Source organism: Emys orbicularis, chromosome 12 (genome assembly GCF_028017835.1).
Source record: "Emys orbicularis isolate rEmyOrb1 chromosome 12, rEmyOrb1.hap1, whole genome shotgun sequence".
Lineage (NCBI taxonomy): Eukaryota > Metazoa > Chordata > Testudines > Emydidae > Emys > Emys orbicularis.
In genome coordinates this window covers 47,615,426-47,683,496 of record NC_088694.1, presented here as the reverse complement: position 1 = coordinate 47,683,496, position 68,071 = coordinate 47,615,426, and the positions used below count along the sequence as shown (strand labels likewise).

Below are 68,071 nucleotides of genomic sequence, written 5' to 3'. Positions count from 1 at the left end.
GAGGAGTCCTGGATTCAATCCCTGGCTGGGAGCAACTGTCTTCCATGAGTCTTTGGGTGGATCAAATTAGGGAAACTGAGGCATGGAGCGATTGAAGGCTGAAAGTGATTTAGGCACCTCAGTCCCACTAAAAGCTTCCATGTGACCAATTCACTGCTAAAAAATGGGGTTTGGCCTCTGAATCACTTTGAAAAATTTGACCCTCACTTTGCCCATCTGGGCAATGGGGACAGTAGCATTTCTGTACTGCACAGGGCGTAGTGAGAATTGTAGGCACGATTGGGTGTCCATTTTATGCATTTGCTGAGGTGCTTGTTAGAGTTTAAATCTAGCAAAGTAGATTTGCTGGTTGGATAAATATATTCCATAGTGAACTGGAATTGAATGAGGATAAAGCCCAGTTTGTTGAGTCCAGGCAGCTTACTTATTCGAATGCTAGGTTCTGCTATTTCCCAAATCAGGGCACTTGCTTATCCTTAACCAATCAACACATTTATTAATTCACCCAGGTCCACACAGGTCATGGTAAATCACTAGATGTAGAAATCACGGTCAGATACTCGGTATGGACTGAACCCAAAATACACGTGCAATCAAATGAAACAGACTAGCGTTGGGCCCAGCTGTTATAGACTGATCCATAAGATTTCTTCCGACGTTTACTTCTAATCATCAGTCATCAATTCTGTAGTATTTCTGCTACGTTTATCACCCTCCCAGGAGTACAGCGACTCTTGTCTTAAGGGAGTTTGAGGAATTTTTCAAAGCTCTGCTCTAGTTCAAAAGGGGTGTTTTGGGGGTCAGTTTTTGGCCTGTGTTCAGGCTATGTGATCACATTGGTCCCGTCCGGCTTGGAATCCCTGCTCTTGGAAAGGCTTGGTTGGAAAGGGACTAATTTAAGTGATCAAAAGCAATTGCCTGATATTATTAAGTTTCCCTCTGGCCAATTGGCTTGGCTTTATAAAGGTTTATCCACATATCACTGGTAAAAATCAGGTGCCAGTTTTTAGAAGTGACAACAAGAGGAACCCAATCTCTGAAATGAAATCTCAGTGCGCCTTCTCGGCCCTGGGAACTCTACAGTAGAGGGCGTCTTTCCACACGGCTGGTTTAAGTGTTGGTAGCACTTCTGCAGCTCCCTTTGTGGATTTTTCTGCTGAAGCCCTATAACCTTGGAGGAAGGGCAAGTAGGACCAATTGGGGGTGAGCTATTTCTGGGATCCCACAGGGCATCCTCGGTTTTATACATCCTGTTTTAAGGGCCATTGGAAACCAGCCGGCTTCTGATTTCTACTGGACACTTGCTTCATGACTATCAGACTTTGGTTGTTTGCAGTGTAGATAAGAACATAAGAACAGCCACACTGGATCAGACCAATGGTCTATCTAGCCCAGCATCCTGTCTTCCAACAGTGGCCAATGCCAGGTGCTTCAGAGGGAATGAACAGAACAGGTAATGTTTGGTCCCAGGACATGAGAAAGACGAGGCTGGTCAGGTAACGCCTTTTATTGGACCAACTTCTTTTGATGAAAGAGACCAACTTCTGCCCCAGCTCTGTGGAGCTCGAAAGCTTGTCTCTCTCATGGACAGAAGCTGGTCCAAAAAAAGGTATCAAATCACCCACCTTGTCTCTCCCTCTCAGCCTTTAGCTGATTTCCTCTGCTGCTTCCATCTACATCCAGTAGATGGTGATGGTGTCGAACAAATATCTTCGATTCTTTCCTTGGAGGGTTTTTAAGTTGTATTCATTTCAGTGACCGTATTTCTCTTTATTCACCCCAGCTATGAGTTGGGATTCTCCCCCCGCTTTTAAGCACTGTCTGTTGACGCTTCGTTGATTTCAATTATTTTTCCTTCTCGCGCCCAACAAACCCTCTAACTTCTAGGGTGCAACAGTCCTTCTGAAAGCAAACACAATCCATTATAGTTCCCCGAAACATAGTGAGTTCTAATATCTTTGCTTTCGTACCCTTAAACAGGCAACATTCACATGGAGGTGGATGATCTGATGCAGACCAACACACAGCTCCTAATTGGGGGTGAAAGATAACAGAGGAGCAAAACAGATTATCCATGGGATATTTTTCCTAGATTCAGCCATCCTGCTCTTCCAGGACAGTCTTCCAACTTTAGCTGAGCTGAGGCGTCACAAGGTTAATGGTTGTTTTCTTATGGTCGCTAATTTCCAGCTGGCGTTCAGAACTAGCCTATTTTGGGGGGATCGGAGGGGAATAGCTTTTCTGCCCTTTGAGGACTGAGAAGAACTAATTATTATTAGTCACATATTCTAGGCATTCTTAGGGGGCTTATTCCTTCACCCTCTCACTTCCCTGGTCCTTCTCGCATGAACAGAGAGCAACAATACCCGAAGTCCAAAGGCAAACAATTCAATGTTTATTGGGGTGAACTTCCAGCAAGCAATGATTCCAGTTTCCTTCCTCAGTGTCCCCCTTCCCAGCTCTGACACCACAGAGCCGTCCCTGCTCCCATTCCCTGTTCCCATCCCCCCCCCCCTACTTTCTGATTGACTGCAGACTATATAGTAAAACTTGAGTTCTGCTTAGCTATACCTTAACCAATCATTTTACTGAAATTTAACTAACCAATCCTAATACATTGTAACATGGTTATTTAACCTATTATATCCCACCACCTTAATTGGTTTACACCCAACAAAATTAATTATACAGTAGACAGAAACAATCACAGAACCAGACAGTGATTATACAGACAAACAACAGGGAAGTGAAGACTACAGTGATAGAACAATACAGAAATGAGGATTTCACATCCCAGCTATTGATAAGTGAGTTCTTGCCAGACAGGATGCTATCAAACTAAGTTTCCTTTTACATCTTCTAGGCTCTTCCCTTTCTCTGGAGGTGATAGGAATATCAGGACAGAATTGTATTCCTAACAGCCCAATAGCACATTATTTCAATGTGACTAGTTTGGAATGTGAGGATGTGACCGTTCACTTCTCAGCTTATGGCTGCCTCTGCTGCGTAGCCGAAGGCCTTAGCCTAAGAACCAGGCCTCAGACTGTCACAGCGAGAGAAGGCTCTTACACATACAGACAGTGATTTTGATTCTTTCTTTTATACCTCTATAACTAGCTAAGTGATAAGAATACACCTAAATTCTTAAAGTATAGGCCTTTGCAGACAGGCCTGAATATCGATATCCTAACAGGCATACTTCTAACAGGATGGTAACCCAAACTGTGAGACATTCAGATACTAATGTGATTCATACAAGTGACTGGCTCAGTATTGGATAACTGAGTTATCTGAGGTCTGCACTAGCTGATTTAATGGTCCCTTTAAATCCATGAATATGAGCACCTATATGGACTATTTCCCGCTACCTGAAACCTGCATATGGGCCTTTAACATCCAGATTCACTGGAGAAATGTCAGCAATTTGTCAGCCGTGAATTAAAATAAACATAAAGGAACTTTGCACATTAACAAAGTGTTGTTTGGTTTTGCCCCCACCCCCTTGTTTATGTTTTTTGTGTGGATTTTTTTTTTAAGGTAAGAATTGGGAATGAAAGAGGAAACAAAAGGGATTGGCAGTGAGGTGTAGAGGACTGGACTGAGGGTCTGGACTCCTGGTTCTATCCCCAGCTCTGGGAGAGGAGTGGAGTCTAGTGGTTAGAGCAGCAGGGTTAGGAGCCAGGACTCCTGGGTTCCATTCCAGCTCTGGGAGGGGAGTGAGATCTAGTGAGTTGTTCCCCAGCTGTCCCACCCCAGAGCTGGCTGCATTTCAGTGGGTGGGTGAACACTTCCCTGCAGATAGTCTACAAAACTTGGCAGTAGAAACGTGTCCATCTCACTGAGGCCCCTTTGGGGCAGTTCACAAAGGGTTAAGAGAGGGCAGGACTGGGGGAGGGATGAATGGAAGTTCATAGACCAGCCCCGCCCCCAGGAAGCTGGAAGCCACTGACTGTATCAGGTGCATAGGACAGGTGATTGGGACTCAGGACACAGCTCTGCCACTGAGTTGCCATGAGACCTTGGGTAAGTCCCTTTGCCTCTCTGCCTCAGTTTCCCCCTCACCCTGTGTCTGTTCAGACTGTGAGCTCTTCGGGGCAGCGACTGTGTCTGTGCAGCACCCGGCACAACGGGGCCCTGATCTCTGTGGAGGGGCTCAGAAAATATGAGTCAGCCACACCTGGCAGCGGGGAGGCTGGAAGCCTCAGACTTTCCTCCCATTCATACAAAGAGCCAGCTGCACAAACCCACTTCCCCGGCCAGGGCGTCCCCGCCCCTGCCTCGCCCCAGTGTCACAACCTGGAATTTCCCAGCTGGGCCGGGCAGTGGCGGAAGGGGGCCTCTAGGGGGGGTGGGGAGAGCAGTGACAGCCAGAGAGGGTGTATGAGGCCAGATAGATAGACGGGATGGATGGGATAGACAGAAAAAGGAGTGGATGGATAGAGAGATAGAGGGCTTGGGGATGGATAGACAGAGGGGCGGATGGATGGATAGATGGGGAGATGGATGGATAGATACATAAAGGGTGTATGGATGCATGGATAGCAGGGTGGATGGATGGAAGGATAAAGGAGCATACGGATGGATAGATGGACGGATGGGTTTGGGGATGGATGAACAGGCAGGCAGAGGCACAGCCAGCCATGGGGACAGTGTGCAGAGGCCAGCGGAGGGGGCACAGGGCACCAGGCAGGGCAGAGGCCGGCAGAGGGGGGGGTGTGGCACTGGGCGGGGAAGAGGCCGGTTGGAGAGGGGCGCGTGGCACAGGGCAGGGCTGAGGCCAGAGGAGGGGGGGTGCTTGGCACCGGGCAGGGGCAGAGGCCGGGGGTGGTGGTGCCTGGCACCAGGCGGGGGCAGAGGCCAGCGGGGGGGGGGGCGCCTGGCACCGGGCGGGGGCAGAGGCTGGTGGGGGGGGGGATGCCTGGCACTGGGCAGGGACAGAGGCTGGCGGGGGGGGGTGTGGCACCGGGCAGGGCAGAGGCCGGCGGGGGGTCGCCTGGGACCGGGCGGGGGCAGAGGCCGGCGGGGGGGGCGCCTGGCACCAGGCGGGGGCAGAGGCTGGTGTGGGGGGGACGCCTGGCACTGGGCAGGGGCAGAGGCTGGCGGGGGGTGTGTGGCACCGGGCGGGGCAGAGGCCAGCGAGGGGGGGCGTGCCTGGCACCGGGCGGGGGCAGAGGCCAGCGGGGGGAGTGCCTGGCACTGGGCTGGGCAGAGGCCAGAGGAGGGGGGGACGCCTGGCACCGGGCGGGGGCAGATGCCAGCGGGGGGGGGCGCCTGGCACTGGGCAGGGGCAGAGGCTGGCAGAGGGGGGTGGTGTGGCAGCAGGCGGGGCAGAGGCCAGCGAGGGGGGGGCGTGCCTGGCACCGGGCGGGGGCAGAGGCAGGCGGGGGGGCGCCTGGCACCGGGCGGGGGCAGAGGCTGGCGGGAGGGGTGCCTGGCACGGGGCGGGGGCAGAGGCCAGAGGAGGGGGGGACGCCTGGCACTGGGCAGGGGCAGAGGCGGGTGTGTGGCACCAGGCGGGGCAGAGGCCGGTTGGAGGGGGGCACATAGCACCGGGCATGGGCAGAGGCCGATTGGAGAGGGGCGCGTGGCACAGGGCAGGGCTGAGGCCAGAGGAGGGGGGGCGCCTGGCACCGGGCAGGGCAGAGGCTGGCAGAGGGGGGTGTGTGGCACCGGGTGGGGCAGAGGCCGGCGGGGGAGGCGCCTGGCACTGGGCAGGGGCAGAGGCTGGCGGGGGAGGCGCCTGGCACTGGGCAGGGGCAGAGGCCAGAGGAGGGGGGGACGCCTGGCACCGGGCGGGGGCAGAGGCCAGCGGGGGGGGGGGCGCCTGGCACCGGGCGGGGGCAGAGGCCGGCGGGGGGGGGGGCGCCTGGCACCGGGCAGGGGCAGAGGCTGGCGGGGGGTGTGTGGCACCGGGCGGGGGCAGAGGCTGGCGGGGGGGGGGGACGCCTGGCACCGGGCGGGAGCAGAGGCCGGCGGGGGGGGCGCCTGGCACCGGGCGGGAGCAGAGGCCGGCGGGGGGGGCGCCTGGCACCGGGCGGGAGCAGAGGCCGGCGGGGGGGGCGCCTGGCACCGGGCGGGGGCAGAGGCCGGCGGGGGGGGGCGCCTGGCACCGGGCGGGGGCAATGGCCGGCGGGGGGAGGCGCCTGGCACCGGGCGGGGGCAGAGGCCGGCGGGGGGGGGGGCGCCTGGCAGCGGGCGGGGGCAGAGGCCGGCGGGGGGGGGGCGCCTGGCAGCGGGCGGGGGCAGAAGCCGGCGGGGGGGGGGGGGCGCCTGGCAGCGGGCGGGGGCAGAGGCCGGCGGGGGGGGGGCGCCTGGCACCGGGCGGGGGCAGAGGCCGGCGGGGGGGGGGGCGCCTGGCAGCGGATGGGGCAGAGGCCGGCGGGGGGGGGGCGCCTGGCACCGGGCGGGGGCAGAGGCCGGCGGGGGGGGGCGCCTGGCAGCGGGCGGGGGCAGAGGCCGGCGGGGGGGGGGGGGCGCCTGGCAGCGGGCGGGGGCAGAGGCCGGCGGGGGGGGGGGGCGCCTGGCAGCGGGCGGGGGCAGAGGCCGGCGGGGGGGGGGGGGGGCGCCTGGCAGCGGGCGGGGGCAGAGGCCGGCGGGGGGGGGGGGGGGCGCCTGGCACCGGGCGGGGGCAGAGGCCGGCGGGGGGGGGGACGCCTGGCACCGGGCGGGAGCAGAGGCCGGCGGGGGGGGCGCCTGGCACCGGGCGGGAGCAGAGGCCGGCGGGGGGGGCGCCTGGCACCGGGCGGGAGCAGAGGCCGGCGGGGGGGGCGCCTGGCACCGGGCGGGGGCAGAGGCCGGCGGGGGGGGGGCGCCTGGCACCGGGCGGGGGCAGAGGCCGGCGGGGGGGGGCGCCTGGCACCGGGCGGGGGCAATGGCCGGCGGGGGGAGGCGCCTGGCACCGGGCGGGGGCAGAGGCCGGCGGGGGGGGGGCGCCTGGCAGCGGGCGGGGGCAGAGGCCGGCGGGGGGGGGGGCGCCTGGCAGCGGGCGGGGGCAGAAGCCGGCGGGGGGGGGGGGGCGCCTGGCAGCGGGCGGGGGCAGAGGCCGGCGGGGGGGGGGGCGCCTGGCACCGGGCGGGGGCAGAGGCCGGCGGGGGGGGGGGCGCCTGGCAGCGGATGGGGCAGAGGCCGGCGGGGGGGGGGCGCCTGGCACCGGGCGGGGGCAGAGGCCGGCGGGGGGGGGGCGCCTGGCAGCGGGCGGGGGCAGAGGCCGGCGGGGGGGGGGGGCGCCTGGCAGCGGGCGGGGGCAGAGGCCGGCGGGGGGGGGGGGGGCGCCTGGCAGCGGGCGGGGGCAGAGGCCGGCGGGGGGGGGGGGGGGCGCCTGGCAGCGGGCGGGGGGCAGAGGCCGGCGGGGGGGGGGGGGGCGCCTGGCACCGGGCGGGGGCAGAGGCCGGCGGGGGGGGGGGGCGCCTGGCAGCGGGCGGGGGCAGAGGCCGGCGGGGGGGGGGGGGCGCCTGGCACCGGGCGGGGGCAGAGGCCGGCGGGGGGGGGGCGCCTGGCAGCGGGCGGGGGCAGAGGCCGGCGGGGGGGGGGGCGCCTGGCAGCGGGCGGGGGCAGAGGCCGGCGGGGGGGGGGCGCCTGGCAGCGGGCGGGGGCAGAGGCCGGCGGGGGGGGGGGGCGCCTGGCAGCGGGCGGGGGGCAGAGGCCGGCGGGGGGGGGGGGCGCCTGGCAGCGGGCAGGGGCCGGCGGGGGGGGGGGCGCCTGGCAGCGGGCGGGGGCAGAGGCCGGCGGGGGGGGGGGCGCCTGGCACCGGGCGGGGGCAGAGGCCGGCGGGGGGGGGGGGCGCCTGGCACCGGGCGGGGGCAGAGGCCGGCGGGGGGGGGGGGGCGCCTGGCAGCGGGCGGGGGCAGAGGCCGGCGGGGGGGGGGGCGCCTGGCAGCGGGCGGGGGCAAAGGCCGGCGGGGGGGGGGGGCGCCTGGCAGCGGGCGGGGGCAAAGGCCGGCGGGGGGGGGGGGCGCCTGGCAGCGGGCGGGGGCAGAGGCCGGCGGGGGGGGGGGCGCCTGGCAGCGGGCGGGGGCAGAGGCCGGCGGGGGGGGGGGCGCCTGGCAGCGGGCGGGGGCAGAGGCCGGCGGGGGGGGGGGGCGCCTGGCAGCGGGCGGGGGCAGAGGCCGGCGGGGGGGGGGGGCGCCTGGCAGCGGGCGGGGGCAGAGGCCGGCGGGGGGGGGGCGCCTGGCAGCGGGCGGGGGCAGAGGCCGGCGGGGGGGGGGGCGCCTGGCAGCGGGCGGGGGCAGAGGCCGGCGGGGGGGGGGGGCGCCTGGCAGCGGGCGGGGGCAGAGGCCGGCGGGGGGGGGGGCGCCTGGCACCGGGCGGGGGCAGAGGCCGGCGGGGGGGAGGCGCCTGGCAGCGGGCGGGGGCAGAGGCCGGCGGGGGGGGGGGCGCCTGGCAGCGGGCGGGGGCAGAGGCCGGCGGGGGGGGGGGGCGCCTGGCAGCGGGCTGGGGCAGAGGCCGGCGGGGGGGGGGGGGCGCCTGGCAGCGGGCGGGGGCAGAGGCCGGCGGGGGGGGGGCGCCTGGCACCGGGCGGGGGCAGAGGCCGGCGGGGGGGGGGGCGCCTGGCAGCGGGCGTGGGCAGAGGCCGGCGGGGGGGGGCGCCTGGCAGCGGGCGGGGGCAGAGGCCGGCAGACACAAGGGCCGGGGGAAGTGAAACTGCGCAGCAGCTGGAGCCTCCCCGGTCTGCTCGGGGCCCCGCGGGGAGGAGCCGCCGTCAGCGCTTCCGCCTCGCTGCGTCGCCCGCAGCCTGCTTGGGGCAGCCCGGACCCCAGGCTAGGGTAAGCGCGAGTCTGGGGGTCAGGACGCCTGGGGTCTATGCGCGGCTCTGGGGGGGAGTGGGGTGTAGGGAATGGGGGGGGGGGGGCTGGGAGTCAGGACGCCTGGGGTCTATGCGCGGCTCTGGGAGGGAAGTGGCATGTCGGGGGTTGGGAGGGGGCTGGGAGTCAGGACGCCTGGGTTCTATCCCTGGCCTCAGGAGGGGAGTGCGGTCTAGGGCAGTGGTTTTTAACCTTTACTGCCGCCTGCACCCCTTTGGTTCTCAAAATATGTTCTCGCACCCCTTAAATCTAGATATATTTTTGTTTGTATATTACAGTAATCCTTAAAAAATGTAGAATGTTAATAAATACAGAGGTTTGATTAAACAAAGTAGTTGTACTTACGTGCCTGTGCTTAATTTGTGTTTTCGATGATTTACCTTCTAAAAAAATCTGGCATGTCTCGCACCCCAGAAAGGGCATCTTGCACCCCCAGGGGGTGTGTGCACCCCAGGTTAAGAACCACTGGTCTGGGGATAGAGTGCTGGGAGCCAGGACTCCTGGGTTCTATCCCTGGTTCTGCTACGGGCCTGCTGGCTCACCTCGGGCAAATAAATCCCTTCCCCTTCAGGTGACTCAATTTTCCCATCTGTACAATGGGGAAAGACGATCCTGACCCTCTTCCTGAGGGGCTGTGGAAGAGCCAGGGATTACTGGTCACACACCAAACTTGTATCCTCTTGATGCACTCTGGTATCATTTATTATGAGCCATTATATATTATTTATAATTCACTAGTTGCTATTTATAATTGTTATTATGCATTGTATATTAAATTAAACATTGTGATTATTCCATTTATTTAGTCAGATTGGTTATATATTATTTATAATTCATTAGTTTCCATTTATAATTCAACATTATTATGAACTGTATATTTATTGTGAATATTATAAGGTGTTTATTATGAGAAATTATTTATGTCATTAATTACTATTCATTGTTATTGTGTATTGTATATTAATTATTATTGATTATGAATGAGCATATATTTTATAGTTCATTAATTACTATATATAATACATTATTATTGAAATTAATTGAATTTAATAGGCAGCAGGTTTAAAACAAATACAAGGAAGTTCTTCTTCACACAGCGCACAGTCAACTTGTGGAACTCCTTACCTGAGGAGGTTGTGAAAGCTAGGACTATAACAGCCTTTAAAAGAGAACTGGATAAATTCATGGTGGTTAAGTCCATTAATGGCTATTAGCCAGGATGGGTAAGGAATGGTGTCCCTAGCCTCTGTTTGTCAGAGGATGGAGATGGATGGCAGGAGAGAGATCACTTGATCATTGTCTGTTAGGTTCATTCCCTCTGAGGCACCTGGCATTGGCCACTGTCGGTAGACCGGATACTGGGCTAGATGGACCTTTGTTCTGACCTGGTACGGCCGTTCTTATGTTATGATTTGTATATTAATATGATTATTTATTTTAGATTGATTATATATTATTTGTAATTCATTGGTATTGTGCACTGTAGATTAATTATTGTGATTATCATTGATTGATTTTGGTTGATTGTAGATTATTTACAATTCATTAGTTACTATTTATAATTCATCGTTACATACTGTATGTTAATTATTATGATTATTGTATATTTATGATCAATTATATATAATTTGGAATACATACATTAGTATTATCTTGCAGTATTATTAACTTGTAATATCTCATCTATTAATTATTATATATTTTTTGTTAGCAGCGCTCAAAGACCCAAGCCAGCACTACAAAAACGTTTGAAACTCAGGTAGGAACACGTCTGAGCGGTGATTCTGACCCGGGTTAAACCCACGCCTTTAGTTGGCTCCCAGAATGGCTGATATGGGTCAGCTGGGAACCATCTGGAGCATTAAACGAAGATCGGAGCATTTACATTGGAGTCGCTGGGCTGGTTTAAAGCTTGATCCCAATGTAGCTTGTGTCCGGATGTAATCAGCTGCGGGGGGGATATTTACCAATATCCCAGTGCAATCTGTAGTGTGGATGCGCTTATACCAGTAGAAATGTGCTTCCACCAAAATGTATTCCCCTTCCTGTCTGGGAATAGTTGGTTGTGATGCTCAGGTTGGGCGCTATTTAGTATTCAGACTACGTGGGCGGCAGATCAGCGGGGGTACATCTTCGTGGCGGAGATAGCCCAGGGGTCGGCACTTGCCTTAGCCCAGCCCATTGTGGGAGCCAGACTCTGTGTCCCTGGGACTTCTGGGGGCGTTTCCCATGGTCCTTTGTGCTGCACCAAGCTGCTCCCAGTGCATTGTGGGAGCCCTCTTGGGGAATTATGGGAAGGCGCTGCAAGACTAGGGGGTAGCCTGCGTTGCCAATGCAAAATCTAAGCCCCCCTCCCCACCCGCCAGCCAGGTCACCTCACCTGCCTCTCACCCATCGCCTGCCCGCCCAGCGTCCGCATTGCCCACCAGCTTGGCACCCGCCACCCTCACCCCCGTGAATTAACGATGACCAATAATTAACCCCTCCCCCCGTGGCTGTCCAGGCAGGCCGAGGTGGGCACCGTGGCGCCAGGTGGTGCCATGGAGACGGGCGCCGTGGCGACGGGGGCGCTGGACGAGTTTGCAGTCCCCGAGGAGGCCCAGGCAGCCGTCATGGAGCAGCGGCCCCGCATCGAGCGGCTCTTCGGCGTGGGGCTCAACGTACTGGGGGTGCTGGGCGCCGGGCAGGGCCCTTCCCGCGCCCCAATGAGCGCTGGGCAGATCTGGCTGCAGCTGCAGGGCCCTCAGCAGGACCTGCAGAGAGCAAAGGTAATGGGGGGCTGCTGGGTTCTCCCCGAACACCCCCATTTCTCCCCACGTCCCCGTCCCCCGACACACCCCCATCTCCCCCAAGGCCTGCCATCCCCGATACTCCCGTTCCCCGACACCCCATCCATGCCCCCAACCCCTGACACACCCATCCCCATACACATCCCCATCTCCCCCCACGCCCACCACCCCCACACTCCCATCCCCCGATATGCCCCCATATCCCCATGCCCGCTACCCCCACATTCCCGTCCCCGATCCCCCAACACACCCCCATCTCCCCCCACGGCCGCTACCCCCACACTCCCGTTCCCCATCCCCTGACACCTCCCCATCTCCCGCCATGCCCGCCACCCCCACATTCCTATCCCCCATCCCCTGACACCCATCTCCCCCCATGCCTGCCACCCCCATACTCCTGCCCCCCATCCCCCACCACACCCCCATCTCCCCCCATGCCCGCTACCCCCACAATCCTGTCCCCCATCCCCCGACACCCCATCCATCCCCCAACCCGACACCCCCATCTCCCAACGCACACACCCATCCCCATCCCCATCTCCCCCCACGCCCACCACCCCCACACTCCCATCCCCCGATATGCCCCCATATCCCCACGCCCGCTACCCTCACATTCCCGTCCCCGATCCCCCAACACACCCCCATCTCCCCCCACGCCCGCTACCCCCACACTCCCGTTCCCCATCCCCTGACACCCCCCCATCTCCCGCCATGCCCGCAACCCCCACATTCCTATCCCCCATCCCCTGACACCCATCTCCCCCCATGCCTGCCACCCCCATACTCCTGCCCCCCATCCCCCACCACACCCCCATCTCCCCCCATGCCCGCTACCCCCACAATCCTGTCCCCCATCCCCCGACACCCCCTCCATCCCCCAACCCGACACCCCCATCTCCCAACGCACACACCCATCCCCATACACATCCCCATCTCCCCCCACCAGGGCCGGCTCCAGGCACCAGCCCTCCAAGCATGTGCTTGGGGCGGCACCTGGAGGGGGGCAGCGCTCACCTGGGGAGAGCGGGGCCGCAGCCGGGCTCGCCGCCCTCCCCCGGCGCTCCGGCCAGTCGGGGAGAGCGGGACCGGGCGGCCGGGCTCTCCGCCCTCCCGCCGGCGCTCCGGCCGCCGGGGAGAGCGGGGTCGTGGCGGGCTCGCCGCCCTCCCCCCGGCGCTCCGGCCGGCAGGGAAGAGCGGGGCCACCCTCCCCCGGCGCTCCGGCCGGCTGGGGAGAGCGGGGCCGCGGCCGGGCTCTCCGCCCTCCCCCCGGCGCTCCGGCCGCCGGGGAGAGCGGGGTCGTGGCGGGCTCGCCGCCCTCCCCCGGCGCTCCGGCCGGCAGGGAAGAGCGGGGCCACCCTCCCCCGGCGCTCTGGCCGGCAGGGAAGAGCGGGGCCGCCCTCCCGCGGCGCTCCGGCCGGTCGGGGAGAGCGGGGCCCCGGCCGGGCTTGGTGCCCTCCCCTGCTGCGCTGGGGGGGGGGGGGGGGGGGGGCGCGGCGGGAGGCTTTTTTGCCTGGGGCGGCAAAAAAGCCAGAGCCGGCCCTGCCCTCCACGCCCGCCACCCCCACACTCCTGTCTTCCATCCCCCCCAACCCCCGACACCCCACCCTCCAACAAACACACCCATCCCCATGCATCTCCCCCACACACCCGCCACCCCCACACTCCTGTACCCCATCCCCCAACATCCCATCCATCCCCCCAACCCCTGACAGCCCCCATCCCCTCACACCCCCATCCCCCAACACCTCCCCATCCCCATACACACCCGCATCTCCCCCACACCCGCCATCCCCATACTCCCGTCCCCCAACCCCCCCATCTCCCTCCATGCCCGCCATCCCCCACACTCCCATCCCCCCATCTCATCCCATGTCCGCCATCCCCACAATCCCGTCTCCCATCCCCGATACACACCCTGTCCCCCACCCCCAATTCACCCCCTCACACCTCCGATCCCCTCACGCACCCCTGAGCTCCCATCCCAACCTCTGACACACACCCCATCACCTGACACCTCCCCATTCCCTCACACCCCCATCCCCTGACACTTTCCTACCCCCGCAGACCTCCATCCATCTCCCCAACACACACCCATCCCCCCACGCTCCTGTCCCACATCCCCCGAAACACCTACCCATCCCCTGACACCCCCATTCATTCCCCCAACCCCAGATATACACCCCCATCCCCACAAACACACACCCATCCTCAGACACTTCCCCATGCCCCCAAAACACACATCCATCCTCCCACACCCCCATTAACCTATGCCCTTCATCCCCCCTTTAATTATCTATCACCATACACACCCCTCTAGCTAGACATTTATTCTTCGATCCCTCATACACCCCCCTCCATCCATCCATCCACCTTTCATCCACCCCTTCATCCATCTATCCATCCATCCACGGCCCTTCACCCTGTCCATCCATCCATCCATCCATTCACGGCCCTCTACCCATCCATCCACCCACCCTGTCCATCCATCTATCCATCCATCCATCCACCCACCCATCCATTCATCCATCCATCCATCCATCCACGGCCCTCTACCCATCCATCCACCCACCCTGTCCATCCATCCACCCACCCATCCGTACATTTATCCATCCATCCACAGCCCTCCACCCATACATCCGCCCACCCTTCCACACACCCTGTCCATCCATCCATCTGTCTGTCCAGCCAAAACTCCTCTCCACCATTTCTAAGCTCTTTGTAAAATGGCCAACCTTTTCCAGCTTTTGTACAGAAACATAAATCCACCCTCAGACTGTACAGCAGCAACGGTGAGTGTGCGTATAACCGTAACATACTCGCCCTGTGTGTGCATGTGTCCCAACCCTGCCTGTGTAAATATATCACATGTGGATACTGACAACCATGGCCATCGATACTGATCACAAACCAGCAGGGGTGCAGAGCACAGCACGATGTGTGTGTGTGTGTGGATGTATCACAACTGTGAGTGTGAGATAACACTAAAGGGGTTTAATACACACACAGCCCCCATCTCCCTTGTATGTGTATCTATCACAACCCTGCATGCGGGTGTGTCACAATTCCAAAGGGAAAAATAACAGGAGTACTTGTGGCACCTTAGAGACTAACAAATTTATTAGAGCATAAGCTTTCGTGGGCTACAACCCACTTCTTCGGATGCATATAGAGTGAACCATATATTGAGGAGATATATATACACACACATACAGAGAGCATGAACAGGTGGGAGTTGTCTTACCAACTCTGAGAGGCCAATTAAGTAAGAGAAAAAAAACTTTTGAAGTGATAATCAAGATGGTTCAGTACAGACAGTTTGATAAGAAGCAAGTGTGAAAATACTTACAAGGGGAGATAGATTCAATGTTTGTAATGGCTCAGCCATTCCCAATCCCTATTTAGCCCTGAGTTGATTGTGTCTAGTTTGCATATCAATTCCAGCTCAGCAGTCTCTCCTTGGAGTCTGTTTTTGAAGTTTTCCTGTTTTAAGATAGCCACCCGCAGGTCTGTCATAGAATGGCCAGACAGGTTAAAGTGTTCTCCCACTGGTTTTTGAGTATTATGATTCCTGATGTCAGATTTGTGTCCATTAATTCTTTTGCGTAGAGACTGTCCGGTTTGGCCAATGTACATGGCAGAGGGGCATTGCTGGCACATGATGGCATATATCACATTGGTAGATGTGCAGGTGAACGAGCCACTGATGGTATAGCTGATGTGATTAGGCCCTATGATGGTGTCACTTGAATAGATATGTGGACAGAGTTGGCATCGGGCTTTGTTACAAGGATAGGTTCCTGGGTCAGTGTTTTTGTTCAGTGATGTGTGGTTGCTGGTGAGTATTTGCTTTAGGTTGGGGGGTTGTCTGTAAGCGAGGACAGGTCTGTCTCCCAAGATCTGTGAGAGTAAAGGATCATCTTTCAGGATAGGTTGTAGATCTCTGATGATGCGCTGGAGAGGTTTTAGTTGGGGGCTGAAGGTGACAGCTAGTGGTGTTCTGTTATTTTCTTTGTTGGCCCTGGTGGCTGAACTCTGTGACTTTGTCCTCACCCACAACTATTTCACATTTGGGGACAATATATACCTTCAAGTCAGCGGCACTGCTATGGGTACCCGCATGGCCCCGCAGTATGCCAACATTTTTATGGCTGACTTAGAACAACGCTTCCTTAGCTCTCGTCCCCTAACGCCCCTACTCTACTTGCGCTACATTGATGACATCTTCATCATCTGGACCCATGGAAAAGAAGCCTTGAGGAATTCCACCATGATTTCAATAATTTCCATCCCACCATCAACCTCAGCCTAGATCAATCCACACAAGCGGTCCATTTCCTGGACACTACTGTGCTAATAAGCGATGGTCACATAAATACCACCCTGTACCGGAAACCTACTGACCGCTACACTTACCTACATGCCTCCAGCTTCCATCCAGGACACACCACACGATCCATTGTCTACAGCCAAGCTCTAAGATATAACCGCATTTGCTCCAATCCCTCAGATAGAGACAAGCACCTACAAGATCTCTATCAAGCATTCTTAAAACTACAATACCCACCTGCTGAAGTGAAAAAACAGATTGACAGAGCCAGACGAGTACCCAGAAGTCACCTCCTACAAGACAGGGCCAACAAAGAAAATAACAGAACACCACTAGCTGTCACCTTCAGCCCCCAACTAAAACCTCTCCAGCGCATCATCAGAGATCTACAACCTATCCTGAAAGATGATCCTTTACTCTCACAGATCTTGGGAGACAGACCTGTCCTCGCTTACAGACAACCCCCCAACCTAAAGCAAATACTCACCAGCAACCACACATCACTGAACAAAAACACTGACCCAGGAACCTATCCTTGTAACAAAGCCCGATGCCAACTCTGTCCACATATCTATTCAAGTGACACCATCATAGGGCCTAATCACATCAGCTATACCATCAGTGGCTCGTTCACCTGCACATCTACCAATGTGATATATGCCATCATGTGCCAGCAATGCCCCTCTGCCATGTACATTGGCCAAACCGGACAGTCTCTACGCAAAAGAATTAATGGACACAAATCTGACATCAGGAATCATAATACTCAAAAACCAGTGGGAGAACACTTTAACCTGTCTGGCCATTCTTTGACAGACCTGCGGGTGGCTATCTTAAAACAGAAAAACTTCAAAAACAGACTCCAACGAGAGACTGCTGAGCTGGAATTGATATGCAAACTAGACACAATCAACTCAGGGCTAAATAGGGATTGGGAATGGCTGAGCCATTACAAACATTGAATCTATCTCCCCTTGTAAGTATTTTCACACTTGCTTCTTATCAAACTGTCTGTACTGAACCATCTTGATTATCACTTCAAAAGTTTTTTTTCTCTTACTTAATTGGCCTCTCAGAGTTGGTAAGACAACTCCCACCTGTTCATGCTCTCTGTATGTGTGTGTATATATATCTTCTCAATATATGGTTCACTCTATATGCATCCGAAGAAGTGGGTGTAGCCCACGAAAGCTTATGCTCTAATAAATTTGTTAGTCTCTAAGGTGCCACAAGTACTCCTGTTATTTTTGCGGATACAGACTAACACGGCTGCTACTCTGAAATTCCAAAGGGATTTAGTCCGAAGGAATTTAACACCCCCCTCCCCAGTGTGTGTGTGTGTGTGTGTCCCAACACCTTGTGAGTAGGTTTCACACCATCTTGGGTGTGTGACACCTCCGGGTGTAGCTCTGCCAACACCCCGTGTGCAGTTCAACCTCATGACTCTGCTTCTCTCTGTGTTTACATTTGGTAGTTAACTCATATCGCCTAAACCTCCCCACACCTGTCTCCGCCCTGGGTGAATTTCGATATACCCTGTGACCTCTAGATTGTCACTCACTCCCAGGGTTCTGCACCAGTTGTTCTAACATTGAGTCTCTGCATCTTCACACCAGTCCTTGCCTCTGAAATCGATTGATGAATTTTTAACCAGTATTTATGCAGCCTGGACCCCACCACAGTCAATGGGGCCAGATCCCAGCTGGGGTCAATGGACCGTAGCTCCATTGGAGTCAATAGGGCCAGATTCCAGCTGGGGTCAATGGGCCGTAGCTCCATTGGAGTCAATAGGGCCAGATCCCAGCTGGGGTCGATGGGCCGTAGCTCTATTGGAGTTAATGGGGCCAGATGCCAGCTGGGGTCAATGGGCCATATGTCCATTGGAGTCAATGGGGCCAGATCCCAGCTGGGGTTAATGGGCCGTAGCTCCATTGGAGTCAATGGGGCCAGATCCCAGCTTGGGTCAATGGGCCGTAGCTCTATTGGAGTTAATGGGGCCAGATGCCAGCTGGGGTCAATGGGCCATATGTCCATTGGAGTCAATGGGGCCAGATCCCCAGCTGGAGTCAATGGGCTGTAGCTCCATTGGAGTCAATGGGCCAGATCCCAGCTGGGGTCAATCAGCCGTCGTTCCATTGAAGTTGATGTGAACAGATCCCCAGTCGAGTGACACTGATTCACAGCCCGTTGGGGATTTGGCCCTGTGTTTATATCCCTTTGTCCTTCAATGGCTCAAGAGCGTGGTACCAACCTCAGAGCAAACTTAGGAACCAGGCACAGAGCCCAAACTGGCTGGGAGTTCTGTGCTTAGATGTCACTAATCGATTCTCAAGTGTGAACTCCTCAGGCACTATCACAGCCTTAGCATGGAGTCACAGACAGTCCAATCTTTCTCAGCACCAGGGGAGCCTACCTTTGTGACAGATGGTCCCTTATCCCAAGAATCACAGCAATATTCAGCTTCCTCCCCACCGCAAAGAACCGGTCACTTACCCTAGGTCAGTCACACCTTAGACCTAATGCTGAAGACAACCCTTGTAGTCAATCCTATAATAGATTCTATCCAGTTTTATTACATAGGAAAGGGAAACAAGGGTAAAACAGGTAAACTCATACACACCAATGAGTTCCAAGCTTAGGTATAAAAAGTAATAAACATTTCTATAATAAGCCAGCTCTCTATGTCCTCCAGGGCTAGCCCAGGCCAAGCACTGGAGATCTTTTGCCTGTGCTTAGTAATCCTCACCCCGCCATGTAAGCATAAAGATACAGCTCCTCCTTGTTAGGGCTTTTTCCTCCCTTCCCCCTCTTCTGCTCTGAGCTGGAAACTCAGCCGACAGGAGGCACCGGCTTGCTCCGTGGGGTGGGGAGAGCAAAGGACAAAGTCTCGCGGCCTCTTTAATGTCCCGCGATTGTCCAGCATTGCTGGGACAGGAGATTGCTGTTGGAGCCCAGTATTTTGCCCTAGTTCATGTCTTGCCCCTGCCCTCCTGCATTTTACACCCGTTCATGTCCCTGTCCTGGTGATGTACAGGGCAGATATGACCTCCCGAGCAGGGATACCGGCATTATAAGCGAGATTAACACAGGCCGCGGCTCACAAGCATCCCCTAAAGTCTCCACACATTCCTAGAATCCTAATACCGATTTCACCAGGTAGGGTTACCAATTTTGTTTGGACGTATTCCTGGAGGTTTCATCACATCACATAATCTTTCATCAAAGACTAATCTTTAATTCCTGGAAACTCCAGGACAATCCTGGAGGGCTGGCAAACTTATCACCAACACTGACGCACAGGGGAGCCAGCTGGGTGCCCACCGTCTATTTGTCAGTGTTCAGTTGAGGCCTGGGGACCTTGGCACGAGCTGGCACCTGGTCTGCCAGTATCACTGCCTCTGGTTTATTCTGGAAGGCGGGAGGCCCTACAGGGAGCTGACTTGCCATAACTCTCCGGCACCCTAGGAAGTGATTGTATTTCAGGACACGCCCCTGGCTGAGTTTGCTTTCGATTCCACCCCAAGCGGCAGGGAATTTTTCTTCTTCTGCAGGCGTGAAACCGACAGGGGGGAAATTGCAGCCAAAATAACCATCTCCTCCCCCCTCCCCGCCAGTCACGCCCACGCGCTGATCAGCTCTGCACACGGCGGGTTAGGAAGTACATGCAGCTGCGGAAGCCCAGGGCTGGGCTAGCAGGGGGCTGCGGGTCAGGAGTGAGGGGCACCTGCAGAGCTGGGGTGGGGGTGGGGGCTGGGACAGCAGGGGGCTGTGAGTCAGGATTGAAGGGCATCATCACACCCTTTGTAGCCATTATTAATTCTGATAAGGGCAACTAGTAGGGTGTATGGAGATAGATAGATAGATGGGGTAGATGGGGATAGATAGATAGATAGAGGGGGTGGATGGAGATAGATAGAGGGGGTGGATAGGGATAGATAGATAGAGGGGTGGATGGGGATAGATAGATAGAGGGGTGGATGGGGATAGATAGAGGGGGTGGATGGGGATGGATAGATAGATAAAGGGGGTGGGTGATAGATAGATAGATAGATAGATAGATGGGGTGGATGGGGATAGACGGGGTGGATGGGGATGGACAGATTAGATAGGGAGTGCATGGATTAGGGTGACCAGATATCCCGATTTTATAGGGACAGTCCCGATTTTTGGGTCTTTTTCTTATATAGGCTCCTATTACCCCCCACCCCCGTCCCGATTTTTCACATTTGCTGTCTGGTCATGGATACATGGATGGATAGATGGTAGAGATTGTATGGATACAGTGATAGAGAGAGAGTGGGGGTTTGCATGCGGATAGATAGATACATGTGATTGTGTAATTAAAACCTGTGTGGTGATGTATGCGTGGGAGGGGGCAGAGTTAAGATTACCCAGACATCTGCAATTCTGGCATTTCCTAACTTTTTTGAGTGCTGGGTTTTGCATCTTAAAAAAAATTCATTTAAATGCAGATTTTGTTTGTATACAAACATATAATTATGCATCAGGGCCCCATTGTTCTGGGCGCTGCACAGACCCCGACCGAGATCAGGGCCCCATTGTTCTGGGCGCTGCACAGACCCTGACCGAGATCAGGGCCCCATTGTTCTGGGCGCTGCACAGACCCCGACCGAGATCAGGGCCCCATTGTTCTGGGCGCTGCACAGACCCCGACCGAGATCAGGGCCCCCATTTTGCCAGGCGCTGCACAGACCCCGACCCCCGTTGTGCCAGGCGCTGCACAGACCCTGACTGAGATCAGGGCCCCCGTTATGCCAGGTGTTGCACAGACCCCGACCAAGATCAGGGCCCCATTGTTCTGGGAGCTGCACAGACCCCGACCGAGATCAGGGCCCCATTGTTCTGGGCGCTGCACAGACCCCGACCGAGATCAGGGCCCCATTGTTCTGGGAGCTGCACAGACCCCGACCGAGATCAGGGCCCCATTGTTCTGGGAGCTGCACAGACCCCGACCGAGATCAGGGCCCCATTGTTCTGGGCGCTGCACAGACCCCGTCCGAGATCAGGGCCCCATTGTTCTGGGCGCTGCACAGACCCCGACCGAGATCAGGGCCCATTGTTCTGGGCGCTGCACAGACCCCGACCAAGATCAGGGCCCCATTGTTCTGGGAGCTGCACAGACCCCGACCGAGATCAGGGCCCCCATTTTGCCAGGCGCTGCACAGACCCCGACCCCCGTTGTGCCAGGCGCTGCACAGACCCTGACTGAGATCAGGGCCCCCGTTATGCCAGGTGTTGCACAGACCCCGACCGAGATCAGGGCCCCATTGTTCTGGGAGCTGCACAGACCCCGACCGAGATCAGGGCCCCATTGTTCTGGGCGCTGCACAGACCCCGACCGAGATCAGGGCCCCATTGTTCTGGGAGCTGCACAGACCCCGACCGAGATCAGGGCCCCATTGTTCTGGGAGCTGCACAGACCCCGACCGAGATCAGGGCCCCATTGTTCTGGGCGCTGCACAGACCCCGTCCGAGATCAGGGCCCCATTGTTCTGGGCGCTGCACAGACCCCGACCGAGATCAGGGCCCCATTGTTCTGGGCGCTGCACAGACCCCGACCGAGATCAGGGCCCCATTGTTCTGGGCGCTGCACAGACCCCGACCGAGATCAGGGCCCCATTCTTCTGGGAGCTGCACAGACCCCGACCGAGATCAGGGCCCCATTGTTCTGGGAGCTGCACAGACCCCGACTGAGATCAGGGCCCCCATTTTGCCAGGCGCTGCACAGACCCCGACCGAGATCAGGGCCCCATTTTTCTGGGCGCTGCACAGACCCCGACCGAGATCAGGGCCCCATTGTTCTGGGCGCTGCACAGACCCCGTCCGAGATCAGGGCCCCATTGTTCTGGGCGCTGCACAGACCCTGACCGAGATCAGGGCCCCATTGTTCTGGGAGCTGCACAGACCCCGACCGAGATCAGGGCCCCATTGTTCTGGGAGCTGCACAGACCCCGACCGAGATCAGGGCCCCATTGTTCTGGGAGCTGCACAGACCCCGACCGAGATCAGGGCCCCATTGTTCTGGGCGCTGCACAGACCCCGTCCGAGATCAGGGCCCCATTGTTCTGGGCGCTGCACAGACCCCGACCGAGATCAGGGCCCCATTGTTCTGGGAGCTGCACAGACCCCGACCGAGATCAGGGCCCCATTGTTCTGGGAGCTGCACAGACCCCGACCGAGATCAGGGGCCCATTGTGCCGGGCGCGCCACAGACTCCGACCGAGATCAGGGCCCCATTGTTCTGGGAGCTGCACAGACCCCGACCGAGATCAGGGCCCCATTGTTCTGGGAGCTGCACAGACCCTGACCGAGATCAGGGCCCCATTGTTCTGGGAGCTGCACAGACCCCGACCGAGATCAGGGGCCCATTGTGCCGGGCGCGCCACAGACTCCGACTGAGATCAGGGCCCCATTGTTCTGGGAGCTGCACAGACTCCGACCGAGATCAGGGCCCCATTGTTCTGGGCGCTGCACAGACCCCGACTGAGATCAGGGCCCCCATTTTGCCAGGCGCTGCACAGACCCCGACCTCCGTTGTGACAGGCGCTGCACAGACCCTGACTGAGATCAGGGCCCCATTGTTCTGGGAGCTGCACAGACCCCGACCGAGATCAGGGCCCCATTGTTCTGGGAGCTGCACAGACCCCGACCGAGATCAGGGCCCCATTGTTCTGGGCGCTGCACAGACCCCGACCGAGATCAGGGCCCCATTGTTCTGGGCGCTGCACAGACCCCGACCGAGATCAGGGCCCCATTGTTCTGGGAGCTGCACAGACCCCGACCGAGATCAGGGCCCCATTGTTCTGGGAGCTGCACAGACTCCGACCGAGATCAGGGCCCCATTGTTCTGGGCGCTGCACAGACCCCGACTGAGATCAGGGCCCCCATTTTGCCAGGCGCTGCACAGACCCCGACCTCCGTTGTGACAGGCGCTGCACAGACCCTGACTGAGATCAGGGCCCCATTGTTCTGGGAGCTGCACAGACCCTGACCGAGATCAGGGCCCCATTGTTCTGGGCGCTGCACAGACCCCGACCGAGATCAGGGGCCCATTGTGCCAGGCGCTGCACAGACCCTGACTGAGATCAGGGCCCCCGTTATGCCAGGTGTTGCACAGACCCCGACCGAGATCAGGGCCCTGTTGTGCAAGGTGTTGCACAGACAGTCTTTGCCTCAAAGAAAGCTCCAGCCCAGCGCTGAGCAGTACAGGGCTCATGACACGCAGTGAGAAGTTCTGATTCCAGCCAGCAGAGGGCACATTCTTGGCAGCTGGTGTCCCGCAATATCACGTCCTAACCCTGTCCCTGTGTTGTGTCCTCCAGGAGTACATCAAGGGGCTCTGCAGCCCAGAGTTGAGCAAGAAAGTCTGCTACCCTAAGGACATGCAGTGCGTCTTTGTGGGAGCTCAAGGTCTCTTCCTGGACTGTCTCACTAAGGGGACCTCTGCCAACCTGGTCCTGCTCAGCCCTGGGTCCCTGCTGGTCTCAGGCCTAGCCGAGGCCTTTGTGATGGCCCAGAGCCGCATCCAGGAGTTCGTGGAGAAGTATCAGAAGACGCCCCGGCTGCCGGAGGAGCAGGAGGCCCTGGTGAAGAAGGCCTTCCGGGAGCTGGTGGAGTCCCACGACGACAAGCATGCCATAGACCTTCTTATCCTGCCTACCCCGCTCAAGGAGGAGCTGCTCAGCCTAGTGCGGGACATCCAGCAGGAAGTTGGGGAATGGGCACCGAGGAATGAACTGTGGGTGCCACCGGTCATCAGTCAAGACCAGCCGCCGTGGTGGGAAGCCAAAGCGGCAGGTGGGGCTGGGCCTCAGGGATGGCCCCAGGACTTCTGTGACCTCAGTAGACCTCCAGATCAGACCAGGCATCAGGGCTCCAGGTCTGGCATCCCAGGCAGTTCTCAGGACCAGGCAAAGCTGGAGGAGGAGGCCTCTGAGAGGCCAGTGCTTTACAAGCGGTCGTCGAAACCCATCCCAGGTTTGGACGCCAGCCAGCAGGCTCAAGACTTGAAGTTCCCCGCCACCCAGGACAGGGTGAGGGAAGTGGAGGAAAGGGGGCCAGAGGAGAGCAGCCAGGAGGAGGAGGAGGAACCATTGGCCGGGGCCCTGTCATCATCGTGGACAGAGAAGGAGTTCAAGATGAGGCTGAACTTCTTCAAGACTATGGGCTACGAGGAGCGGGTGGTGAAGAAGGTGCTGCTGGAATGTGGGGTGCAGGAAGCCCCCTCAAAAATCTTGGACAGGGTCCAGATGGAGCAGGCCTCCTCCTCCCAGCAGGAGCATGGCCCCGTACCCTTCCAGGAGTCCGGGGCAAGGGAGATGTCTTCTCCTCCTCCTCCGCCACCGGAGACGACCCAAGATGAACACGAATACCTGCTGGAGGTCATCAAGTCAGCAGCGGCCAACTGTGGCCACTCGCCCAGTGAGATCCCGGCTGAGATCTGGACAGGGGTCCCCTTGGCCGGCCTGCTGAGAAGGCTCAACGAGAAAGCCAACCATCAAGAGGAGGCCAGGGTTGAGACTAGGCTGGAGCACAGAGGCAGCCGCAGAGATGGAGAGCTGGCCCTCTCGAATGGCAAGGAGTATCCCCAGGGTCAACATCACTGCGAGCCAGGGAGGAAAGGCGGGTCTCCTATCCACAGGGGAGTCCGTGGCCCACCTCCCCTCCCAGAAGGCTCTGATTTCCCCATGGATGTGACCCCCGTAGCTTCCCCTGCATGGGCTGCCGAGGAGAGCCAGCCAGCTGAGGATGTGTACCCAGTGCCGACGGTGACCGGAGCCCAGCGGTTCAAGGAAGCCATCCAGACACCATTCAAGCTCATCTTGGCCAACACGCCAGGGAAAAAGAACCTAAGGAGGGTCATTATCGATGGCAGCAATGTAGCCATGGTGTAAGTAGCCTGTGTTGCTGCGTCTTGCTCCAAGACCTAGGGCATGGTGGGTGGTTAGCCCAGCTAAGAAACCAGGATGCATGGTCAGTTGAATACCTGTTAATCCCATTGATTTAGGTCTTGCAACTTGCCTGCAGGCCTCAGTACACCTCAACTAGGCCTCAAGATAGTAAGCTTTTCTTTCTTGTAGGCCTCAACATAGTAAGCTTTTCTTTCTTGTAGGCCTCAAGACCAGACTAGGCCCCAACATTTTATGTTTGACTTGTCCATAGACCTCAGGACCAGAGTAGACCTGGAGAATCTAGGCTTGATGTGCCTTTAGGCCTCAATATGCCTTAAGAGCAGCTAAGCTCCAAGACTGTAGGCTTGACTTTCCTGTAGGCCCCAAGACTCTAGGCTTCACTTTCCTACAGGCCTCAAGATCAGATCAGGCCCCAAATCTCTATGTTTGATCTGCACCATAGGTCCCAAGAACAGACTAAGACCCTAGACTTGGCATTCCTGTAGGCCTCAAGACTCTAGGCTTGACTTGACCATAGACCTCAAAATCAACCTAGGCTGCAGGTTTCTATGTTAGATTTTCTTGCCCTTAAGACCAATCTAGGCCCTAAGACCGTAGGCTTGACTTGTCTGTAGCTCTCAGGGCCTAGTTTGCTCTTGAGGTCACCACAGGAATGTCAAGCTTAGAGTCCTGAGGGATAGTTTAGTCTTGAGGCCTATGCACAATCCAGTCTCAGGTTTCTGGAGCCTAGTCTAATCTTGGAGCCTATGGGAACGTCAAGCCTTTGATCTTGGGGCTTCATCTGGATTTGAGGTCTCCTGAGGCCCTATGCTTGACTAGTCCGTAGGCATCAGTTGGCTTCAAGACCAAACCAGCCCCAATTCCTCTCCCGCACCTGGCGTAGAGCTCAGAACTCTAGGGCTGTCCTATTGCATTGGCCCGTCTTCCCCTATGTGCCCAACCCTGTGCCGGGGAACCCGGTGCCGTGCCTCCGTGCCTCAACATCGCCTTCCGTCCCTTCTGTAGGCACGGCTTACACCAGTTCTTCTCCTGCCGGGGCATCGCTCTGGCTGTGCAGTATTTCTGGGACCGTGGGCACCGGGAGGTGACGGTCTTCGTGCCGCAGTGGCGGATGGAGAAGGTTGCCAGGGTGGAAGGTAAGAAGGGAGGTGGGTGTGACATTGCCCGGGCCTGTCCCCCAGGGCCCTTCGCTACCCCACCAGGCTGGCCCCCTGGGGCCCCTCACTACCCTGCCATGAGCTTGCCCCCCCGGGCCCCTCGTTACCCCACACCACCCTGCCCCCTAGGGCTTGATGCTCACCCACACAGACCCACCTCCTAAAGCCTCGCCCTGCCCCTCAGCCTCACCCCATTTCCCCTCCTCCCCCAGAGAGACATTTCCTGACCCAGCTGCAGGACCTGAGCCTGCTGTCTCTGACGCCCTCACGTCAAGTGGCCGGGAAGCGCATCACATCCTATGATGACAGGTAAACCTGGGGCTCCCTCTCCGCCCCCCTCGCGATCAGGGGAGCCCCCCCACACCCTATGCTGCCCCTGCAGGAGCGGAGGGCTCACTGCAGCCACCGATGTGGTGCTGTCCGAGCCCAGCTGGCAGAGAGCTGAGGGACCAGGCCTTGGAGGCCCACCCCCACTGGGCTTTCCAAGCTGTGAGTTGCTGCTAAACCCCTGTCTGGTCACATGAGGAACGAAGGGGTGGCTGTGAAGCAGAAAGTCCCTGCGGCTGCAGCTGGGGGTTAATTGAAGGCTGAGCTCCAGAGGTGGGGATGAAATAGAAAAAGAAACAACCTCCCCCCCAGCTCTGTGGTGCCCCTCACTCCAGACCTGCAGCTCGCTTAGAGCAGGCAGACAGGGACCCCCTTATGCCCATCACCTCATTATCACACTGCTTCCCTATAGGGGACTATGGTTCCACTCATGTGGTGCTGCTGCCACCTTGTGGTCAGTGTCAGGTACAACTGGTATCTGGGACCCTGCTCTTAGCCTTGTCCTGGAGCCCAGAGCAGGGCCTGGGGTGCTGGGGTCTCACTCTGCCCCCTTCGGGTTAGGTTCATGCTCAGGCTGGCAGAGGAGACCAACGGGGTCATCGTCACCAATGACCAGCTCCGGGACCTCATGCAGGAGTCCAAGAAATGGATCAGAATCATCAAAGAGAGGTGAGGGGGCCAGGGAATGGGACTTGGGGCCTTTCCCCTCTAAGGGTGCTGGTTCCCACCCAGCCCCTGGTCGGGGACTGGCTGGCTCACAGGGTGCGGAATGGGACACAGAGCCTTTCCCTTCTAGGGGGCATCGGGTCTGATCCAGGCCCAGGGTGGGGGAACTGGCAGGCTCAGCGGGGTGTGAATGGGATCTTGGGCCTTTCCCCTCTAGTGGGAGGCACCAGCTCCAACTTGGCCCCAGGGCAGGAAACTAGCTGGCTCAGGGGGACAGAGAAGGGAACACGGGGCCTTTTCCCCTCTATGGGATTCTGAACTTCTTCCTCACTCTCAGACTGCTGCAGTTCACCTTTGTGGGGAACATCTTCATGGTTCCAGATGACCCACTGGGCCGAGAGGGTCCCACCTTGGATGAATTCCTGCAGAAACCCCTCAGGTACCTAGTCGTGTGGGGCCACCTTTCCCGGCCAAACCTCCTTCAGCTGGGAGGGTTTGATCTGCAGAAATGCCCCATGTGCCAAAATCCCTTTAAGGAGTCGCTGATTCCTCCTCTTGAAGGCTGGCATTTTTGACTGCCAAATGCTTGCCTGCCCCCTGCTGGTCAGACTTGGGAACTGCATGCCTGTCCCACTGCCACCCATCTGGGGGTCAGGCTTGGGGTTGGGGGTGGCTGGGAGCTGATGCTAACTTTGCCTCAATGCACCTCACTGCAGGCCAAAGCCTCCCACTTGCCACTCCTTTGCGGGGCGTGGGGGTCCCTTGCCCACCCCCAGCCGGCCAGCCTCCCAGACGGAGGTGCTGCAGTTGCGGGACAGGAAGCCCCCCGGGGAGCGGCGGCGGAGGAGACAGCCGCAGGAGGAAAAGGAAGAGGAGGAGGAGGTGGTACGGAAGCCATGGGAGACTGAGCAGCTGAGGCAGGAGCTCCTGACAATCTTCATGGGTCAGGACCAGAAGGTGGACTTCGTCCTGCACAGAGAGCCCTGTAGCCGGGACCTGAACAAGCTCTCTGAAAACCTGCTGAGCCTCAACTTCTGAGACGTCCACGTCAGCCACTGCTGACCCCCTGGGGTCTACCCTCATCCTCCCACCAGCAGGGATCACACCCACCAGAATCCTAGCTGAACTTCATTACCAGCAGTAAGCTATTAACCTCCCACCTGGACCAGCTCTTCACGTGACAACCTCCCATGGTGCATCATGAACAAGGACTGAACCAATGACCTTCAGGACCAAAATCATGGACTTTGCCCCACATAACTCCACTGGCTGGTAGCAGCAGGAAGCTATTATCCTCTCATGTGGACAAGCCCCGCCCCAAGTCACCAGGAGGGCTTGAACCCACAGCTGTCAGTGCTAATAATCATTGACCACAGCCAACTGAGCTGCAGGAGTAAGCCCATTAGCTGGTAGCAGTAGCAGGTTGTTATCCTGTGTGAACCAGCATGTTATATAGCAGCTGGGTCACCAGCCGGGATTGAAGCCACAACGTTAAGTGCCAACATCACAGACGGAGCTGCAGGTGTAACTCTCATTGTCTGGTAGCAGTAGTAGGTTATCATCCTGTTCTGTGGACCACAGACGTTGCAGGTGGGTTACCCGCCACATCTTTCTCCACTCATCCCTCTGAGGTTGGGCCTGGCATCTGATGCAGGTGCCCCACAGTTAGGACTTTGCCAAACGCTGAAGGACCATTTATAGCTAATCTAGGATGCCTTCCCAGAGAGAGACATCCAGCAGCCCTTCTCTGGCCTGGGGAGAGATATTGCTGCAGCCGTGGGAGAACCCACCTGAACTTGCCTCATCACCCATGATGGAGAAGGGACAGATCATGGCGTATTTATTTTGGAAAACTGACTGCTATACCTGGAAGCTACGACCAAAGCCACCCATGGGAGAAGTGTTGGCTGGTCCTTCTCCAAGCCAACCATTTGTGGTGGCAGTGGCAGCTTGAGGTTCACAGGACAACCTGGCGACTGCCTCCAAACCCAGCCAAGCTGGAGGCTCAGAGCCGGGCAGACGGAATGCAAGTGGGTACGGTCTTCTTCATCCTTCGTTGCAATTGATGGATGAGGGGGAAGAGGGAGATGGCGAGGAAAGAAAGATTGGAGGAGCCCAAGGTTGGGTCCATACTTCTCTACCCCACTTCTCCTCCTCTCACCTTGGCCTTTGCCCTCTCAGACCCACTGCGCCAGCCCAAGGAGATCTACAAGGCTCCTTCCAGCCATCGTAGGATGCTGGCAATCATGTCCTCTTGCTGCTGCATGGAGATTTCCTGTTCCAGGGACCTGCAGGAAGTCCATAACTCTGGGCTTCCCCTCTGGTCTGTGCTGTAAGCCCACGACACATGGATGCTTCTCCAAGTCCATGCCCTACGCCCTAGATCTACCTCTGCCTGGCTCCGGTGTCAACGAAGCAGAATCTGTTCCAAGTGCCTCCGAGCGATGGGTGCATTGTGGACCTTAAAGCATGAGTCGCTCTGGCCTGAGCTCAAAGACGCCCTGGCTGTAGGAGGCTCAACATTTCTTTGCTAGAGTTTCTCTCCAAGCTTTGGCCACCATGCTTCCTCCTTGCTAGCCTGTCTCTTTCTGACCTTGGTCAGCTCCAGCCTTCTCTCTGTCTCCTACCTCTTGCCCTCAGCCAGGCCAAAAATCCCGCTCAGGAGAGAGTCCCCTTCTTTGCTCTACCCATCTTTCCTGGAGTCCCAGCTCCTTCAACATCCTATCCATGTTCTGCCTACAAAGTCTTCCAAGATCTCATCCCCCGCCAGCCACACTCTCCCTAAGCCTCACCCCATCTCAGCTCCGTGCTTGGAGATGATCTGACCCGCTTGGCACATCCTTCATCTTCCTGCAATCCAATGGCGCTTTTCCAGCCATGTCTCCTGCATTCCCATCCCCTAAGCCTTGTATTCTCCACCTTTCTTATCTTGTCTCGATCTCACCAAAGCTCAGGGCTTGGCGGGTCATTACCCAGCCGTATCAACCTTTATACATTCAGCGGCTATTCATGTAAATACGTTTTTTGATAATAACGATGATAAATAAATGGCGGGGCCTGTGTGATAAAACTGCATTTTCATCACTCCAAAATTCAGAGACTCTGAGAGGTGGTGGGATAGAATTCAGGGTAACCACTGTTCATCAATCCCCTCCCAGAGCTGGGGATAGAACCCAGGAGTCCTGACTCCTAATCCAGCACTGTAAATGTCAGACCACCCACATGTCCTGGATACTTTTACTCCAGTGTAAACCTGGAGCAACACCATTGCAGTCAATGAGTGATTCCAGATGGATGCTGGGGGGGGAGGGGGGCTGAGATCTGAATCTAGCCCTGACCCCAGTGCAGTTGGGAGTGACTCTGGATTGACTCTGGGGGAGCTGAAACCACACCAGGATGGGGCACCTAGGGGGTTCTCAGTTTGAGCCCCTCCCCTCCTCAGGAGACATGGGAGGGAACCAGCTCCCAGGACAAACCTAGTGCCCTAGTCGCAGACAGGACATTCTGTGTGTCCCTGGAGAGAGCCAGAGAGTAAGGGCTCCCCATGCCCCCCTTGGCACATGGTTCCCACCCCACACCCTCCTGATGGGCCCTGCTTAGATGGGATGGAGATACCTGAACACAGGGTGGAGGGTAAGGGAGCTAAATGGCCAGGTGATGGGATGGATGGAGAGGTAAGAATGGAGATGGATGGAGAGAGAGGCAAATTATTTGTGTTGTGGTAACTCCTAGAATACCCGGACTGAGATCAGGGCCCCTATCATACCGACCGAGATTGGGGCCCATGCCAGGCACTGCACAGACCCTTCGTGAGAATCAGTTCCTGCCCCAACGATCTTAGTCTCACTAGACAATAGGTGGGATCCTCACCCCATTTTACAGCCAGGGAAACCGAGTCACAGAGACGAACATTCCAAATTGTGTTGAAGGTTTGTGACTGGCTCTGGTGCTGAACAAGGTCATAGGAATAGCAGCACTACTTCCCCTAGAGACCCTTCCCTGGCCTTCCCCACATCCCACATGTCCCTCGCCCCCCGAACTCCCACTGCCATGATCTCCCCCAAACTGATTCCTGCTCACCTCCAGACTGCCATCCCCGCCCACACACACCGCTTCCACGGGGTCCCGCAGCTCAGTTGTCACCTGGGGGTCCCTGTTGGGCCAAACCCCATTTTCCCCTGTACTCCCAGACCCCCTGTGACCTGGATAGCGCAGTGGTAGAACCTGTCCCGTGGGTGCAATACCTGCCTGGGACACTAGGGAAGCTCGGAGAAAGAAAAACGAGTTGCTGGCCTTCAGGACTCCTGCGTTCTCTCCCTGGCTCTGAATGGGGAGTCGAGTCTAGTGGTTAGGGGGGTGGGGCTGGGAGTCAGGACTCTGGGGTTCTATCCCCAGATCTGGGATGGGAGTGGGGTCTAGTGGTTAGATCAAAGGGCTGGCAGCCACAACTCTGTGTCCTCCCCTGACACATTCTGTGCCTCAATTTCCCCACCCTGGGAGGGAGCGGGGTGGGGTCCCAAAGCCATCCACAGGCAGCCGCCGCCAGTACAACAGAACATCATTTATTCAGCAACAACGTTAACCTTTCTCCCACCGCCAGCCTCCCTTCCCCAGTCAGACGCCAGTGTCCCCTGAGTCCGACCAGGGCAGTGGGAGGTTGTCAGGTGACGCGGGGCTACGGGTCACCTTGAGGCAGCGGCAGAAGAGTATAGGCCGGTGCCCCAAGCCCAGGTGATACTGCCACCAGTAGAGCTTCTGCCGAGGCTGAAGAATGACCCGCAGCTCCTCTCCCTCTTCGGCCACAGCCTCCCACTCCTCCTGCTCCGTCCTGAGCCCCAGCCCGCCATACACGGGGGGCAGGGAGAACTGGGCCTGGAGCAAGGCCACAGACAGGTCTGCAGGTGCCGGGGAACCGGCCGTGGAGAAGGTCCAGTTGGCCAATTTCTCTTCCACGCGTCCCACCTTCCGGGTTATCTCGTGGCTGCCGGGGAGCGGCCCGTCCGTCTCGTTCTGGATCAGCTTGATGCATTCCCATGCCCCGAAGGTGCCCCTGTGGACCAGGGACAGGCCGCCAGGGAGGAAGCTGGCCACGTCCGTGTGGACGGGGAGGACCTCCTGGTGGCCTAAGCTAGAGAAGAGCTGGCTGTATAGCCCCCGCTGCTCGTCCACACCCAGGAAAGCCAGGTGGGTTGCATCAGGGGCATAGTAGTAGAGTCCATGGCGGGACGCGGGCTCCAGGGTCGTCTCTTCTGCTTCAGCCCCCGTGGTCAGGTCAGCCACAGACAGAACCACGCCGCGGGCCAGGAAGATGACGGAGAAGCGGCTGCCCCACGAGGCATAGTGGTCTCCGCCGCGGCACGTGGGGTGCAGGGGGAGGGCGTCCGGGCTGGGGGCGGCGCTCAGGTCCGTGGTTCGGTGGAACGCGTGCCCCCGGAGGATGCAGACGGAGGAGCCGGTGTCGTCGCTCACATAGTGTTCCCCGCCCCGGCAGGCAGGGTGCAGGTCCCGGATCTCCACGGCCTCAGGGGAGTGGCACTCGGGCGCCTGAAGGAAGCAGCCCACGTCGGAGCGGACGACGAAGAAGCCGTGAGGGGTGGCGAAGACATCGGTGCCAGGGGAATGTGCCCGTGGGGCGATCCCGGCCATGGGGGGGCTGAGAGCCTGGGGGACAGCAGAGGGGGAGAGTGAGGGGGGGTCCATACTGAAACAGGCCAGGCCAAGACCAGCCGGATCCTGGCGGTGTGGAGGGTGGGAAGGGCACCACCGCCCAGGGCACAGGGTTGGGGAGAATCAGCCTGGCCCCAGAAAGGGAGGTTGGGGGGAGGATGCGGGTGGGGGAGTCACACCAAGAGGGGCCAGGCCCTGGCTGTGGAAGGGGGAAGGAGGCCTGGGTCCCGGGTCGGGGTGTGGAAGCTGGCTCTGCACCGGGCACCGCGGGTACCCAGCAGCCCAGCGCGGCCTCTGCTCCCCCCACCCCAGAAGGGGGGACCCTCCTGGAGCCCCCGGGAAGGGGCGATGGGGCAGCCCGCAAGGGGGCGGGGCCGGTCCCCGGATCTCACCGGCGCTGGGAGCGGAGACGCGGCCGTGCGCCCCTCCCCAAGGGCTGCGCCTCCAGCCGGCGGGGGCAGCCCGGAGCCCAGCCCGGGACGGAGATCCGCTCGGCCCGCCCCAAACGGGAAGTCGTAGCTAACGGGGAGGGGAAGCGGCCGCCCGGCTCCGCCCAACTGCACAGCCATTAAAGGGCCGGGCCGGGTTTGTGGTGGGGAGGGGCAGGACGCCTGGGTTCTCTCCCTGGCTTGGAGAGGGGAGTGGGGTCTTGTGGTTGGAGAGTGTGTGTCTGTATGGGGGGGGGGCTTTGGGACCAGGACTCCTGGGTTTTCCCCCCTGCTCTGAGATGGGGGGAGGGGGACTAGTAGTTGGGGGGTCAGGCGGCCTGGGTCTCTCCCTGGCTCTGGAAGTGAGTCATGCGGAACTGGAATACAGCTGGGAGCAGGGCCGGCTCCAGCTTTTTTGCTGCCCCAAGCGGCGAAGAAGAAAAAAAAAAAAGGATAAAGCCGCGATCAGCGGTACTTTGGCGGCAGCTCTACCGCGCCGCTTCGTAATTCGGCGGCAGGTCCTTCCCTCCGAAAGGGACTGAGGGACCCGCCGCCCCTTTCCCTTGGCCGCCCCAAGCACCTGCTTGCTGCGCTGGTGCCTGGAGCCGGCCCTGGCTGGGAGGTGACTGGCCCAGATTCTGCCCTGCTTGCCCTACATCTGCGCTGTTGCTGAAGGATCCCTAGGGCCCACCGAGCCTGGCCTTTGAGAGTGGCACCCCCTGGTGGAGAATTGTGCAATAACCTCCCTAGGGGAGCCACTCCCTCCTGCTCCCCTTCCCTTATTGCTGGGCCATGCCCTGAATTGCAGGCTTTCGCCCCGGCTCCCCCACCCCGGCACATGGCTCCTCTGCCTTGCTGGCCGTGATCCCCACGAATTTCTGATTGGCCCTTGAGCCTGTTAAATTCGTGTGGCAGTGAGTTCCACAGGTCATTCCTGTCCCCATGGCTCTCAGGGTCCCATTCCTGCTGCCCCTCCCCCCCAGCTCTGTCCAGTGGTGATACACTAATAACTCCATGCTGGAGGCTCATGAGGGAGACTGCAGGGCAGATACAGGGGGAGGGGGATGGGGAGGCTCACCGGGAATGAGATGGGTTTACTGCCTGGGTACCTCCCCCTTACCTGCGCCTTGTGTGTCCCCTGCCCCAAGCTCCATTATAGGGTGTGCCAGGCATTGGCTGGCCCCTGCTGGGGCTCTGGCATGTGGGGGCAGTATGCCCCAAGAAGCTCTCCTGACTGGGGGGGAAGAGCAGCGAGTTCAGACTTGGTCCCGCAGTGGCTACCATGGCCGGGAGTGAGCAGAAGCCAATCAGGACCAAGCGGCCAGTTCAGGTGGAGCAGGACGTAACCGACTGGGGCTGAACATTCTCCAGGTTGTGAGGGTCGGTGACTGTGTCATGGGGCCTTTCCCCTCTAGGGGGCGCTGGCTCCCATCCAACTCCAGGGCCGGGGGATTGGTGGCTCAGGGAGGCGGGAATGGGACACGGGGCATTTCCCCTCTAGGTGAACTTGGGGGGACAAAAGTTAAAGAATTAAATCAACGCAGCTCAACATGCTGCTAGCACTTGCAGCCCTGTACAAAGACAATTATCATCATCCCGGCTCCCTCCTGCTTTTTACCCTTCTACAGACCCTGAACCAAGGAGAAACTCAAGGAAATTCCACCCCAGCAACCTGGGGAACGCTGAAAAAAAACCAATGATCTATCCAGGCTCGACTAATTCTTTGTGCTTCGGCAGCAGATCCAACCCCAGAATGATCCCAAAGCAGAATTCAGGCTGCGGGTTACAGCGAGAGAAGACAGAGAGAACATGCCAGGAAATCACCTGCCCCAGTGACGTGATTTGCAGAGAAGCTGGGGGAGGGGAAGCGGATGAGCTGGGTTTGCGAGCAGGGAGGAGCGCGCCGGGAAGCGCTAAGTATGGATTTGAAGGGGCTGATTTGATCCCATTCATTTCCAGGAGGCCAACGCTCACACACACAGGTCAACAATAGCATCTTGGTAGTGCTCGTTCTCCATCCTCTTTGGATGCTTAGGGAACTGGAGGCAGTGGGATGCGGTCGGGTGGTTTGTTTTCTTTGGTGAAATGGACGTCCCTGCAGAACAAGACGGGCTTGTGGCCTATGCAGAGGTGGTACTGCCAGATGTAGAGGTTCTGCTTGCACTCCAGGTTCACCTGAATTGACTCCTCTTCTTCTGAGGCTTCGTTCCAGTCCTCCTGCTCCATGTGGACGCTTCTCCCACCGTACTCGGCCCTGAAGGAGAACTGGAACTGGATGATGAGCTTGGTGAGGGCTCTGGCCCCAAGGGACAGCTCAGCAGAGATGCTCCAATTGTGCTCGATCCTGGACATCTGGTGCTTGGCGTAGCCCACCTTACAGGTGACCTTGTCAGACCAGGTGATGGAGGAATCGGAGTCGTTGTGCAGGGTCTTGATGCACTCCCAGCCACTGATTGAGGCGCCCTTGGTGAGGGCCCACCCCCCAGGGAAGAAGTTGAGCATGTTGGGGTGGATGGAGAAGTAGACTGGGGGGCCGAGCTGCACATGTCATGTACAAGTAGCACTGAGCCGCCCATTTCTCATCCACCTGGATCAGGGGTGGGGTGACAGAGATGCTAAAATAACAGAGCCCCTTGTGGCGTTCCAGCTGCAGGGGAGTGTCATCCCCTTTTTCAGCTGTGCTCAGGTCAAGGACCTGGCGCATAACCCCCGCTCTAGGAAGATGATGAAAAAAAAGAAACCACAGTGCGTGTAGTGGTCCCCACCGCGGCAGTTCTAATGCAGCTCACGGACCTCGGCCTCACCGTCTGTGCTCAAGTCCTTCACCATCGGTCGGAGTCACCCTTGATGATGTTGATGTTGGATTGTTCATGGGCACCCAGGTAGTGATCCCCACCCTGGCACCCGGGGGGCAGTCTACAGATCTTGATACCAGTCCCGCTTTTTGGATCCTCTGTCCGCAGGTAGCAGCCCAGCTCGCCATGGACGATGAAGAATCTGCCTTGGCCATGGAAGATGTCTGTGCCTGGGGCAACCTTGTGAAGGAAACAATGGTCCATCAACAGGAGTCAAATCTTGAGGGAGGAGAAGGGAGGGCAGGACATTAGCTCATCTCATCGTTTGTGAATCTTTGATGCTTGAAGACCCCCTGGTTCCAACAGCGACCAGGCACCTGGGACAGGAGTTGGGCAGATCTGGGAGATGCCGGCAGTGAAGTCTCCTAGATGTGCCCTGCAGCCCTGTCTCCAGGGAGTGGCGTTGTCCTGAGGCAGGGTGGGAGGGAGGGGAAAGCCCAGTGTCCTGACCCAGGACGCCTGCTGCCTGCATAGGAACAGTTTAAACTCAGCTGTTCACTCCCTGGTTCAACCCGGGGGTTTAGGGGCCATTTCTGGCATCCTTGTTAATTTCACTCACAGTTGTTGGGGCTGGAGGAGGAGGGAGGAGAGAAACAGATGTGACAGTGAGTTTGCTCCTTCCACTGGCTTTTATTAGCTCTGGATTTAAGCTGTGCAGACAAATTAGGGTGACCAGATTAGCAGTATAAAATATCGGGACGCCGGGGAAGCAAAAAAAAAAGGGGGGGGGCGGAGCAAAAAAAAAGAAGAAATGGGAGTTTAAAAGGGGCCTGGGGCATTAGCAGGCCCCGGCCCCGCGCGCTGCCCTCCCTGCCCCTGGCTGTCCCATCGCCCCTTCCCGGGGGGCTCTGCAAGTGGGGCCTCTCCAGGGGGGTCCCCCCTTCTGGGGTGGGGGGAGCAGAAGCCGCGCTGGGCTGCTGGGTACCCGCGGTGCCCGGTGCAGAGCCAGCTTCCACACCCCGACCCGGGACCCAGGCCTCCTTCCCCCTTCCACAGCCAGGGCCTGGCCCCTCTTGGTGTGACTCCCCCACCCGTATCCTCCCCCCAACCTCCCTTTCTGGGGCTAGGCTGATTCTCCCCAACCCTGTGCCCTGGGCGGTGGTGCCCTTCCCACCCTCCACACCGCCAGGATCCGGCTGGTCTTGGCCTGGCCTGTTTCAGTATGGACCCCCCCTCACTCTCCCCCTCTGCTGTCCCCCAGGCTCTCAGCCCCCCCATGGCCGGGATCGCCCCACGGGCACATTCCCCTGGCACCGATGTCTTCGCCACCCCTCACGGCTTCTTCGTCGTCCGCTCCGACGTGGGCTGCTTCCTCCAGGCGCCCGAGTGCCACTCCCCTGAGGCCGTGGAGATCCAGGACCTGCACCCTGCCTGCCGGGGCGGGGAACACTATGTGAGCCTCCCGCCCCCGGCCCGCCACGGGCATATGCGGGGCGCGGTGGGTCCGGGCGGGGGCAGCGCGGAGCGGGCAGGAGCCGGGTGGGCGGCAGTGGCCGAATCCCTGCTGCTGCCGGTGAGCCCCGCGCCGCTCCCTCCCGCTCGCGGCTGCGGCTCCTTCCCGGCGGGACGCGCCTCCCGCCGCCCCAGCCACATGCAGCGCGTGTCCCCCGCGCCTAGTCTCCCTCCCGCCGGGAAGGAGCAGGTGGACGCGCGCCGCATGTGACCGGGGCAGGCCGGGGGGCGCGTCCTGCCGGGAAGGAGCCGCAGCCGCGAGCGGGAGGGAGCGGCGCGGGGCTCACCGGCAGCAGCAGGGATTCGGCCCGCGCCGCCCACCCGGCCCCTGCCTGCTCCGCGCTGCCCCCTCCCGGACCCACCGTGCTGCCCCGCGGGCTGCAGGGCTGGAGCAGTCTCCAGGCTGCGCTCCCGGTCCCGGGTGCAGCGGCCCGGGCAGGAGCCCTCTGGCACAGCGGGGGGGTTCACAGCTGAGCCCCCCCGTCTCCCTCCCTTGCCAGCCCCCCTTTGCCCGCCCGCCCGGTGCCCGGGTGCCGGAGCTGATTCACCAGCTCCAGGATCCAGGCACCACCGCCACCCTCTCCCTCCAGGCTTGCCCCGCCATGCTGCAAGCCTGGGAGGGAGGAGAAATGCTTCGTGGTTGGGGAAGAGGCGGGGCCAGGGCGGGGATTTGGGGAGGGAGCCAATGGGGGAAGGAGGAGGCGGAGCCGGGGCGGTGGGGGGGGGGGGCGAGCGCCAGAGCGAAGGGCAAAATTTCTTTTTTGTCCAGTGTCCCGAGGAACGCAGGACAAAGAAGCAAATATCGGGACAGTCCCGATAAAATCGGGACGTCTGGTCACCCTAAGCCAAATGCCTATTGTATTCTGCCCCTGCCTTGGTCTCACCCCCGCCCCCCCCCCCAACAACTGTGAGTGAAATTAACAAGGATGCCAGAAATGGTCCCTAATCCCGCAGAGTGAACAGCTAAATTTAAATTGTTCCTATGTAGGCAGCAGGCGTCCCGGGCAGGCTTCTCCCTCAGCCAGTCCCCCTGCTCCCTGCTGCAAGCTAGAGGGGAGCCGCTGCAGCCCCTGCTGAGTGCGGGGGTTGGGGAACACGGAGCCAAGCCGCGGGGGCAGCCTGGCTGGAGGAGGAGGGAGGAGAGAAACTAATGTGACAGTGAGTTTTCCCTTTCCAAGCTTTCATTAGCTTTGAGTTTAAACTGTTTTTGATGCAGCCAGAAGAGGTTTTGCAGTAAGCCAGCACTGAATGCTCCACTTATTTGCCTGTACGCTGCTGCACCTTTTTTTACCGGTACTCCGTACCAGCCCGTACCGGCTTACTTTCACCTCTGCTGGTACTGCTCTCCAGTGGCTCCTCCCCCTTTCCATTGACTCCATCTTCTCCTACAGGCTCCTCCTTCCTCCCCCCATCCAATGCCCCCCTTCCGCCCCCAAGTGTCCCCTCCCCTTCCACCTCCCCTCCCCTTCCACCTCCCCTCTCCTAACCCTGCCCCATCGAGCCCCTTCTCCATGTTAAGGGGGGTTGGTGGCTCATGGAGGTGGGAATGGCACACGGGGCCTTTCCCCTCTAGATGAACTGGGGGGATGGAAATTAAGGAACTAAACCAGTGCAGCTCAACATGCTCATAACAATTGCAGCTCTGTATGAAGACTATTATTACCATCCAATCTCATGCTTCAGGGCTTCCCCTGCAGGGTCAGGCAGGAAGAGTTACCCTGGTGCCCCATTGGCTCCTTGGGATTTTTTTTCGCCTTCCTCTGAAGCCGCCCGACCCACCAGTCAGGCATCTCAGAGCCCTGGCCCACCCTGGCCCATCTCCAGCTATGGATGATCCGCGATGCTCATCAATCTTACCCTTCTATAATCCTACAATTTAACTCTCTTCAGCTTACAATGATTACATATGCCACGACATGTTAGTTAATCATAAGTTCACACAATAAATGAACAATCGACTAAAACCGTTGGCTAAAATAGGAAGGGAAGAAAGTTTAATTAAACCATCTTTGTTGCAGACAAGATTTGAGTAAAGCTGGGAACAGGAGGAGAACAGCTGGGATGAGGTGGGTGAAATTTGGCCAGCTGAGGGAAAGACCGGAAGGGGTAATACTCGGGCAAAGAAGTTCACATGCACGCATCCAGAATAGCATCATGGTGCTGCATTCTCCATCCTCATGGGCACTTAGGGGACTGGAGGCAGCGGGATGCGGTCGGGTGGTTTGTTTTCTTTGGTGAACTGGATGTCTCTGCAGAACAAGATGGGCTCCTGGCCTATGCCGAGCTGGTACTGCCAGATGTGCAGGTTCTTTTGGGGCTCCAGGGTCACCTGGATTGACTCCTCTTCTTCTCGGGCTTCATTCCAGTCCTCCTGTTCTGTGCGTATGCTTCTCCCGCCGTACTCAGCCTTGAGGGAGAACTGGAGCTGGGTGATGAGCTTGGTGAGGTCTCCAGCCCCGATGGACATCTCAGTGGAGATGCTCCAGTTGTGCTCAATGGTGGACATCTTCTGCTTGGCATAGCCCACCTTGCGGGTGACCTTGTCGGACCAGGTGATGGGGGAGTCGGAGTTGTTGTGCAGGGTCTTGATGCACTCCCAGCCACAGGTTGAGATGCCCTTGGTGAGGGTCAAGCCCCCAGGGAAGAAGTTCAGCACGTCGGGGTGGATGGAGAAGAAGGAGTCCAGCTTGTCTTTGCTCGCGTCTGGGTACAGGTAGAAATGAGCTCCCCACTTCTCATCCATCTTGATCAGGGCTAGGTACTGATCGATGCCAAAGTAGTAGAGCCCCTTGCAGCATTCAGGATGCAAGACAAAGGTTTTTTCACCTTCAGCTGTCCTCAAATTAGTCACCCAGCGGATTTCACCCTGGTTTTGGAAAATGATGAAGAAGGTCCAACCAGCCCTCCCGTAGTGGTCCCCACCGCGGCACCTGGGATGCAGCTCAAAGATCTGAGCTCCCTTATCTGTGCTCAGGTCCCTCACCACCCGGTAGGAACTGCCCTTGATGATGTAGATATTGGATTCCTGCCTGTTGCCCACATAGTGATCCCCGCCCTGGCATGCAGGGTGCAGTCTCCGGATCTTGATGTCATGTCCCCTCTCAAGGAAATCTTTCGTCTGCAGGTAGCAGCCCAGGTCGGAGCGGACGATGCAGTCTCCATTGTCATCGCGAAAGACGTCTGTGCCCAGGGAGTCCTTCCGAGGGACCAATGATCTAGGGACTAGACTGGAGCCCTGGGACGGGGACAAAGGGGAGGGGGAGAGAGGGGAGCAGTTGGCAGAAGGACCAAGGCAGTTGGAGGAGATCATGTGCACGTGGAGTTGGCATGGGACACAGCAGGGGGCTCCTCTGTTTCTATCAATGGAAAAATTTTTTAGTGACACCAGGAGTGAAACCCTCAGGGCAACAATGACTCCTCTTCACTCACCCCAGTGGGGCTACGGCCGATATACACCAGCTGGAGTATGGCCCATTAACACCACTGGAGATGTGGCCCATTCACACCAGATGGGGGCTGGCCCAATGGCACCAGTGGAGCTGTGGCCCTTTGACATTAACTCATCTGATCTTATATGATTCTTCTATGTTTGAAGGCCCCCTGGTTCCAAGAGCGACCAGGCACCTGGGACAGGAATTGGGCAGTACTGGAAGGTACTTGCAGTGAAGTCTCCTAGATGTGCCCTGCAGCCCTGTTCCCAGAGGGTGGCGTTGTCCTGAGGGAAGGAGGGAAGGAGGGAGGGAGGGAGGGAGGGGAAAGCCCAGCGTCCTGACCCAGGAGGATCCCATCTCACACGGGTTCCCACTTACCACTGTTGATCTATGTGACTGGGCCATGTCTCCTCCGGCTCACCCTGTACGTATGAAGGGCTGCCCTGCGTGGAGATAAAGAGGGGAGGAAATATTAACAATATCCTGACTTGTAACTCTGCACCCAGCCAGTAGTCCGTGAATCGAGCGCACAGGAAAACAACGCACCAAAGTTCCCTCAATCCTGACCAGCTGCAGCCCCCTGGTATCCCAGCCCTGTGCTTAACCCTCCCTCCACCTCTGCCAATGCCCCTCAATCCCAACCCATAGCCCCCAGCTATACCAGCCCTGGACTCACCCCACACAGCTCCAACTGACACTCCAAGCTGGTAGATGCTCTCGACTGATGGCAGCCCCCGTTGTGGACAGGAGTGAGCTCCTGGGCCTTACCGAAATGGACAGGACCTTAGAGAAAAGCAAAACCAGCCCTGGAATATTCTGGGTGTAAACACTGCAGAGGGCTGTTTATCTCCTCTCCGGTGGCTCCTTCCCCTTTCCACTGACTCTGCCTTCTCCTACAGGATCCTCCTTCCTCCCCCATTCAATGCCCCATTTTCTCCCAAAGTTTCCCTTTCCCATCCCACCTCCCCCTCTCTCACTCTGGCTTCCGCTCTGTAACCCTGCCTCTGTGGGCCAATCAAGCCGCTTCTCCTAGATAAACAGTCCCCAATTCAGGCCACCCCCTTGTTCTGCTCTCTGCCAGGGTCACGGCTGCTTCGCCAGAGGGTGGGATCCCTGCCAGACTTTTATCTGTGTGGTCTGTATTGCAGCCAGCCCCTATCGGCCCATCCATGTCTGCAGCAGTTTGTGGATTTCCAGTGGGGGGAGCAGGACGTAACCGATTGGGGCTGAAGATTTGCCACTTTGTGAGAGAGTTGGTAAATGTATCATGGGGCCTTTCTCCTCTAGGGGATGCTGGCTCTGATCCAGCCCCAGAGCGGGGGGTTCTTGGCTCAGGGAAGTGGGAATGGTAAACGGGGCAGCTCAACGTGCTCCTAACACTGGCAGCCCTGTATGAAGACAATTATTATAATCCAGTCTCATGCGTCCCTGCAGGGTTCAGGCAGGAAGAATTATCCTGATGCCCCATTGGCTCCCCGTATTCTGGGATGTTTTTTCACCTTCCTCATAAGCATCAGGGATCATCCAGAGCTGGAGACAGGACGGGGTGGGACGATGCTCTGAGGTGCCTGGCCGATGTGTCGGGCTGGCATGCCCATGATCCAACTGATCATCAGAATTGACATGGAAAATGAATTACCCCCCACCCGCATGTCAGATTGGCAGTGAGCTGAGGTAGAGGGTCATCTTTCTCTTCAGTGTGGGGCAGGTGTCACCTACTGGGGTCATCTGGCACTGACTCAGTCCCTTGCCATTGCAGAGGGCTTAGGCATTGGTGCCCCAGGGTTCCTCCTTTTCTCTGCTGGTGGCCAGTCACTGTAGCCTATAAGGCTAACCTGCTTGCTTGCCTATATTTTTTTTCTTACGGATTTCTTATTTCTTTATGGTGTTGATTATTTGTTTTATTATAATGCTATGTGATGAAGTGGGGTTTTGTTCACCTTGTTATGTTGCATGTGAGTCTTACTGTTCTGTACTAATACTGTGTGTACCTCAGTTTCCCTATGTGCTGCACCAATGCCTATATGGGGATGGGAGTTGGTGACTTTTACTGAGGCCCTCGGGGCAGGTGAGGCTGCCCAGTTGTATCCACGTAGAGCATGGCCGATGCCCTTCGTGACCTGAGCCCCAGGAGGGGATGCAACGAGGTAGCAGGACAAAGGCTGGAGGAGGAGCTGAAACTGAAAGAGCTGGACGACCATGTGAAAGAACGGGAGGACCATGAGAGACAGAGAAAACATGAGGAAAAGCAGAGGTGGCATTGGCGGAGCTGAGAAGCAGAGAGATCTCTACCATGGTGAGTGGGGATGGGCCCGGGGGGGCCAAGCTTGCAGGGAACTTCGATATAAAATTGTTGCCCCAGTTTAAGGATGGGGAGGATATGGACGCCTTCCTTACTGCCGTTGAGAAGGCTTGCAGTTTGCACCAGATTGACCCGGCAGACAGGCTTTGGCATCTCACTTCCTTACTGGGTCCCAAAGCCATAGGGTTGTTCAGCCAGATAGATGGGGTGGAAGCAAGGGACTATGAACTGTTCATCTAAGCCCTGCTGCACAAGTATGGTCTGACCTCTGAGGTCTACAGGAAAAGGTTCTGGAGTTTGCAGAAGACCCCGGGGGGTGACCTATCTGGAACTGGCCATCTGGATGAGGGGATACACCCGCAAGTGGGAGAATGGGGCTGGGGCCCAGACCAAGGAGGACGTGATCGAACTGGTGGGACTGGAGAAGATGAATGAGGGCTGCCTCCCTGACCTGAGAATGTGGCTAGTGGACAAGAAGCCGAAGGACCGCGCGGCGCAGCACAGGGCAGCTGGCTGATGAGTTTGTAGACAGCAGGTCGGGATATGGAATGGAATCCCAAGGGGACAGGCCCATGTCGGTGTGGAAGGGAGTCACTCAGGGACCCCCCAAAAGGAGGACTTGGATAAACCCCTTCCAGAGGTGGCCCCAGACTGGGTGGTGCCCAACACCTACCTGACCCTGACGGGCACGTGCAGGCTCCCAATTAAGGTACCTGTAGCGAGGGTGTGTCTGAAATTGGGGGCCAGGGAGGGCCCCAAAGACATGGGGTGCATCATCAGCTGCCAACCGAGGACTGGCCGGGCGGACCCCAGAGTGCCCAAGTCATTACCCGTAGTGAGCAAGGGGTGCGGGGCCCTACCCCAGTGGGAAGGGAGCCACCAGCGACAGAGCTCGGTGGCGCTGTGACCCCAAACCCAGCCAGCGAGAGGGAGCAGGTCACCATCCCTTCCCCAGCCGGTGAATTCCATGCCAAGTTACGGAAGGATCCCTCCTTGGAGAAGCTGAGGGAACGTACTGGCCACAGCGCGGCCCCTGGGAGAAGGCTGCCGGAAGAGATTCCTGTGGGAGAAGGGATTCCTGTACCATGAATGGGTTCCCTAAGGAGCAGTGAAGTTATGGGGGATCTGGAGGCAGCTGGTGGTCCTCCAGAAGTACCGCCGCAGGCTATTGTACCTGGCCCATGATATTCCTCTCTCGGGACACCAGGGGATCCAGCGCGCCAGGCAGAGGTTACTACAGAACTTTTACTGGCTCGGAGTCTTTGATGACATCCAGCAGTACTGCAGGTCCTGTGACCCCTGACAGAGGGTGGGGAAGGCCCGGGATAAGGGTAAAGCAGCCTTAAGGCCTCTGCCCATCATAGAGGAGCCTTTTCAGAATGTGGCTGTGGACATAGTGGGGCCCCTCAGCAAGGCAACCCGGTCAGGGAACAAATAGATTCTGGTGGTGGTAGATTTTGCCATCCGGTACCCAGAGGCAGTGGCCTTGTCCTCTATTGAGGCAGACACTATGGCAGACTCACTGCTGACCATTTTCAGAAGAGTAAGAACATAAGAACATAAGAAAGGCCGTACCGGGTCAGAACAAAGGTCCATCTAGCCCAGTATCTGTCTACCGACAGTGGCCAATGCCAGGTGCCCCAGAGGGAGTGAACCTAACAGGCAATGATCAAGTGATCTCTCTCCTGCCATCCATCTCCATCCTCTGATGAACAGAGGCTAGGGACACCATTCTTACCCATCCTGGCTAATAGCCATTTATGGACTTAGCCACCATGAATTTATCCAGTCCCCTTTTAAACATTGTTATAGTCCTAGCCTTCACAACCTCCTCAGGTAAGGAGTTCCACAAGTTGACTGTGCGCTGCGTGAAGAAGAACTTCCTTTTATTTGTTTTAAACCTGCTGCCTATTAATTTCATTTGGTGACCCCTAGTTCTTGTATTATGGGAATAAGTAAATAACTTTTCCTTATCCACTTTCTCAACATCACTCATGATTTTATATACCTCTATCATGTCCCCCCTTAGTCTTCTCTTTTCCAAACTGAAGAGTCCTAGCCTCTTTAATCTTTCCTTATATGGGACCCTCTCTAAACCCTTAATCATTTTAGTTGCTCTTTTCTGAACCTTTTCTAGTGCTAGAATATCTTTTTTGAGGTGAGGAGACCACATCTGTACACAGTATTCGAGATGTGGGCGTACCATGGATTTATATAAGGGCAATAATATATTCTCAGTCTTATTCTCTATCCCCTTTTTAATGATTCCTAACATCCTGTTTGCTTTTTTGACCGCCTCTGCACACTGCGTGGACATCTTTAGAGAACTATCCACGATAGTTCTAAAGAAAGAGTGGGGTTTCCCAAGGAGGTCCTTACAGATCAGGGGTCCAACTTCATGTCAGACCTGCTCTGGTGCTTGTGGGAGAAGTGTGGCGTCCGGCACACCTGGGCCTCAGCGTATCATCCTCAGTCCAACGATCTTGTTGAGAGGTTCAGTGGGACTCTAGAGTTGATGCTGAAGACCTTTATGAACCAGCACCCAGAGGACTGGGAAAAGTATTTACCCCATGTTCAGGGAAGTGCCTCAGGAATCTACAAGGTTCTTTCCTTTTGAGTTGCTGTATGGGAGGAGAGTGAGGGCCCCCCTGGACTTAATGGGGGATGAATGGGAGGGGAAGGCCTCTCCCGATGGGGAGTCATGGGCTTGGCCAGGGAGAATCTAGCCAGGACCCAAAGGAAGCAGAAGATCTGGTATGACTGCTCAGCGCATGCCCGCGCCTATGCCACTGGGGACCAGGTGATGGTTCTCATTCCCGTGAGAAAGAACAAACTACAAGCTGCCTGGGATGGGCCCATTAAGGTCATCAAGCAGCTGAATGAAGTGAGCTATGTGGTGGAACAGTCTAACCACACTCATAGCCACAGGGTGAACCATGTCAACATGATGTAGCCGTATTTTGAGAGGGAGAATTTGGTACTGGCCGTGTGTGGTCAGTGGAAGGAGCAGGGAGATGATCCCTTGGTGGCTCTCTTCCCTGAGACAGGAGCTGGGCCATCGCTGGAATCAGTTCCCCTCTCTGACCAGCTAACCTCTACCGAGCAGGCAGAGATCAGAGAGGTGCTGTATTCCTATCTGCAGCTGTTTTCCAACCTGCCTGGGCTCACTAACCTGGCTGTGCAGGAGTGGAGACAGGAGCCCACTCTCCTGTAAGATGCTTCCTGTTCATAGTCACAGGGAAAACTGCCCAAGATCTGGAGAGAGAGGTCAAGGACATGCTGTCTCCAGGGGTGATGCAGCCATCCTCCAGCCCTTGGGCGTCTCCCGTGGTGCTGGTCCCCCAAAAGATGGGTCTATCTGCTTCTGTGTGCACTTCTGGAAGCTTAATGCCATCACCGTGTCCGATGCCTACCCCATGCCTAGGCCTGATGTGCTCCTAGACAAGCTGAGGGGGCTCGTTATCTCACTAGTATGGATCTCAACAAGGACTACTGGCAAGTGCCATTGGATCCAGATGCCAGGCTGAAATCTGCTTTTATCACCCCTTTGGGGCTATATGAGTTCCTTTCGGCCTCAAAGGGGGACCTGCAACCTTCCAGTGCCTGGTGGACCAATTACTGAAGGGGATGGGGGACTTTGCCCTGGCATACATTGATTATATCTGTGTCTTTAGCCAGATCTGGGAGGAGCATGTGTCCCAGGTTAAACAAGTGCTGGACAGGCTCCAGGATGCAGGACTGACTATAAAAGCTGGGAAATGCAACGTAGGAATGTCAGAGATATCATACCTGGGCCACAAGGTGGGGAACAGCTGCCTAAAGCCAGAGCAGGCTAAGGTGGAGGCGATCAGAGATTGGCCAGCTCCCCATACTAAGCAACAGGTCCAGGCTTTTATCGGGATGGCGGGGTACTACCAGAGGTTTGTGCCCCACTTTAGCTCCATAGCCACCCCCATCACTGAGCTTTGTAAGAAGGGGAAGCCAGACAAGGTGGTCCGGTCCCAGCAGTGCCAGAGGACTCTCTGTGCTCTGAAGGAGGCTCTGGTCAGGGGCTGGTAAACCCCGACTTTGACAAGCCCTTTATGGTGTTCTCCAACGCTTCAGATAAAGGGCTGGGTGCGGTGCTAATGCAGGTTGACAAAAGGGGGAGAGACACACCCCATCGTGTATCTGAGCAGGAAGCTGTTGCCCCGGGAGCAGAACTATACAGCTATAGGGAAGGAATGTCTGGCTATGCGCCGAACCCTTAAAAAGCCAGAGCCATATCTATTTGGGCAGCACTTCACTGTGTGTACACCAACCACTCCCCTTTGACATGGCTACACCGGATGAAAGGGGCCAATGCCAAACTCCTGAGGATTACGATAGCGAAGTGTAAAAAGCAACAGAGAGTCCTGTGGCACCTTAGAGACTAACAGATGTATTAGAGCATAAGCTTTTGTGGGTGAATACCCACTTCGTCACCCACGAAAGCTTATGCTCCAATACTTCTGTTAGTCTTTAAGGTGCCACAGGACTCTTTGTTGCTTTTTACAGATCCAGACTAACATGGCTACCCCTCTGATACTTGATATAGAGGTGGTCCATGTTATGGGGAGCACCAACAATATAGCAGATGCTTTGTCCTGGAGAGGGGTGGCCTGAACTTCCCCAGGCCACTGGCTAAAGTGACCCTGCTCAGTTCGGTCTCAGAGGGGGGAGAGATGTCACAAAGTGGGGTTTTATTCAACTTGTTATGTTGCATGTGAGTCTGACTGTACTATACTAATACTGTGCGTACCTCAGTTTCCCTGTGTGCTGCACCAATGCCTTCATGGTGATGGGAATTGTGGGTGTGACTTTTACTGAGGCCCTCGGGGCAGGTGGGGCTGCCCAGCTGTCTGCACAGAGAGGATGGCCGATGCCCTACGTAACCCGAGCCCCAGGAGGGGATGCAAACAGGTGACACCTTTTGCCCAAAAGCAGGACAAAGGCCAGAGGAGGAGCAACAGGCAGGCCAGGCACTGGGGTCCCGGTCAGTCTGCGTTTTGGGACTTGGAGAGTCCTGAGTGCTGGGCCTGGAGTGTCCCCAAGATGAACTTGATTGAAAGTCCTTGATTTCTGTGGTAACAATCTCTGTTCTACACTGTGCTCCTGTCAATAATAAACCTTCTGTTTTACATTGCTGGTTGAGAGTCATGTCTGACTATGGAGTTGGGGTGCAGGGCACCCTGGCTTCCCCAGGACCCCTGCCCAGGCGGACTTGCTGCGGGAAGCACACGGTGTGGAAGGGGATGCTGAATGCTCCGAGGTCAGACCCAGGAAGATCCAAAGCCGTGTAACTGTGTAAGCTTCTTGTCCTGGCAACAGTGATATCCTGGCTGGCTTCATACGGAGCAGTTCCAGAGCCTCTCCCTGAGGACTCCATGACATGTGATGGTAGGTTTACAGGTTTATATTAAAGTAGTTTGGTTGTAATGCAAGGGCACACAGGCCACATCCTGTAATTTGAGCGAAGGCAAAGTCAGCATACAGATGTCTGGGACCTTGATGAGCTGAAGCATAAGGTCCATATGTGATGTTGCACCCCATAATGCTTTATAGAAATATGATTATGAGTGTAAATATGACATAACTGGAATATGTTTTATGCTAGATATGCCATGTAACATATCTTTGCAAAGTTTATGATCTACGGAATATATTCATCCTATTTGTATGCATGTATCATTTTTATATCTGAAGTTATGAGCGTTGGCTCTATGCTTGTATTTAAAGTGTTTGCTGTAGGAAGCACATAAGACAGATTTGGTCAACATAGTGTGAAGGGGTTAGTCAAGTAATTGAATAATTACTTGTATTTATTTGGTGTTTGGATCCCACTGGGACCCGGGTGCTAGAGACAGGAGCACTTCTTAACAATGGACTTTAAGAGACGCCAATCCACATCTGAGCTTTCCTGGGAACGTTCAAACTAACATGTAAACAATGGCCTTGGCCTGCAAAAAGCTGAATCATTCATAGACATGTGATTTGCCCAGGTGGCTAGAGACCCCATCTTGTGGCTGTGATGTTGCACAAGAGAGAATATAAAAAGCCCTGGAAACCCCTCCATTTTGTATTCAGCTGGCTCAAGAGATAGCCTCTTCCCCCAAAGAGATGCCTGAAAGAAACTGCAACAAAGGACAGTAACTATGGGGGTGTGAGTGATTGCTGGAGCCAGACTAGGAAGGAGTCTAGTCTGTCAAAGAAGCTTATTGGAACATCTCTGAGGGTGAGATTTACCGGCATTTAGTTTCCTACTGTATTAGGCTTAGACTTGTGGGTTTTTGTTTTATTTTGTTTGGTAATTTACTTTGTTCTGTCTGTTATTACTTGGAACCACTTAAATCCTACTTTTTATTAATTAACCCAGAGCAAGTATTAATACCTGGGGGAGCAAACAGCTGTGCATATCTCTCTATCAGTGTTATAGAGAGTGAACAATTTATGAGATTATCCTGTATAAGCTTTATACAGAGTAAAATGGATTTATTTGGTGTTTGGATCCCACTGGGACCTGGGTATCTGGGTGCTAGAGACAGGAGCACTTCTTAAGCTGTTTTCAGTTAAGCCTGCAGCTTTTGGGGGACGTGGTTCAGACCTGGGTCTGTATTTGTAGCAGGCTAGCGTGTCTGGCTCCACAAGACAGGGTACTGAAGTCCCGAGCCGGCAGGGAAAACGGGCTCAGAGGTAGTCCCAGCACATCCAGGTGGCAGTTCCCAAGGGGGTTTCTGTGGCCCAACCCATCACACCATATATGGCTGCAACCTTGGATGTGAGGATGATCTAATGTCATTAATATGTATGTATATGTCTGTCATAACTATAAAGGGAAGGGTAACAGCTCTCCTGTGTATAGTACTATAAAATCCCTCTTGGCCAGAGACTCCAAAATCCTTTTACCTGTAAAGGGTTAAAAAGCTCGGGTAACCTGGCTGACACCTGACCCAAAGGACCAATAAGGGGACAAGATACTTTCAAAACTTGGGGGGGGGGGGGAAGGCTTTGGTGTGCTCTTTGTTTAAGGTTGTTGTTCGCTCTTGGGACTGAGAGGGACCAGATATCAATCCAGGTTCTCCCCATCTTTCTAAACAAGTCTCTCCTATTTCAAACTTGTAAGTAAAAAGCCAGGCAAGGCGTCTTAGTTTTCCTTTGTTTTCTCAACTTGTAAATGTACCTTTTACTAGAGTGTTTATCTTTGTTTGCTGTACTTTGAACCTAAGACAGAGGGGGGTCCTCTGAGCTCTTTAAGTTTGATTACCCTGTAAAGTTATTTTCCATACTGATTTTACAGAGATGATTTTTACCTTTTTCTTTAATTAAAAGCCTTCTTTTTAAGAACCTGATTGATTTCTCCTTGTTTTAAGATCCAAGGGGATTTGGATCTGTATTCACCAGGAGTTGGTGAAAGGAAGGAGGGGGGGGGGAAGGGTCAAATTCTCCTTGTTTTAAGATCCAAGGGGGTTTGGATCTGTATTCACCAGGAGTTGGTGAAAGGAAGGAGGGTGGAAGGGTCAATTTCTCCTTGTTTAAGATCCAAGGAGATTGGATCTGTATTCACCAGGGAATTGGTGAGAAGTTTCTAAAAGCTTCCCAGGGAAGGGAATGGTGGCAGCGGACCAGAACTAAGCTGGTAGTTAAGCTTAGAAGTCCTCATGCAGGCCCCCACACTTGTACCCTAAAGTTCAAAGTGGGGATACAGCCTTGACAATGTCATCAATACATACAAACATACCGGCCTATGGAGTAAGTGCACCCTTCAATTTTTGTGGGTGAGGAAGATAAGTTTGGACATAGAAGGAGGGCCCAAGCATCCATGCCCTATAAGAAGGGGTGACCCACCTTGCCAAAAGAGTTTGTTTTCAGAGCTTGATTTTGTTTTCTGAGCTAGTTTCTAAATTTCCAAGCTTTATTCTTAGTCTATTAGTCTATTAGTCTCTTAGTTTTAATTGTAAGTTTTAAGTCAGTTAGGTAAGTAAAACTAAGTTAGCTTCAATAGCTCTTCGCTTTAGCTTCTCCTAAGCTCTGCACCTCCCACTCAAGAATTGGGGAACCTGGACCTGAACTCTCTTGGCATGCCAGAGGCTGGTCCTTTGTCTCTTACCACCAGGTTATCAAGGAAGGGTGTGAGTATATTAATCAAAAGCTTTATAGTATATAACATCATATGTATCTTTAAAATAATAGCACTGCATTTTTAATTCTGATTATTTTCCCAGTTGATTACACTTTGATTACTATTCCATTTATTGTAATAAAAGTCTTTAAGATTATATTTGTCTCAGTGTGAGCATCCTGTCATACCCCCTGAGGGTCCTTGGCATACTCTGTGTAGTGTGACAAAGCTTTGTCCTTGTCTCCATGGGTCCCACGCTTCCAGGTGGATTATGCTAGCCTCAGAGGCTCACTGTGACCCTCCACGTAGCCCTTCTTTCTCTAGAGGCAACGGTCACAGCCTACTGAGGCATTTTCATCATAAGCCAGCAAGGGAGGTGAGGAGAAGCAACCCTCCCTCGCACAGTCTCTGTTGTCTCCCAGTCTCAGTGATTAATCAGGGAGGAGAGGGGGGGAGCCCAGGCCCGCCCTCTACTCCGGGCTCCAGCCCAGGGACCCTAATAGTAGCAGCTATGGTAGCTGACTTTTTGGAAATAGGATGCATACAATTCCCTGGGCCACTTTCCCACAGCAGCCCCCACTTCCTCAATATCTACTTCACCGTTACCTCAGGGCCTCCTTCCTTGCACCTGAAATGGTTTGTACTGCTCAGTTTCTCCAACAGCACAGCTTCCTCCTACAGCTCCTGACACACACACCCAACTGACTAACTGGGAGGCTTTTAACTAGTTTCAGCCAGCTACTAATTGGCGTCAGGTGTTCCAATCAACCTAGCTATCTTCCCTGCCTTCTGGAAAGATCTTAATTGACCCTAGGTGTCATAATTGACCTGGAGCAACTGCCATTTACTTATTCTGGTAACAGGGATTTGTTTAGCCTGGGGCTAATATATTCTGGATCCCAACAAGACTACTTTTCTATAGCCATCTGGCCTTGCCCCATCACAGTAGCCTGATTCTGGGACAAGAACCTTATTGTCTTCTGATCAGATTAATTGGTGAGCCTATAACCCATACTATCCAAATTAATAATATTAACCTCCGAAATCAGGTAACAGAATTTATGAGCCAGCGAGGAGACTCGAGGAGCATGTGACAGGAATTTTTAGGAATTCCAGGCATCTTTAGACCCTTGGGAATCTCGCCCGAGGCAAAAGTGAAGAGTTAAATATAGAGAGCTAGAGTCTGACAGTCAACTAACTGACTGTCTTAGAGCACAGGAAACCTGATTTTCTGAGACTGCTTCTTAGCAGTGGCCCCAGTATTTCCTGTTTCGTACTGTCGTTTGACTTAGAGTTTTGATTTAGAGGGTTTTTTTTCCATTCTTTTCTAGCCAGAGGTTTTGTAGTCTAATCATGCAAGATAAAAAGTAATAAAGAGTAATACACCTCTACCCCGATATAACGCTGTCCTCGGGAGCCAAAAAATCTTACTGCGTTATAGGTGAAACCGCGTTATATGGAACTTGCTTTGATCCGCCGGAGTGCGCAGCCCCCCCCGCCCCCGGAGTGCTGCTTTACCGCGTTATATCCGAATTTGTGTTATATCGGGTCGTGTTATATCGGGGTAGAGGTGTAGTATACTTTAAAGTGATGCATGCTGCAATTATTTAGTCCCCTCAGTTCTCCCAGGCTGCACCCCGATCCATCTGCCTCAGTTTCTCCCAGCTGTTTGGCAGGTCCTGACAAGGGAAAGAGACCTCTCAATCAGCTAGGAGCATATTAGCCATCAAGGGAAGAGAGGGGAACTCACTCCCACCCCCTATTGTTTTCCTGGGATTTGTTGAAATAAGTGTGAAAACCGGTTTGGGGTTGTCATAACTATAAAGGGAAGGGTAACAGCCCTCCTGTGTACAATACTATAAAATCCCTCCTGGCCAGAGACTCCAAAATCCTTTTACCTGTAAAGGGTTAAGAAGCTCAGATAACCTGGCTGACACCTGACGCAAAGGACCAATAAGGGGACAAGATACTTTCAAATCTTGGTGGGGGGAAGGCTTTTGTTTGTGCTCTTTGTTTTTGGGGAGAGTTCGCTCTTGGGACTAAGAGGGACCAGATATCAATCCAGGCTCTCCACATCTTTCTGAACAAGTCTCTCATATTTCAAACTTGTAACTACAGCCAGGCAAGGCGTGTTAGTTTTATCTTTGTTTTCTCAACTTGTAAATATACCTTTTGCTAGGGTGTTTACCTCTGTTTGCTGTAACTTTGAACCTAAGGCTAGAGGGGGGTCCTCTGGGCTCTTTAAGTTTGATTACCCTGTAAAGTTATTTTCCATCCTGATTTTACAGAGATGATTTTTACCTTTTTCTTTAATTAAAAGCCTTCTTTTTAAGAACCTGATTGATTTTCCCTGTTTTTTAGATCCAAGGGGGTTGGATCTGTATTCACCAGGGAATTGGTGAAGAGTCTCTCAAGGCTACCCAGGGAAGGGAATTAGCACATTGGGAGTGGTGGCAGCGGACCAAATCTAAGCTGGTAGTTAAGCTTAGAAGTTTTCATGCAGGCCCCCACATCTGTACCCTAAAGTTCAGAGTGGGGAAGGAGCCTTGACAGTGGTGTTATCTCCTATTTGTCTCTCTGAAGGGATGGGTCAATTTCAGAGTTAAGAGCAGCAGAGTGTTCATCATACAGTTTATTATCTAGGCTAGCCAACAGTGAAATGAAGTTCTTTATTTTAGATTTTAAATGAGTTCTATTTTACATGTTAAGATGAGTGGAGCAAGGGCAAGAGTAGACTCTGTAGGAGTTGCCCACAGTATGGCTTTGGAAAACTTTGCCAGAAATATGTTCAGGAACATGGAGGAGGTTTAGTACAACTAAGAGATAGTGAGATGATATCTGAGCATTGTAACCCATGGGGTTTTGTGGGTGAGGTGTTTGATGTAGAAACAGAGCAGAAGAAAAGAGAGGCTAACCTAGTGAAAGGAATAGCTGTTGAATGTCTGCTCGTGGTTTGCAGTTTGCAGGGGAGGAAATTGAAAAAGAAATTAGAATTACTGAGAAAAGCCCAGCAAACTTTGGAGAAGAAAGATAAGGCTATTAAGGAGTTAACAAATTGGCTGCATGTAGTGTTGGAGGAGCGATTAGTACTTTTTCAGAAGAAGCAGGAGTTAGAGAAAAAGTTAGAATGAAGTAGGTATCAGCTACTGGAAGCAGGAGAGGAAATACGCTGATGGCAGGAGTGAGCGGCTGCCAGCTTAAGATCACTGGACGGTTATAAATCAGACTGTGGTCGGCTGGTGGAGGGAATCAGAGAGTTGGAAAGTGTTTGTGATGGGTTAGAACAGGGGTGGGCAAACGTTTTGGCCTGAGGGCCACATTGGGGTGCGAAACTGTATGGAGGGCTGGGTAGGGAAGGCTGTGCCCCCCCAAACAGCCTGGCCCCCACCCCCTATCTGACCCCTCCCACTTCCCGCCCTGACTGCCCCCCTCAGAACACCCGACCCATCCAACCCCCCACCCCTGACTGCCCCCTCCCAGGACCCCCCACCCCTAACCGCCCCCCAGGACCCTACCCCCTATCCAACAGCCCCTGCTCCCTGTCCCCAGACTGCCCCGACCCCTATCCACACCCCTGCCTGCCCCCCTGGGACCCCACCCCCCATCCAGTCCCCCCTGCCCCCACGTGGCTGCAGGGGAGGGGGAACAGCAGGGGAGAGGCCGGGGGCGAGCCTCCCCAGTGGGGAGCTCAGGGGCTGGGCAGGACGGTCCCGCGGGCCATAGTTTGTTCCCCTCTGGGTTAGCGAGAGATAAGACTTGTAGCAGCGCTGAGTGAGTGCCCACTGTTGGAAGCTGCTTGAGAGAAAGAGCGAGCACAGAGGTACCCGTGGAGGCTCAGATTGTGACAGAGAGAGGAGATGAGTTAGAAGAGGAGGAAGTAACGGTCCCCATTCCCATTAGTATGGTGGAACCGATGGAGATAGAGCAACCTGTGGGGCCAATTACTAGAAATAGGGCGAGAGAGTTAGCTCAGGCTGGCACAGTACCTTCAGGAGCGGAGCCGGAGATGGAGTCTCAGGAGCCTCAGGAGAGTCAGAAGAGGAAGTTAGCAGTTAGCAGTGCTGCAGAAAAGGGAAGTCCCAGTGGTGGTGGAGTTAAATGTCATTAGAGGAGGTGATTGGTGACGCAAAGGATGAGACAAGCGGGGCAAAGGAGGAGGAGATATCCTCTCCTCTGTTAGTGTCTGCCCCAGTAGTGAAGAGGGAGTGCCTTTAGAGACTGTGATCATTCAAGGACTAGAAGATGCGGTGTCATAGGTGACACAAGTAGCTCTGTCTATGACAGAGGTGGGCAAACTACGGCCCGTGGGCCACATCCGGCCCGTGGGACCCTCCTGCCCGGCCACCGAGCTCCTGGCCCGGGAGGCTACCCCCGGCCCCTCCCCTGGTGTTCCCCCTCCCCCGCAGCCTCAGCTCGCTCCGCCGCCGGCGCAATGCTCTGGGCGGTGGGGCTGTGAGCTCCTGGGGCAGCGCAGCTGCGGAGTCGGGGCCTGACCCAGTGCTCTGTGTTGGGCGGTGGTGGCGGCGGCGGCGTGGCGCGGCTCCAGATGGGCGGTGCGGCTCCAGGCAGCACGGTAAGGGGGCAGGGAGATGGGGGGGTAGAATAGAGGGCAGGGGAGTTTGGGGTGGTGGTCAGGGGGTGGAGGTGTGGATAGAGGTCGGGGCGGTCAGAAGGCGGGGAATGGGGGGGTTGAATGGGGGCAGGGGTCCCAGGGTGGCAGTCAGGGGACAGGGAGAAGGGGTGGTTGGATGGGGCAGGGGTTCCGGGGGGCCGTCAGGAATGAGAGGAGGGGTTGGATGGAGCGGCGGGGGGCAGTCAGGGGCGGGGGTGCGGGGGCAGTCAGGGGACAGGGAGCGGCGGTGTGTGGATGGGGCAGGGGTCCCGGGGGGGGGGCTGTCAGGGAACAGGGAGCGTTGAATGGGGCAGGAGTCCGGGGGGGGGGGTGTGCAGATAGGAGGTGGGGGCTGGGCCACAACCCCCTCCCCTAACCGGCCCTCCATACAATGTACGAAGCCCAATGCGGCCCTCAGGCCAAAAAGTTTGCCCCGCCCCTGGTTTAGACAGTGTGCCAATGACAATAAGGTAGGTCAGTGTGGAGCCCCAGTTGCCATGCTTGGAGAACCACAAGCTAATCCCACAGTTAGGATTGAGGGACCTCCAGGGTTAGGCTGGGGTGTTCAGAAATTCCCTAAGTACCTGTGTTGTCAAAATGACTCTAACCCATGTAATAATCCTGGACTGTCGAGTGAGCGTATCCCTCGACAGGGTTATGTGTTTTGTTTGGACCCTGTGTCGGGGCCCAGGACCGTGATCCTTTCTTTTCAGATGAAGCCCAGGGGTCCAGATCACCGCCGCCCTGCAGAGTTGAGGACTCAGTTGTGACGATGTTTAAGGCAGTACAGCAGACGCTTGAGGCTCAACGGCAGGATATTCAGGAACTTTGAATGCTCTTGAATGAGCTGATACTAGAAGGCCAAGGCCCAGCACTCTCGAACCGCTCTGTGGCCTCCATTGACTCATTTTCTTCTCTCCAATGGACAGGCTCCCCTCTTACAGGGTTGGTTACCTCCAAGAAGGTAGAAGGAGAACCCATGGACTATTTGTCTGCATAGTCTACAGCAGGGGTGGCCAAATTGTTTGGCCTGAGGGCCACATCAGGGTTCAGAAATTGTATGGAGGGCCAGGTAGGGGTCCACCCCCTATCTGACCCCCCGCTCCCTGGCCCTGACTGACGCCCTGGACCTCACGCCTCCTAATCAAGCCCCTCTGCTCCCTGCCCTCTGGGACCCCCTGCCCCTATCCCACCCCTCTGCCCCCTGCCCCCTGACCCCCCCCCCCGGGACTCCCTGCTGCTCTCCAACCCCCCCTGCTCCCTGCCCACTGACCGCCCCCCAGGACTCCCTGCTGCTATCCAACCCCCACTGCTTCCCGCCACTGACCGCACCGCCTGGAGCACCGGGGCTGGCGGCGCTGCAGCCGTGCCACTCGGGGCATCAGGGCTTGTGGCACGGCGAGCTGAGGCTGCAGGGGAGGAGGACAGAAGGGGAGGGGCTGGGGGTAGTCTCCCCGAGCGGGAGCTTGGGGCCAGACAGAAGGGTCCAGCGGGCCAGGTGTGGTCTGCAGGTCATAGTTTGGGGACCCCTGCTCTACAGAATACCCGGCATGATGCCAACAGGCCCCTTTAGGCTGGGATGCAAGCGGGAGACCCACAGTATCTGCAGTGGTAAGGGGCCATCACAGGAATTTTATCATAGATACTGGGGCAGCGATTGGCATTATCCATGTTAAGGATCCCAGATCCTCTCCTCTGTCATCAGGGCATACAAAAATGCTATCAACTTTTGCAAGCAATCAGGTCATTGCCACACTGTCTAAACTAGGGGCGGGCAAAATTTTTGGCCTGAGGGCTGCATCGGGTTTCGTAAATTGTATGGAGGGTCAGTTAGGGGAGGGGGTCGTGGCCTGGCCCCCACCTCCTATCTGCCCCCCCCCCGGATTCCTGCCCCATCCAACCCCCCCTGTTCCGTGACGGCCCCTCTGCGACCCCTGCCCCATCCACACATCCCCGCTCCCTGTCCCCTGACCACCCCTGGATCCCCGCCACCCCATCCAACCCCTCCTCTCATTCCTGACGGCCCCTCTGGGACCCCTGCCCCATCCACACCCCCCCACTCCCTGCCCCCTGACTGCCCCCTGCCGCCCCATCCAACCCCCGCTCCTTCCTGACTGCCCCCCTGGGACTCCTACCCCCATTCAACCTCCTGTTTCCCCCCTCAACCAACCCGCCCCCTATCCACGCCCCCGCCCCCTGACCACTACCCCGAACTCCCCTGCCCTCTATCCAGCCCCCCCGCTCCCTGCCCCCTTATCGCGCTGCCTGGAGCACCGGTGGCTGGCAGCGCTACAGCCGGGCCACGCCGCCGCTGCCGCCACTGCCCCCGTGCAGCACAGAGACCGGGTCAGGCCGGGCTCTGCAGCTGCGCTGCCCCAGGAGCTCGCAGCCCCCTGCCCAGAGCATTGCGCCGGCGGCGGAGTGAGCGAGCTGAGGCTGCGGGGGAGGAGGGACAGCAGGGGAGGGGCTGGGGGTGAGCCTCCCTGGCCAGGAGCTCAGGGGCCGGACAGGACAGTCCCGCGGGCCGGATGTGGCCTGTGGGCCGTAGTTTGCCCACCTCTGGTCTAAACCCACTGAAGTACAGGTAGGTCACCTGAGAAAGCTTCATACTTTCACATTGATGAAATTGGCAGACCCAAGAAATAACCTACTGGGACCCGATTTCCTATACAAGCAGGGATGTGCTCTTGACTTGGTTAATCAGTTGTTGTGTTTTACTATAGAGCAGGCAAGGGATTACTCACCGGTGATTGTATCTGAGTGTGGCATGGTGTCTCCAGTGGAGGAATCTGAACTGAGGAGGGGTATGTTACGTTGCAATCGATAGGATTTTATAAAAATATGCTAATGAGTGTGAATATAATGTAACTGGAATATGCTTCATGCAAAAGGTCTCTTGTAAGGTATCATTACAAAGCTTATAATCTACTGAGTGTGATCATCCTATTTGTATAAATGTATCACTTTTGTATCTGAAACTAGAAATATGAAATATAACTCTGAGGTCCTACTGTAGTTATGCAAAGTGTGGGACATTATTGGTGGTTTGGAATCTTAATGGCTCCCATTAACCAGGACATTGTCTGCAGATGGCTTTCTTTTTCTTGTAAGTCTTCCTGTATACGTGTGTGTTGGCAAGTGGGTAATGAAGTCTTACAGTGACATGTGATCATGTCACCTGAACTGGAATCCATCTTTAACCTGGTGCTTTTCCATTGAGAAGGAGGGGTGGGAACCCAAAGGGTCAAAGGATTCCCACCTTATGCAAAAGATATATAAGTGGGTGGAACAGAACAAAGGGGGTGGCCATCATGAGAAATCCCCTAGCTACCACCTGAGCTGGAACAACGGCTGTACCAGGTGAACGGATTGTGCCTAGACTATGAAGGCGTCCAGTCTGTGAAAGAAACTTATTGAAACATCTCTGAGGGTGAGATTTTATCTGTAATCAGTTTTATTATTGTATTAGGCTTAGTCTTGCATGTTTTGTTTTATTTTGCTTGGTAATTCAGTATGTTCTGTCTGTTATTACTTGGAACCACTTAAATCCTACTTTCTGTATTTAATGAAATTACTTTTTACTTATTAATTAACCCAGAGTATGTATTAATACCTGGGGGCGGGGGGGGGGGGGCAAACAGCTGTGCATATCTCTCTATCAGTGTTATAGAGGGAGAACAATTTATGAGTTTACCCTGTATAAGCTTTATACAGGGTAAAACTGATTTATTTGGGGTTTGGACCTCATTGGGAGCTGGGCATCTGAGTGTTAAAGACAGGAACACTTCTTAAGATACTTTCAATTAAGCCTACAGCTGTTAGGGGACGTGGTTCAGACTTGGGTCTGGGTTTGCAGCAGGCTAGTGGGTCTGGCTTGAACCAGGCAGGGTCTTCCGGACTCCGGGACTCTGTTTGCAACCACTTTCGTGCGAGATGGATGAGGTCATACAATTGGAATCGCGGGGTTTTGTCTTCCTGGTACCTCCAACCGTGATACTGCTGGGCCCGCACTGCTGTCGTTACCCCAGATCTGGCCAGGATCTCTGCTTTCAGCTGGGGGTAGTCTGCCGCAGCCTCTTCAGGCAGATCATGGTAGGCCTTCTGGGCCTCCCCACACAGAAATGGGGCAAGGATGCCAGACCACTGATCTCGAGGCCAGGCCTCCCGTAGGGCTGTCCTCTCAAAGGCCAGAAGGTATGCCTCTACATCATCCTCCCGTGTCATTTTCTGCAGCCAATGGCTGGCCCGTATGAGCCGCGTCCCATCATGGCCGCGATTCAGCTCTGTAAGGGTCTTTACCTGGTTTACCAGTTCCCGCAACATAGCTCGGTCTTGAGCAGCCTGGTCCATCAGCAGGCGATTAGTCTCTTGCTGCAGCCGCACTGCCTCCTGTTGGGCAGCTGCCTGGACACGGGTAGCCTCCTGCTGGGCCGCTGTAGCTTGCATCAGTGCCCGTACTATGCAACAGAGGGTCCTGTGGCACCTTTAAGACTAACAGAAGTATTGGAGCATAAGCTTTCGTGGGTGAATGCCCACTTCATCAGACGCAAATAATGGAAATTTCCAGAGGCAGGTATAAATCAGTATGGACATAACGAGGTTAGTTCAATCAGGGAGGGTGAGGTGCTCTGCTAGCAGTTGAGGTGTGAACACCAAGGGAGGAGAAACTGCTTCTGTAGTTGGATAGCCATTCACAGTCTTTGTTTAATCCTGATCTGATGGTGTCAAATTTGCAAATGAACTGGAGCTCAGCAGTTTCTCTTTGGAGTCTGGTCCTGAAGTTTTTTTGCTGTAAGATGGCTACCTTTACATCTGCTATTGTGTGGCCATGGAGGTTGAAGTGTTCTCCTACAGGTTTTTGTATATTGCCATTCCTGATATCTGACTTGTATCCATTTATCCTCTTGCGTAGTGACTGTCCAGTTTGGCCAATGTACTTAGCAGAGAGGCATTGCTGGCACATGATGGCATATATAACATTGGTGGACGTGCAGGTGAATGAGCCGGTGATGTTGTAGCTGATCTGGTTAGGTCCTGTGATGGTGTTGCTGGTGTAGATATGTGGGCAGAGTTGGCATCGAGATTTGTTGCATGGGTTGGTTCCTGAGTTAGAGTTGTTATGGTGCGGTGCGTGGTTGCTGGTGAGAATATGCTTAAGGTTGGCGGGTTGTCTGTGGGCGAGGACTGGCCTGCCTCCCAAGGTCTGTGAAAGTGTGGGATCATTGTCCAGGATGGGTTGTAGATCACTGATGATGCGTTGGAGAGGTTTAAGCTGAGGACTGTAGGTGATGGCCAGTGGAGTTCTGTTGGTTTCTTTTTTGGGCCTGTCTTGTAGCAGGAGGCTTCTGGGTACGCATCTGTCTCTGCTGATTTGTTTCTTTATTTCCTTGTGTGGGTATCGTAGTTTTGAGAATGCTTGGTGAAGATCTTGTAGGCGTTGGTCTCTGTCTGAGGGGTTGGAGCAGATGCGATTGTACCTCAGTGCTTGGCTGTAGACGATGGATCGTGTGGTGTGTCCGGGGTGGAACCTGGAGGCATGAAGGTAGGCGTAGCGGTCAGTGGGTTTTCGGTATAGGGTGGTGTTAACGTGGCCATCGCTTATTTGTACTGTGGTGTCTAGGAAGTGGACCTCCCGTGTAGATTGGTCCAGGCTGAGGTTGATGGTGGGGTGGAAGCTGTTGAAATCATGGTGGAATTCTTCCAGGGTCTCCTTCCCATGGGTCCAGATGATGAAGATGTCATCAATGTAGCGTAGGTAGAGAAGGGGCGTGAGTGGACGAGAGCTGAGGAAGCGTTGTTCCAGGTCAGCCATAAAAATGTTGGCATATTGTGGGGCCATGCGGGTGCCCATGGCAGTGCCACTGGTCTGGAGGTATATATTGTCACCAAATTTGAAATAATTGTGCGTGAGGATAAAGTCACAGAGCTCAGCAACAAGTTGTGCTGTGTCATCATCAGGGATACTGTTCCTGACAGCTTGTATTCCATCTGCGTGTGGGATGTTTGTGTAGAGAGCCTCTACATCCATGGTGGCTAGGATAGTGTTTTCTGGGAGGTCACCAATGCATTGTAGTTTTCTCAGGAAATCAGTGGTGTCATGGAGATAGCTGGGAGTGCTGGTGGCGTAGGGTCTGAGTAGGGAGTCCACATATCCAGACAGTCCTTCAGTGAGAGTGCCAATGCCCGAGCTGATGGGGCATCCAGGATTTCCAGGTTTGTGGATCTTGGGTAGTAGATAGAATAACCCCGGTTGGGGCTCTAAGGCTAGGTCTACACTACAGCGGGGGGTCAACCTAAGATACGCAACTTCAGCTATGTGAATAGCGTAGCTGAAGTGGCGTATTTTAGGTCGACTTACCTGGCTGTGAGGACGGCGGCAAGTCGACCGCTGCCGCGCCGCCGTCGACTCCGCTACCGCCTCTTGCCGCGGTGGATTTCCGGAGTCGACGGTAGAGCCATCAGGGATCGATTTTATCGCGTCTTCACTAGACGCGGTAAGTCGATCCCCGATAGACCGATTGCTACCCGCCGGATCGGCGGGTAGTGAAGATGTGCCCTTAGTGTATTCCTCAGTGGGATCTGAGGAAAGTGGCCTGTAGAATTTGGTATTGGAGAGTTGTCTGGCAGCCTCCTTCTGGTAGTCAGACCTGTTCATGATGACAACAGCACCTCCTTTATCAGCCTCTTCGATGATAATGTCAGGGTGGTTTCTGAGGCTGTGGATGGCATTGCGTTCTGCACGACTTAGGTTATGAGGCAAGCGATGTTGTTTTTCCACAATTTCTGCCTGTGCACGTCGGCGGAAGCATTCTATGTATAGGTCCAGACATTTCGACCCTCAGGAGGAGTCCATGTGGAGTTCTTCTTCCTGTGTTGTTGGTGGGAGGGTATCTGTGTATCAGTGCGCTGTTCAGTGTTATCTTGAAAGTATTCTTTGAGTCGGAGGTGGCGAAAGTAGGCTTCCAGATCACCGCAGAACTGTATCATGTTCGTGGGGGTGCCGGGGCAAAAAGAGAGTCCCCGAGATAGGACAGACTCTTCTGCTGGGTTGAGTGTGTAGCTGGATAAATTGACGATCTTGCTGGGTGAGTTAGGGGTACCCCTGTTGTGGCCCCATGTGGCAGGTAGGATTTTAGACAGCTTACGGTCCTACCTGCCACACTCAACCCAGCAGAAGAGTCCTGCTCTGGTCACTCAGGGAACAGAAAACTACTCATCCAGTGACCAGTATATTTGCCCTCTACCAGACTCCTGTACCCCACTGGTCTGGGTCTGTCACACCATACATAGAAAAGACTATCAAGTCTTTACTGACACAGGGAGTTCTACGCAGATGTACTTCCACCGCCAATTCCCCTATTTAGCCTGTGAAGAAACCGGGTGGTTCCTGGTGTCTCACAATTGATTACAGGTGCCTAAATCAGGTTACACCCACTTGTGCCCATATAGTGGCCAAGATGCCAGATCTCATCATGTCCTTTGATCCAGAGGCTGCGTGGTTTACTGTCCTCGATATCAGTAACAGCTTGTAGACGTTACCATTGGCCTGTATTTCCCAGTACCATTTTGTGTTTAGATTCCAGGGGGTCCAATAATCCTGGACTCATTTACCCCAGGGGTATAAAAATTCTCCAGCTTTATTCCATGCGCAAATGAGGCAGGTACTGTTGCAATTCTCTAACCCAACTGTTCTGTTCCAATACGTAAATGACCTTTGTCTAGCAACCCAGACCAGGAAGGAGCATTTGGAAAGGCTTGACAAGCTCCTCCAGACCCTAAAGGACGCAGGCTTGAAATGTAACCCGGCCAAGGCACAGCTAATGGCCAACCGTGTCTCTTTCTTAGGTCTCACCCTGACAAAATGGGGTAGAACCCCAGCGCAACAGAAAGTAGTTGGAGATGTAATCCAAATGTTGCCTCTACCACAGGACCCAACAGCTTTAAGATTCTTTTTGGGTTTGACTGTGGACCACAGGGATTTCATTCCCAATTTTGCTTCCATTGTAGGTCTCTTGTACCCCCTTTTGTGCCCCCCGCCCACAGCCCTGCTCCTTCCGAACCCCTTCCCCAAATCCCCGGCCTCGCCTCCTCCCCCGGGGGTGCCGCATTCTCCCCCCCCATTGCTTTCTGCAGCCCCCCCCCGCGACCTCCCGCCCTAGCTCACCTCCACTCCGCCTGCTCCCCCGGGTGTGCCGCCGCTCCGCTTCTCCCCCCTCCCTCTCAGGTGAGGGACGGGGGAGAAGCGGAGCAGCGGCATGTTCAGGGGAGCGGCGGAGTGGAGGTGAGCTAGGGTGGGGGGGCGCAGGAAGTAACTGGGGAGGTAGAGGAACCGCTCCCCGCTCCAGCTTACCTCCGCTCCACCACCGCTGCCTCCCTCAAGCGCCCCGCCGCTCGGCTTCTCCTCCCTCCCAACCTTGCTGCGCGAAACAACTGTTTTGCGCCCGGCAAGCCAGGGAGGGAGGGGGGGGGAAGCGGAGCGGCAGCGGCACCCTCAGGGGAGCAGGCAGAGGCGGAGCAGAGGCGAGCTGGGGTGGTGGGGGCACTTTTTCTCCATGCCACGGAGTCGGTACCTAAGATGGCCGGCGCCAGAATGCCGCCCCTAGAAATGTGCCGCCCCAAGCACCTGCTTGTTTTGCTGGTGCCTAGAGCCGGCCCTGCTTGTACCAAGTGTTAAAGAAGAGTGTGCAATGGGAATGGACTGAGCAACACACGGAAGCTGTATCCCAGCTGAAACCAGACCTTGTCAAGGCTCTGGTGCTGATCACCCCAAATCCTGAGATACCCGATCATCTGGAGGTACCGGTGAGTGCTAATGCATTAGCAGCTGTGGCTTCTCAAGAGAGACATGGGAAAATCAGACTTGTGGCCTATACCTCACGTTTAATGTCATCAATTGAGCTCAAGTACGACACTTGTGAAAAGTATTTACTGGCCACCAGTTGGACCCTACAGCACTTTTCTTTTCTAATTGGCCTCAGCCCAATCATGTGACACTCATTGCACACCTCCCTTCAGTTCTTCCTGTCCAATAGGGTAAAAGATGGGCAAGTCTCAAACGCTTGCCTAGCTCACTGGGCATTGCTGCTGAAAGGAAAAGAGATTGCAGTAAAACCTGTTGGTACACTAAGGCAGTTGACAACAAAGATGGTGTCATGTGTGTCCCGATCCTGATCAACTGGATCTAAGGGAGGAGGTGAAAAAGAAGCTTTTCCGATCATTGATCCAGGAAACAGATTCCTTTAAGAGATACCATTTCTTTTTTGACGGTTCTACTTTTTACCATCAAGGAAAACCATATAGGTTTGGAATCTATGCAGCTCCTCCCGAGGGAAAAGGAGAGGCTTGGGAGAAGGCATATTCATGCGCTCCACATTTGGCCCAATATGCTGAATTAGCAGCGGTAGCTTGTGTGTTGGAGCACTGTGTGCAGTTCTCCATTGTAGGAAGAGGAGGCCCTGAGATATAAACCTTGGTATCAGAGGCCTGGTATGAGGCCTAAGGCCTGAACTAAAGTAATGGTCAAGACTGTGCTAACATAACGCAAAGTTAAGCTGTGAGCCAGAGGCAGGCCCTGCTCACAGAAGCTGGCAAGGAAAGGGCTGATGCTGCAAAAAGAGACATACCTAACAGGTACTGGACACCAGATATCAGAACATACACTATACTGGAACATTCCACAGATAACATGGAACAGGCCGACCCATCCCAATGACAGGGGCAAAAGGGTAAAATGATGGATAGAGTTGTTTTGATCGAATCAACATGTACAAGGTGAGAGGCGGCACCTTATTACGTAGAAGGGTTGTACCTTGCTGAGTAGAGGGGTTGCACCTCAATACGTCAGGAGTGATGTGTAACTTGTTTGTACCTGTGTATAAGAATGTATCCCTGGGGTGGTGTCTTTGTCCGGCCGAGGGGGCAGTGGAAAGTCCCGCCACTGACTGAGCCAAGTCCATTGCCAAGAGGCACTTTCTCGTAGTATGCCCGGGAGACTAAGTAATCTACGGGGAACTGCAACTGTGTCCGAGGTCGCAATAAACCTGGTTGACGTGACTTTGCATCTTACTAGACTCTGTGGTCATTGGGGGTTCTCGTCGGGTTTGCTGTGTCAGCTATCTGCAGAGCTGGGGCAGCACACAGAGGGAACACACACACGCAGCCGAGTGATACCAACATAGGAGAAAGCAGAGCACCACACCGGTAGCATCTGACAACATCCATCACCACCATAAACTAAAGCGTCTGTCTGTTTTCAGACTCAGCATGGGTGTGCAATTCTTTCGCAGAGTTTCTACCGTGTTGGGAAACAAATGGGTTCACGTCTTCTGATGGTTCACCTATTAAGTATGCATCGCTGGTGAAATACATCCATTGGTTAGCAGTAAAAATCACTGTTCCAGGGTGGCTGATCAAAGTGAAAAAAATAAAGGCCCATTGCAAGTTAGAATGCTATGCTACAGAAAATGGGAAGGCTGATAAATTGACCCAAGAAGGAGCCCGATCAGGGGAATCCTGGAAAGAAAGGGACCAGGTATATTCCATTACTACCATTAGTCCCTGGTGCTCAATTTCTGCAACTAAGATTGTACAGACTGATATACCTGACTTAAAAGAGATGCAGAAATTGGATAAGGACATAATGAGGGTAATCCAAGAGCTTTCCAGGACAGAAGGAGAATGGTCAGAAACATTAGATCCCCTGTACAGAAGCTATGAACCGCATTTGCAGGTGGTGGATGGAGTTCTCATGTATAGAGGAGGTCCTTTTCCTGTGTAGGGAATTCCAGCTCACCTACGGAGGGAAATGATATGCATGGTTCATGACACTCCTACAGGAGGACACCAAAGAGTGGATAAAACTATCAAGACTCTTGCATCTGTGGGATGGTGACCACTTCTTAGGATGGATGTGCAACAATATTGTAACAACTGTGTGGCATGTGCTCAAGCTAACCCGACTCCATCCAAAATAAATGAGCCACTAAAATATCAGGTGTATGAAGCTCTGTGGATGGCTTTGCAGATTGACTTCATAGGTCCTTTCCCAAGGTCTCAAAGAGGTAATCAATACTTGGTGGTGGTTGTCAATCCCTTTTCAAAGTGGGTAGAGGCATTTCGTCTAAAGGCCAATACTGCAGAGGCCATAGCCAGGGTCCTATTAGAGCAAGTCTTCTTTCAATGGGGGATCCCTGCAAAGGTGGATTTGGACCAGGGATCACATTTTACCAGACAGTTCTTTAAGGACTGCCTTAAATTATTGGGAGGCCCGCAGAGACTACACATCCCATACAGACCACAGTCATCTGGGATGGTGGAACGAACCAATTGGACTATAAAAGTGATGTTGAGGAAACTGGTTAATGCGAATGGGCATAACTGGGATACTCTCATGCTTCTGATTCTAATGGCATTGAGAGCAACACCGGCTGTGTTTACTGATAAAACCCCCTTTGAGGTGATGACAGGCTGAACCATGCAACTACCAGAACATTTAATCTGGCACACCAGTGGCACTCAATTAGAGGGAATAAAAATGATACCTACTTGCAGAATCTGCAAGAACATTTAAATCACGTCCACTTGCAGGTAGCTGCTAAATTGGGGAAATCTAGATGCAAGGCAAAGGCCTACTTTGACAAAAACCAGAGAGAGAATACTTGGGAGGTTGGAGACCAAGTAATGCTGTTATCATACAAAGCACCAGAGCATGGGCTGTGTAATCGATGGATCGGACCCTTCTGAATCATTGATAAACTTAATTCAGCAGTGTATAAAATTTATGATAACGGGGCAAGCATAACAGAGGTAGAATCTACCATGCTAATCAGTTAAAGCTGTATCGATCATCCAGGTCATAGGAACAACTTCCTCCTCAGGACCTAGGTGAACAACCCCCAGTGGAATCGTGACAGCTGGATTCCAGCAGATCGCAACCATGAAATGGACACTGGTATTTCTGATTTACTACACCCTTATTGTTGCTCTAAGGGTAAGACTGAGCCAAAACCAAAAATTCAGGACTAAACTGTTACAAAACACGCAGACCCATGAAACCTGATGACATGTAAACTCTCAATTGTTTGACCATCAGAATGCACCAACAAAAGGGATGAAATGGACTATTACACTCAGTCCAGAACTTATCCACAGTCCTATTTGTCAGGTTAAGGGAATTAGAGGGGAAGAT

The 68,071-nt window shown here is 55.5% G+C and overlaps 3 protein-coding genes across 5 annotated transcripts; 1 reads left to right on the top strand and 2 right to left on the bottom strand.

The window, feature by feature from the left end:
* The first annotated feature begins 11,341 nt into the window (after positions 1 to 11,341).
* Positions 11,342 to 30,064, top strand: KHNYN (KH and NYN domain containing). Its single transcript, XM_065414143.1, has 7 exons — positions 11,342 to 11,569; positions 23,261 to 24,828; positions 25,856 to 25,986; positions 26,220 to 26,316; positions 26,896 to 27,003; positions 27,338 to 27,439; positions 27,777 to 30,064. Exons 1-7 carry the CDS (start codon positions 11,342 to 11,344, stop codon positions 28,036 to 28,038), a joined length of 2,496 nt encoding a protein of 831 aa, XP_065270215.1. The 3' UTR covers positions 28,039 to 30,064.
* Positions 30,065 to 31,541: 1,477 nt separating this feature from the next.
* Positions 31,542 to 33,107, bottom strand: LOC135886799 (uncharacterized). Its single transcript, XM_065414580.1, has 2 exons — positions 33,060 to 33,107; positions 31,542 to 32,661 (listed from the first exon to the last, which is right to left on the bottom strand). Exon 2 carries the CDS (start codon positions 32,644 to 32,646, stop codon positions 31,615 to 31,617), a length of 1,032 nt encoding a protein of 343 aa, XP_065270652.1. The 5' UTR covers positions 32,647 to 32,661; positions 33,060 to 33,107; the 3' UTR covers positions 31,542 to 31,614.
* Positions 33,108 to 39,369: 6,262 nt separating this feature from the next.
* LOC135886485 (uncharacterized) lies at positions 39,370 to 55,340 on the bottom strand. Of its 3 annotated transcripts, XM_065414212.1 has the most exons (4): positions 55,259 to 55,340; positions 41,510 to 41,616; positions 41,212 to 41,276; positions 39,370 to 40,637 (listed from the first exon to the last, which is right to left on the bottom strand). In XM_065414212.1, the coding sequence occupies exons 3-4, from the start codon at positions 41,236 to 41,238 to the stop codon at positions 39,588 to 39,590; spliced, it is 1,077 nt and encodes a 358-aa protein (XP_065270284.1). In that variant the 5' UTR covers positions 41,239 to 41,276; positions 41,510 to 41,616; positions 55,259 to 55,340; the 3' UTR covers positions 39,370 to 39,587. The 3 variants fall into 3 exon arrangements, with proteins under 3 accessions (XP_065270284.1, XP_065270285.1, XP_065270283.1); XM_065414213.1 differs by lacking the exon at positions 41,510 to 41,616; XM_065414211.1 differs by lacking the exon at positions 55,259 to 55,340 and having other exon boundaries at positions 41,510 to 41,852.
* Positions 55,341 to 68,071: the final 12,731 nt, after the last annotated feature.

Bases quoted from the DNA above. Each gene is read 5' to 3' on its own strand.
- LOC135886799 (XM_065414580.1), bottom strand. From the start codon at position 32,646: ATGGCCGGGATCGCCCCACGGGCACATTCCCCTGGCACCGATGTCTTC.
- LOC135886485 (XM_065414212.1), bottom strand. From the start codon at position 41,238: ATGGCCCAGTCACATAGATCAACAGTG. The intron at 40,638-41,211 runs GTAAGTGGGAAC...TCCCCGTCCCAG, and splicing joins AGTCACATAGATCAACAGTG to GGCTCCAGTCTAGTCCCTAG.
- KHNYN (XM_065414143.1), top strand. From the start codon at position 11,342: ATGGAGACGGGCGCCGTGGCGACGGGGGCGCTGGACGAGTTTGCAGTC. The intron at 11,570-23,260 runs GTAATGGGGGGC...TGTGTCCTCCAG, and splicing joins AGGACCTGCAGAGAGCAAAG to GAGTACATCAAGGGGCTCTG. The intron at 26,317-26,895 runs GTAAACCTGGGG...CCTTCGGGTTAG, and splicing joins ATCACATCCTATGATGACAG to GTTCATGCTCAGGCTGGCAG.